Raw genomic sequence first — 72,089 nt, forward strand, 5'->3', positions numbered from 1 at the left:
TGAAGATGCAGCTTTTTAGTGAAGGGATTCAGAAAGCATTCTTGTCAGCATACATATTCTAGTTTTACAATATAGTCTCACTGCTTCTCAGCAGAAGTGTAAACAAACAAGCACTTGGGTGCCACTCAAGGCATTATTGACATTCGGACTATGAGGAAGCAAATCTATCTATTTTTCTTACCCAAGTCTCTCATTTTCTCTGCCATAAGTTCTATTAAGTTCTGTTTCCACATCAATTTTACAAAATTACCCAAAAAAAGTGAAAATGGAAATTCATAAACCTTTTATTTGCTTATATACTTCTTGCAAGCAGTTTGGCATATGGGGGATTCTAAAATATAATGATGATGATGATGATGATGATGATGATGATGATGATGATGAGTGGAAAGTGATGGAATTGAAATGCCCAATGGACAAACCATCAAGTGCCACCAACCTGAAGCTTACAAATACCTGGGCATACTGCAGCTGGACAATATAAAGCACGGGCAAGTGAAAAATGTGGTTAGCAAAGAATACACGCAAAGGGTCAGGAAACTTCTAAAAAGTAAACTGAATGGTGGTAACACTATCAAGGCTATAAATACCTGGGCCATACCCGTCATCAGATATACTGCTGGGATCATAAACTGGACACAGGCAGAGCTGGACAGCCTGGATAGGAAAACAAGAAAACTGATGACCATACACTTTGTGCTGCACCCGCGAAGTGACGTCAACAGGCTATATTTGCCCAGAAAAGAGGCAGCAGAGGACTTCTGCAAGTGAAGCAAACAGTCGAAAAAGAGAAGCATGCTCTGGCAGATTATGTGAAAGACAGTGTTGAACCAGCTCTGCTGGAGGTTAACAAGGGAAGCTGCTCAAAGTGCAGCAAACCAAGTCTTAATATAGGAAAACAGTGATGCAAACTCGGGCTGACAGCTGGTGTAACAAAGCACTGCATGGACAGTTCCCTGAGAAGATCCAGGGAAAAGTAGATACAGAAAAGACCTGGTTATGGCTGACCAACAGAACACTGAAGAAAGAGACAGAAGGCTTGATTCTTGCAGCCCAGGAACAAGTTATCAGAACGAATGTAATCAAAGCCAGAATAGAAAAATCTGCTGATGACCCCAAATGCAGACTCTGCAAAGAAACCATTGATCATATATTGAGCGGTTGCAAGACAATAGCTCAGACTGACTACAAATAATATCATAACACAGTCGCTCAGATGGTCCACTGGAACTTGTGTTACAACTACCATCTGCCTGTAGCAAAGAACTGGTGAGATCATAAGCCTGAAAAAGTGGTCAAAAAGGAGCATGCAAAACTACTGTGGGACTTCCGAATACAGACTGATAAAGTTTTGGAATATCCAATACCAATTGGTATTGGATATCCAATACCCCGGATATCATGATTATGGAGAAGAAAAAAGTGTGGATCGTCGACATTGCCATGCCTGGTGACAGCAGAATCGACGAGAAACAACTTGAAAAAGTCACCAGATATCAGGACTTGAGAATCGAACTGCAAAGACTCTGGTATAAACCATTGCAGGTGATTCCAGTGGTACTCGGCACACTGGGTGCTGTGCTTAAAGACTTAGGCAAACACTTAAAAACAATTGGCACTGACAAGATCACCATTGGTCAGCTGCAGAAGGCCACCTTACTGGGATCTGTTCGGATAATCCGCTGATACATCACGCAGTCCTAAATGCTTGGGAAGTGTTCGACTAGTGAGTTGGGATACGAAATCCAGCATGGTCATCTTGTTTGCTGTGTAACAAATTTTATAATAATAATAATAATAATAATAATAATAATAATAATAATAATAATAATAATAATAATAATAATAATAATAATAATAATATTGCAGAACTGGGTTATAAAATGCCAAAAAAGAAACCCACTGGAACACCAAAAGTGGAAAATTCGACTTGAAAATAAAATAAAAAAACTATGAGGGGACGTCAGCAATCTGAAGTACTTGAAAGAAGGAAAACTAAATAACAAAAAGCTGAAAAATAGTTTACACAATAAATACAACCTGGAGGAAACAACAATAACGGAAATCATGGAAGAACTAAAACAACGTGTAATAGCAACAGCAAAGAAAATTGAAAGATTCAAAGGACAAATTAAAGAATATCATGAAAATGTCCAGTTCAGAAGAAACCAACACCTCTTCTACCAGTCCCTTGATGAAAATTGAGTCCAAACTAATGTTCACCCATGTAAAGAAAAAACTGTGGGAAAACCCAGTGGAAAAAACCAAAACTTCCTCCTGGATCAAAGATATTCAACAACAAACAACACAAAACAAAATGGAAAATATTGTAATAACAACTGACAAGGGTGCAAAACAAGCAAAGAAGGTCAAGAACTGGAGTGCACCTGGCCTGGACAAACTGCATGGATATTGGCTAAAACACCTGACCAGCCTCCATCATCGCATGGCCACTCAATTTGATCAAATGCTTCAAAATGCAACAAGCAAAGAATGATTAACAGCTGGTCGAACATACTTGATAATGAAAGATCCAGAAAAGGGCACAGAGCCAAGCAACTATCGCCCAATTACTTGTCTGCCAACAATGTTAAAACTTTTTACAAGAATACCGGCAAATTCAGTATTCAATCATCTGATGGAAAACAGTTTGTATCCAGTAGAACAAAAAGGAAAATTATAAAAAATCAAGAGGAACAAAAGATCAGCTGCTCATTGACAAATGGTACTAAAAAATGCAAAACAAAGAAAAATTAATTTAAATATGGCATGGATTGATTACGAAAAGGCGTTTGACTCATTACCTCACAGCTGGATTAACACCTGTCTAGAAAACTTTGGAATCAGCAACAATAATTGTATATTTTTGAAAGCAAATATGCAAAAATGGAAAACAGTTCTAACAGAAAATGGGGAGATCATTGGTGAACTCAACATCAGACAAGGAATCTTCCAGGGGGACTCACTTTCACCACTACTGTTCAACATCACATTAATTCTACTGACAATAATCCTACGAAACACAAAACTGGATACCAAATCTCAGGCCAACATGGCAATATAAACCATCTACTATACATGGGTGTCTTAAAAATGTATGCAGAAAGCCCCACTGAACTTAAATCAATACACAACACAGTTCAACTGTTCAGCAGTGACATCAAAATGAATTTTGGACTTGAAAAATGTGCTATTATCCATGCAGCAAGGAAAAATGGAAAAAATAGAAGGAATAGAACTGGGAAATGGAAATATAGTAAAAGCATTAGCAAAGGATGATGGTTACAAATACCTAGGCATATTGGAAGCAGATAACATCTTGAATGGAAAAGTCAGAGTCAACACAAAAGGAATACATCAGGTGGGTCCGCAAAATATTAAATTTTTTCCAGCATTCAAAGCTGAATACTGAAAACATAATTAAAGCCATTAATACATGGGCAGTTCCAGTGATACGCTACCCAGCTGCAATCATCAATTGGACTTCGGCTGAACTGAAAAACTTGGACTGGAAAACGTGCAAACTTTTGAATATGTACCACGCTTTACATCCACAAAGTGACATCGACAAGTTGTACCTGCCAAGAAAATAGGGGGCAGAGGTCTATTACAAATCCATCAAACTGTAGAAGAAGAAAAACGAAGTTTGAATGGTTATGTGAACCAAAGTATAGAAAAATTGCTGCAGGCTGTGAAAATGGAGAACATTATAAAAACAACAGAAACAAAGGCAGAATATAAGGAAAAACAGCTGGATGACAGATTAAATAGATGGAAAACCAAAGCTTTGCATGGACAGCACTTGAAAAACATTGACAGAAAATGTGATGACAACTTTACATGGCTTAAGATGGGAACCATCAAGAAAGAAACGGAAGGTTTAATACTCGCTACTCAAGAATAAGCACTACAAACTAATGCCATGAAAGCAAAGATATAAAAATCCACCCACAATCCAAACTGTCGACTTTGCAACAACAAAGTCAAAACTGTTTCACATTTAATATATGAATGCAGCAAAATTGCACAAACTGATTACAAAGCTGGACATGACCGAGTTGCTAAATTAATCCACTGGTCATTATGTAAAAAATATAACTTTCCTGTATCCAAAAAGTCATGGGAACATAAAGTGGAAAAAGTTATAGAAAATGAGAAGGTGAAGATCTTGTGGGACTTTTGAATACAGACAGATCGTCACTTGGAACACAGCACGCCAGATATCACAGTTGTGAAAAACCAAAGCATACAATTTATTGACATTGCGGTACCAGGAGATGCCAGAATTGAAGAAAAAGAACTGGAAAAAATCATGAAATATCATGACCTGGCCATCGAAACTACATGGCTATGGATGAAACATGTAACAGTGATACCCATTGGTACCATGTCCAAGAATTTTATAACATGCATCAACAAATTGCAGCTTCCTGCAATAACACCAGCGGAACTGCAAAAAATTGTGCTACTTGGAACATTGTACATCTTAAGAAAGTACTTGGTTGATACTTAGGATGCTGGCAGTAACCCGTATCAACCATTAGCACCAGTCAATGGTATTTGTGATGCATTTTTGAATGTTCAGTTGACTGAGTAATATATTTATTATATATTAATTAATATTATTATATATTAATTATTATTATTAATAATAAATAATAATAATAATAGTATACTGTGGACCTCAATCCATTCCTAAGGGGTCATGCATAACTGCACCAGCGTGCCTACCATCCCTGTCCTACTGTTCCCATTTATTTGTACTCATTTATTATGTATATACTTATACCTGTTTATACTTATATGTTTATATGTTATGTTCATACTTATACTTGTTTCCTCATACATGCTTGACAAACTAAATAAATAAAATACCATCCTCAATACAGTTAATATATACATTTTTACGTATATTCATAATCATAGCTAAATAGATAAGGAACTAAAAGTTGTAATACAATTTATATTGGTAAGTATAGCAGATGTTATGATAAATGATGGAAGAGTGAGGTTTTCTTCAAAATTTTAGCAACAACCAAGATATTTACTTAGTTGACCATCCTGTTTTCCACAATGATTAGATATCTATAGTGTAATGGGTGCACAAAATGCGATCAACTGTTACTTAGAGACACATTGCATCTCAACTTGGTTTACAATCATTCATGCCCAGAAGAAGGTCTTCGGAATTGTAGGGCCAGAACTGAGCTTCTATAAAACTGAAACTTAGAATAACATTCTTCATAAGAATTTCTTTTTTACCAGAGGATGAATTATCTTCCATTGGATACACTGCCGAAATATGACATGATATTATTATCAGGACACAGACCAAAAGAGAAAATTCCCACAATAATAGAAATATAACTTTTGATAGCCAGTATGGTTTGGTGGTTAAAAGGCTGAATTAAAAGTGGAGAAATCTGGGTTCAAATCTTGCCTGACCATTGCTCACTTTGAGACTTTCATCATCTTTCAGTCTGACATACCTCACAGCAGTGGTGGATTGCCCCCGGTTTGGACTAGTTCACAAGAAACAGTAGTAAAACCAGCGGGAGGCCCTGCCCATTGCCCTGGATGTCATCATCGGCAATTTGCGCATGTGCAGAAGCAAGGCGCATGCTCAAGAGTAAAGCAAGAGATCTCGTTGCAAACCAGTAGCAAAGGTAAGTAGAACCTACCCCTGCCTCACATGATTGTTATGGAGATAAAAATGGAGATTGGAGTGTTACATATACCACATAGAAGTCCTGGAGAAAAGCAACATACCCTGATTAATAGCAATAGAAGTCAATGTTCACAGTTTTTAAAAATAATTTTTATTAAATACAGTTCAGTAAATGCTAAGTGTGTACATAAGTTACCGGATAAACAAGGAATTTGATTCAGCAATTCAAAAATAGCTCAGTTCAGTTCATATTGGAGGCCCTCTAGTTAGACTTGAAATTGAATGTAAATATTCAGTTTGATTTAATAGGTCAGGACTTTGCATCTGCCATTGATGAGCATGGAAAATCAACAAATGCTAATAATGTCTTTACTTTTCATCTAAATTCAATGTAATTTAAAAGTACATTATACCTCTGAGAATGAAAGCAGTATGGTTATTGTGTTTGACTTCTTTAAGACATTAATATTTTTTTAAAAAAAGAATGTGAGTGTAATATTTGATGTTGGTTTGGTCTTTGATAGAATTAGATGCCATTTTTAACCACAATTGCTACTTCTGTGAGAATAAAGCCTGCATAGGACAGAAAGGTATCTAATAATAGTCTTTGAGCTTCCCTAGATGAAAGAGAATCTAATCTATCAAATCCCATTGAGAATAAAAAGGAAAAGAAAATTGAGGAAGAGACACAAGAAATATTAAAAGGGCAAGAGCGATCCATCTCTTCTGGATAGGTCATTTCCTGGTTCACATTGAGAAATTACTCCTAAATGTGGCCTAGGGATAAATGGAATCAATGGAAAATTCCAAGATTTTAAGATAGAAATGACTGGGTACTGGTGCCAAAAATAGTGACAAGGAGGAAAGAATCTTTTTCTTTCTAAGTTATATCTGAATTACTAAAGTACCCTTCATATACTGGAAATTTTTCATATTCCAGTTCCACTGAAGTTAAAGTTTATAAAACAATAGTGGTCTCCTGCAGCGTTCTATTTCTACTGTAAGTTGAATGTTGGCCTGATGGTGACAGAATCCTGAAGGATTGTTCAGTGCTATCATCTCCATGTTAATGAGGAGCAAAGAAAGTAACTAAGGGCAGATCTGCATTTTCTATTTCGTTCATTACCAGCAGTTGTCACTGCTTCCTGAGTGCAGGAACAGATGACATTATCCTTCTTCTGCTTCATGACCATTGCAAATGCACTCTATCTCTGTGTTTTTACAAATGGATTCAAAATTGCTGTTTTCCTACTTCAACACTCTTAAGAGTTAAGAGTCTCCAGTCTTTGTTCCATACTAGTGGCAGCCTGGAGTACAATTGATTACAGTATCTATCACATCCTGTCCCATCCACCTTCCTTGTGCAGACAATATTGGCTAGGAAGATGCACTGCAATATTCTCCTCTAGATTTCAGTTGGTCCACCAATGGGCCCTGATGTCAGTGAACTATCCTTGCCCTTTGAAGCTGATGCTCCATCCAGTTGTTATATTTCTCAGGGCTATTTATTTGTTTCTTCCAGTATTTGTGAAGCATGCATTCTCCCTCCTGCTGTTCCACTCCTGCCCATTTCCTGATCATAGCTTTCTTTCCCCAAATGTGCCAAAAGGAGTAAAAATTGTACAACACCAATACCAGGATGGAAACCATAACATATTGAAGAAATCCTGTAAGCCAAGCAGCTATCTACAGAAGTATAGTCCTGCAGGTAATCAGGAGATTACCAAACAGTATTCTGTGGGTAATTGTGATTATTTTGTGTTGGAACATTCTAGACCAATGAATCCATACTAATAGATGATTCATTTGAGGTAGACTCCTCTATGCAGTAAAGAAATAATCATATATTATGGAATGTCTTGGAATAAGACACATTTCTAGTGACAATTATTATTTTGAACAGTTCTCACTCTGAACAATTCTTAAGAATATTGAACAGTTCTTAAGAATAGTTATTAAGAAACTCTTTAAGAAATTGGAACAGTTTTGGCTGCAAATTGGCACTTTCTGCTATGACAATTTGAAGAACCCTTTAGAGTGTATGCATAAATCTTTCAACCTCCTCACAAGGTTCTGTCAATGACAGATGAGATACCTAAGTGTAAAGAAAAATTAACAAGAAAGTCGAACAAATTCTGTTTCTGAAACAGTGGTCAGTTGTCACTTTTGAAAACAGTAAGTATGCCATTCACAGAGAAAACGTCTACTTTAGAATTACTGGCTTGATAGATATGGCAGTGAGCAATTGTACTATGGAATGGCAACTGTAATTTCAATAACAACTAAAAATAGCTGCCATTAAGGATATCACAATAATCTACACTGACTACAGACATGGTCATGATGGAGGATAACCCATGAAGTGGCACTGAACTGAAGTGTGAGTCTACCATTTGAAGTAAAAGCAAACTTGATGATCCATTGAACAAATATATCTAAAAACCAAATATTTTCTCAAAAGAGTGCTCTAGTATTTACAAGCCATTTGTTGACCTTAGTGAATCATCTAACAGCATGTCACTAGAAAAATGTCTAAATGAATAACTAAATGAGTGCCACAAAAAGGAATTTTAGCTCAGTGATCATGGTGATTATCAGCGTCAACCAAAAATTGAGTAATAGCTGGTGTTTAAGGAATCATGTTGGAAATACCATTTATACATATTTTCTGTTGATCAGTGGGAATGATCACCGTTAATTGTAAGCATGAATCCTATTTATGAAAGTGATTACACTTTGGGAACATCATAGGACAAAATAAAATGTATATATTCTTCAGTAAAAAAACTTAAGTGGATGTCTGGGAAATAATCAGATGAATATGAGCATAAAGGACTTGTATCTTCTAACATGAGAATTCAGCATTCACCACAGATAAGAGATTGAAAATATCTGTTGAAATGAAAATAGGATCATGCTCAGAACTCTTTCCATTTGAGAACATTTCTGTTCCACATTAATCAAATTCACAATAATGTAGATTTAGTTTTGTGTTAAGATTTGCATGCATCAAATCTTATAAGATTAGCATCCAGCACCAGCCTTTTGTCCTAAATATATGAAGTGATAACGTGCTGTAGTTCTTTTAAAGCAGTCTGATGGACAGGTTCCATAGGTCATCTTTTTAATGACACACCTGACAGGCTGAATGAGATGGCAAGCTGAAGAATTAATTGGCTGCAAAATGTTATCAATCCCAGGAGCTGGTTCATACATTCCTTAAAGGCTTGTATCCTGTGGGGATCTGCTGAGACATAATCTGATAAAAACACATATCCAAAGACCTCCAAAGACTCCATTAGAAGAATAGAATAGAATAGAATAGAATAGAATAGAATAGAATAGAATAGAATAGAATAGAATAGAATAGAATAGAATAGAATAGAATAGAATAGAATTCTTTATTGGCCAAGTGTGATTGGACACAAGGAATTTGTCTTAGGTGTATATGCTCTCAGTGTACATAAGGAGAATAAAATACATTCATCAAGAATAAAAAGATACAACATGTAGTGATAGTCAAGGTTAAAAGGTTGCCCTATTTAAACATCTAACAAACCCTTTACTGCTCAATCTAACCCAAACAGAAGCAGCTCCATTAAAACTGAACAATTGAATTCTCCCCCAGATGAAAATATGCAGACCCATACTCTCTCCCACCAAGAAAACATGCAGACACCTAGAAAAGAGACAGCATCAAATATCCCTAAAAAGTCACATCAACAAACACACCTGAGATAAACAGAAAAGGATCCCAGACTGTACCCCCCAAAAAGGAAGGTTAGTCTTGGTGATAGGAGAGTCTATTCTCAAAGGACCAGAACCAGCCATCTGCAGACCAGACATACAATCTAGAGGGGTAAGTTGTCTCCCTGGAGCAAAAATCAAAGATGTGGATGAGAACCTAACCAAAATAATTAGGCCCACAGATTTACTACCCTTTCCTCCTCATTCACATTGGGATGAATGACACAACAAACAATCTGAGTACAATATTGACAGATTATAAGCAACTAGGCAGCAAAGTTAAGGAACTAGGAGAACAAATAGTGTTCTCATCAGTACTCTCAACAAATGGTCAACACCCATTGAGTGAAAAAAGAATTCTAGAAATAAACCACTGGCTAAAGGATTGGTGTCATCAAGAACACTTTGGTTTTCTGGACCATGGATTGCATTACCTTCATGAAGGACTCTTTGCAAGGGATGGGCTGCTATTCACAAAAACAGGGGAAAATGTACTCTGAAAAAGACTTATCAGAAGGGCTTTAAACTAAAATTGAAGGGGGAGGGTGACTGATCTTTAGTATCTTTATAACACAAAACCAATAATAAATTCTAAGAAAACAAATCAAACAATTAGTTAGGGAATGATGAGAAAAAAAGAAGAACTGAAACAACAACTAGGAGATGCAAGAAATATACCCATGGACAGGCATAAACATTTTAAATGCTTATATACAAATGCTCAAAGCTTGGGGAGCAAACAGGGTGAACTAGAAGCAATAGTACACGAGGGCAGATATGACATACCCTAACCCTAACCTTTGGGTGAGTAAAGAAAATGCATCTTAGCCCTGGAATCACTCTTCCAAGCTCCAACACTGGATATTTTAAAGAAGAGTCTAGACAGTCACTTATCTGAAATGGCATAGGTTCTCCTGCTTGAGCAGGGGCCTGTACCAGAAGACCTCCAAGGTCCCTTCCATCTCATTCTATCTATTCTATCATATTAACATGATATAAGGACAGCACTAATGCATCATGGTAAGAAACTATATCAAATATCAAGATGTCATCAGTTGCTTCAAAGGGTTTTTGTAGTGCAGTCCCAAATTACATTATGGAATATTTAGAAGCTGATAAAATTCCAAAATTTAGATTCCCATTGTGGGAAAGACCAACATGTATGGAAGACATGATTAGATATTAGGAATGTGAGTGGACTTCAAATTGACAGTGCCCACCAGTAAGATTGTTACATAAATGAGCTATGGTAGTGCAGCAGTGGTGAAATCCAGCCGGCTCTCTGGCTCACGTGAACTGGTAGCGCTGGTGGCAGGAGGCTCCACCCACCCACCGGGATGTCATTATGTCCTGTTTTTTACCCTCTGTGCATGCGCAGAAGGCTCTGAGCATGTGCAAAAGAGATGCATGCGAGCGCTCACATTCCCGAACCAGTAGCAAAGGTAAGTGCATTTCACCACTGTGGCACAGTGGTTAGAATGCAGTATTGCAGGTTTACTCTAGGAGTTCAGTTCTGACCAGCTCAAGATTGACTTAGCCTTCCATCCTTGTGAGGTCTGTAAAATGAGGACCCAGATTATTGGGAGGAATATGATGACACTGTAAACTGTTCAGAGAGTGCTGTAAAGCACTATGGAGGGATATATAAGTCTAAGTGCTATTGCTATAAGCAATAATATCATCTATTATAACAGAATAGTGCCTATCATGCCAAATAATTCTATTGGAAGGTTTTATGTCCACACATATTCAGATCTAAGCTGGACATTTATATTTATGAGATAGTTAGTGAGAATCCTTAAGACCAACTGTATGGTCTGTGTGTCACACTATTCCAAATACCACAATTATTCTTCCACTAGTTGTCAAAGCTGAAATAGAATATATTTCAGTGGGGAAGTAACTGGCCAAATGATTTTATCAATGAGATCTTTAATCCCTTTTCCACTTGATTTGCCAGTGCTATGAAATAACTGAAGACTTGGAGAAGAAACATTTGATACAGCAGATCAGATTCAAGCATTTCCTGTTTCATAATTTATCAACATATCACAACTTGCACTGGACAGATTGTCAATTTGTCTTGAAAGATGAAGCAAGTTTGAAAAGCTTCTATGCATTTGTAGCATACATAGTGGTGATTTGTTGTGGCCCACCAGAAGCCAGCGGAGCTGGCAGCAGAGTCAGACAGTGAGGAGGTTGGGGAGGAACTTGGGCCAGTCCTGGGGGCTGGGGAAAAGCTCAGATGAGGGCTCTGCATTGGAGGCGGAGAAGGAGGTATACAGCAGTGAGGCAGAGGAACAGCTGGAGTCCGTTCCCAGTGCATGCATGCGCAGAGCTGCCAGAAGATAAGAACAACTCAGAAAGCAGGGTTGACTCAGGAGTAAAAGCCACACCTTGGAGGTGATTGGCCACTCCCGTAGGAAATAAAAGAGGAGTGAACAGGGAGTGGGCTTTTGCAGGAAACAATTCATTCATTCCATGACTCTGAGAGACTCAATTTATATCAGTGGTAATATGAAATTAAAATATTTTGTACTGTTTTGAATAAATAAAGCACATTCTCTAGAAAACTTACTAAACAAGCTAGGTTCTGCTTTGTCCTGTGGTTGGAAACAAGTTACGTGGCAGATAAGGTGTGTTGAAAAATATTCCTTTGAAAAAGTGTTTGGACAAACTTTGCTGACTGTGAATGAACGTAATTCACAGTCATATAAATAAAAGAGGTTTTGACAGTAATTCCTGCCTCCTGGTTGTTAAGAACATGGTTTGTCACAAAGCAGGTTATTGAAATTATGTCATTTATAGTTGCACCAAATTAGGTAATATATTCCGTCCAAGGTCAGCTACAAAAATATGATTCTGGAAAACTATTTTGAGTTGAGGAATTCTACAGAACTGAATTTTTAGAATAGATCATCTATTGAAGATAGGATTTGGATGGTGGAAATAAAAATCAGTTCAAAACAAATATTACTTATTGAAGTATATGCATCAAATGAAAAGCAAGAAGAATTTTATCGAAAACTACACAAAAAATATTAGAATTGGATTATGAATATGTATGTATAATGGATGATTTTAATGCCATAGTAGATGTAGACTATAAAACAACTATAAAACAACTGTAAAAGTATAAAAGTATAGACTTGGACTATAAAACAACAAAGACTAATAAAAAATCCAGAAAAATACTGCCAAAATCTTTTTTTACAATGATGGAAAAATTGTGTATTCAAGATGTATGGAGACAAAAGCACTTGAAGACCACTCGGAGGCTTCAGCTGGTGCAGAATGCGGCCGCGTGGGTAGTGATGGGAATGTCCCGACACTCCCATGTTACACCTGTCCTGCGCGACTTGTATATTTGTATATTTCTTCACAAACTGTGATAATTTAGCTAACAGAAAATGAAATTTGGATGAAATTAATTCAGAAGATTAAAAATGCAAACTATTTTTCTCCTAACGATAAAGTGATTCTAAAGATGCCTTGAATAGATCTGCTTTGTATTATTTTCAGTTTTTTTCAATGAAAAGCAAGGAGCAAGTTTTGTTTTTGTGCTGATTGACAACCATATTGGATAAAATGTATGTGATCAGGATCATTCAGAAGTATGACCTTAATGTTATGATTTCAGAAAACAGGCATGACGACACATGGAATATGATAATCAGCTCACATGGGCATCATGAATAAAAACCAAATTGTGCTTAACCTTGTGTTAAGAGTCTGTCTGAATATGGCTGGGCAAAACAGTATGAATAGTGTTATGTATGTAGGTTTTGGCAGGCAGTTTGAATTAACTGACTGTCAGCTGATTGGCTGACCACCACAGCTGCAAGGTATATAAGGGGAGCTGTTTCCGCAGGTCAGTCGCTGGGTTCTCACCCTACAATAAAGAGCTGTTGTCACTCATTGCCTGGCTTGCTGTGTCCTCATTCACCCAACATAACAAATAGTATAAGCCTTTATGTAATAAAGTTGTTTATATTGCTTGGAGCTATAGATATTTTCTGTTCAGTGTCTATTTACAAACAACAAGATTTGTAGAGAAAGCCTTTTCCACCGGCAAAAATGATATAGGACAGGTACATACACTCAGCATGTTGAAGAACCTTAAGCTTTTCTGCTTAAAAGCTACTCTACAATTTTTCTGAATCACTCTACAGCTGCATACATGGCCATACACTAAAAGTGACTGTGACAGAAAAAGTTGCACATATATACATCAGGATACTATTATGACTGCATTTTGTCAGCATTGGAGGCAGTGATGAAACTAGAAACAAATACTTTCTCTAAAAAAACTAAAGATATTTGAAATAGTTTTTATGGTAATATTCTGATATAAATAGCTTCCAAGTTTGCTATTAGCAAAAATATAATAATACAAGCCTTCCGGTTGTTTTAAGAAAGGAATTATATTCTTCCTTAAAAATCCTCCAAATCTCTTTTTCTACATCTATTCCAATTGCTTCTCTAAATCATTCAGATGATTGAGATGATTTTAACATTAAGATTTTAGGATTTATTTGATCAAGGTATGACTGTGTGTGTGGGTGTGCATATATACACACAAACATATATGTGCATATATGTGTGTGTGTGGATAGATGATAGATGGATAGATGATGGATGGATGGATGGATGGATGGATGGATAGATGGATAGATAGATAGATAGATAGATAGATAGATAGATAGATAGATAGATAGATAGATAGATAGATACCTTGATCAAATAATCCATTTTATATTTCACCGATTTAATTTTTAAAACATGGATCTTTAAAAATTTTAAATAATATCCCACTTTGATAGCTTATCATTGACTCCTCTCAGTAACTCCTTCACTAATTTAAAAAGTCTGTTTTGTAAATCCAAAATAAGACAGCCATCCAACTCAGTTTTCTAATTTAGGCAACATTACTTCCCCCAGTTCCCATAACTTTAACACCCACCAGAGAATGCACTCTTCAGTCTTCTCATGGGGAGCCTGAATATAGAATACTTGTGGGCAGTCCTGCTCTCCTCCTTGCTCCTGAGAGGAGCTGATCTATTCATCAAATCTCCCTGCCATTGCTTCCAGGAAAGTCAGCAGAGATTGCATTTGAAATATGTCTAAACTTCATTCATTGTGAAACACGATAAAGATCATTTGCCAAAATCTCACATTTTACAAATGAAACTAGTAGAACATTTTTACTTTCACTTTGATGGTATATAATTGAATACACTTTAATTTTGCTGACAAAGAATATAAATTTTATTAAAATTATATAGGCATATTAGCAATTGTTTTTTACAAAATAAGGGAGCAAAGAAATTGCATTTACTGAAGACTCAATAAGAAGCAAACTGCAGGAAGGAATCTCAAAATCTACTCTTGGACATTTTTTTTTTTCAAAAGACCTAGCCCTAAAAATGAAACAGGGAAAAAAAGAGGTGAAAAATCGAAGTGAAATTGGGACATTGGCTTTAGCAGAACCCTAAAAGAACAAATTACAACATAGTTATGGATCTTCAATGCTCTTCCGCCTAATATTGTATAGCTACATAATATTAGTGTCCTTTATATCAGCAAACTGCTTCTACTTGTCCTTTGTCCTCTCTCTCCCTTGGCATCCCAGTTTAATTGCAGTGTCTCTAGCAGTTCTGCATTAATAGCTTTCCTCTCCCTCCTGGCCACTCAATAGGGAGATAATGGCTGTGGGACCCATTAACCTCGCCCTAGAGCCTCAGTTTATGCATCCTCTTGACTCTCAGCCTGATGCATTCTGAAGCATTCTGCTCTTTTGTCTCAAGATGCACTCTGCCACTTTGGTAGACTAAATACTTTGTGTCTATGAGTTACCAATAAATGAATCAAATTAACTACCCATGTACACAAACATACTTCAGTTTGCATTTATTTACACGAAGAAAAAAAACTGTTCCAGGTGTTAGTCATTAAGAGAACACAAGGTCAGGCACTGAGTTATTTATAAGGTCATAGCATTTACCCCAAAGAGACTTCTTAGCTGAACAATGAGCTATAAAAAGGAGAATAGTTATGCAGACCAAAATATTAAGAAGCAGCAGCATAGAACCTACCAAAGCCAGGGTTAACATTATGACTCCTATTAACATTGATTATAATGTAGAAATGAATCCCTTAGCATTATGCCTCAGGCATATGATTATACCCTAATAGAGAAGAATTTCATACAAATCAATTATCAGGAAGGTCCCTAAAATACAGAATGTCTGGTTTAGATAAAATTCAAGGAAAAGAGCTAATGTATAAAATAAAATGTGTTGATAAGATAAGAAAAGAAGAGACTTTGAAACAAAGTGGGGGAGAGAAGGCTGGTCCTTGGAAAGGTATTTGCTCAATAAATGCTATATTTTTAGTATCCTAATTTTCTTTCCTGTAAACATTTATTTATGTGATGAATACTGTAAAAGTTTGTATTTAAACTTATGAAAATAAACTGCCATGGCCAGAGTATATAAATAGGAAATTATTAATACTTACAATATACTTGAGTAATAAAATTTAATTCATGACATTTATATAATAATACCAAAAGCTGAAGTGCAAACTTCCTGGGGATGAGGGGAGACACACACAAGAAAGCAATATAGCTATCAGAAATATCAAGTGAAAAAATGAAAATCAACACAAAGAGGAAAAAAAATGTAGACAGCCCAGATTTATGGAATTGTATCAGGAAACCTAAACCTCAGGTTGAGCTAAGGTTTAAGAAAGAATATTAAAAAAAACAAAAACAAAAAGTACTTTTCATGATATATTTAAATAGAAGGGTTGAAATAGGTTAAGAGGTAATACAGACACAGCTTTGCTTCCACATTCTCTAAACAGAGTCTATGTTTTCCACCTTTAAATTGAGCTTTAGCTAAACAGAAGTATAATTATAGATATTGACTTTAAATGATTTCAGATTTCTAGACAGCATGGATTGCTATATGGAATAACTTGCTATCTGGATTATGAAGAAAAGGTGAGTCCAGGAGAACCCCCAGATTATGCACATGGTCTGTTTGGGATAGTGCCACCCTATCCAAGACCAAAGGTGGAAATTCTCCCTGAGCCAATGAACCCCAAACCCAGAGCCACTCAGTCTTGCCAGAGTTTAGTTTCAACCTGTTGCTCCCCATCCAGCCCCTAACAGCCTCCAGGCACTGTGAGAGGGAGGACACAGCATAGCTTAATTTACTATGGGCTGAGACATACAGCTGAGTATCATCAGCATATTGGTGATACCTCAGTATATGGTGATGGATGATCTCACCCAGCGGCTTTATATAAATGTTGAACAGGAGCGGAGAGAGTACCAAGCCCTGCGGAACCCCACAAGGCAGTGGGCAAGGGCTGGATTTCTCCTTTTCTATCAACACTGATTGAGCAGCCGCAGAGGAAGGAAGTGAACCAGGATAGCACAAGGTCTCCCACTCCCACCCCCTGAAGCCCTACCAAAAGAATACCATGATTGATGGTGTCAAAAGCCGCCAAGAGGTCAAGTAGAGCAAGGATGGATGCACTACCCCCATCCGGCTCCTTCCAGAGATCATTCCTATTCCAAACAGTGACTAAGAGCTCAGCTGGACTGTGCAGCAGATCTGCAGTTATAACTCCCAGCTCCTTCTTGAACCCATCTGGATCCATTAGTCCATGGGGGTGGAGCAATCTAATAGGTCCTGCCTCCCTGCAGGGGGATTCAGCTCTTGAGAAACTCATTGCCACCAGACTGTGATCCGACCATGACAAGGTGACCAAGGACAGGTCCACCAATTCCAGGTCACATAGGCACTGCTCCGACAAGAACACCAAATTGGGTTTGTGACCACTATTCCTAGTCAGGAATAACCTGGGACAGGCCCATGAAAGTCATGGTTTCCATGAAATCTCGGGCTACCTCCGACCCTGACCCCAGAGATGGTGGGTTGAAATCTCCCAGAACTATAAGCCTGGGAAATTCCATTGCCAGCCCCATGATGAGGTCCAGGAACACGGGTAGGGAAGCTGCCACACAGCAGGGAGGTTGGTACAGCAGCAATAATCCCACCTGATCCCTTGAGCTCAACCCAAGAAAAAGGATCTCACAGTCGGGCATTTGTGGACACAGTGGCTCAGTGACTAAGATGCTGAGCTTGTCAATCAAAAGGTCGGCAGTTCAGCGGTTCAAATCCCTAGTGCCGCGTAACGGGGTGAGCTCCCATTACTTGTCCCAGCTTCTGCCAACCTAGCACTTCAAAAGTACGTCAAAAATGCAAGTAGAAAAATAGGGACCAACTTTGGTGGAAAGGTAACAGCGTTCTGTGTGCCTTTGGCATTTAGTCATGCTGTCCACAGGACCACGGAGATGTCTTCCGACAGTGCTGGCTCTTCGGCTTTGAAACGGAGATGAGCACTGCATCCTAGAGTCAGGAACAACTAGCACATATGTGTGAGGGAACTTTTACCTTTATCTTATCCCTGGAGGCTACTAGAGATTATCTGATACCAACAGCCACATACCCTCCCTGCCCCTGAGGTCTAGACTGGTGTCATGCTTGATAATCCACTGAGCACATTTCTAAGAGGAGAACACCTTCCTCTGGGCCCAGCCAGGTGTTGGGTATACAAGCCAGATCAGCTTTCTCTTCAAGGATCAAACTGGCAATAAAAGTAGCTGATCTGACATTTTAAAGCAGCAGCCTAAGACCAGAGCCACCACAGAACTGCTGACCAGGTAAATGAGATGAGTGCAATGGGGCAGAACACGAGACTGGTACTAAGCACTGGGGGTCACATTCCCTGTACTTTCTCCCCCTTGCCTCCAGTAGCTCCTGTTACCCAACACCACTGAAATAGGTTGTCCTCCTCTGCCTTCCCTGAGAACCATTCCATCTACCATCCCCAACATTCTTCCTTAAAAAGGGGAAAACCTCTTCCAACTGACAAACTGTCAGGGGCAAGGTGAACCTCACAGGCACTATAGCACTTGCTCTCAGAGCTCTCAACCTCACAGTACCCTTCCTCATTGCTGCAGAGAGGTCACATCCAGCACTCCCTTATCTCCCAACACACTCATAATACATATATTCAATGCACAAACGGCACCCTGCCCAGTTGTTCTCACCCATCAATCAGGAAGCCACTCATCCCCCCTCCCAGCTCTCACCCAGGAGAGAGAGACCAACACACTCACCTCTCACCCAACTTTCCCTTGCAGCCCCAGGATTCCCCAAGCAGCCTTCCCTGTTATCATTTTTCTATAAATCACTTCCTCATCTATAAAAATTGCATAAAATGGGCAACTCACAAGTATCTATTTTCCATGTTGAAAGTTCCAAAACTAAATAAAATTTTATTAATTTTCCATCCTGAAGGATAACACACAGAGACATACCCAAGTCTATAGCCTTTGTCTATATGCTGAGGAGTATGAAACTGAAGCAGCTTGGTTGTCTATCTACTTCTGTAGAGTTTTCACATTGTCCTCCAGGAGATCAAATGCTTCTTTATTGGTAGCAAAAACCTTTGTTTGGGGAATGGGGTAAAAAACATTTCCTATTTCTGTCACATTTTATAACAGTGCAAATCATTCACTGAAAATTACAGGAGAAAGAAAGTTCTTGTTGAACAAAACATTTCAAAACATCTTTCAGATTTTGTAAGTAGCAGTTCAGTCATTCAGTTCATTCCCACTTTTATGATAATTATATTTTATCTGCTATAAAAATCACAAGGATTTTCCACAAATTTCACCTGATTTCTAAAAATTACTTTATTTTCATTCAGCATTTTTGTTTAAATTTACCCGCTTTTTCATCCTTCCAAACTTTGTTGCAAATAATCCTATAGATCTTGCAGTTCCAACAACTGTCAAATATGTTGAGCCCCTAGAGGGAAAAGAATACTCTGCTAGATTATAGATAGTTTGTTCTTATATTCTTTGTTGCCATATAAAACCTTGTTCAAGTAATGGACATCAACTTTCCAGACAATACGCCTTAAAATTCTTTAGTGTGCTTGAATCAAGAAGCTACTATCTACAGATAGTATAGATTGTGAGGATTTCTTATTATCCCCAGGTGGAATTCCTATGAAATTGGTAAGGTCATTATGTTTAGTGATAACTGAACTGTTGAAAATAATGGAATGGAAATATATATAAATGATTGCATTATTAATACAATCAATAGGGGAAACATGATAGCAGTGTTCTGCTTCCTGGAAATAAGTAGAAATTTTCAGACAGTGAGAGCAATCAACCAATGGAACAGAAGTTGACTTCAGGAGTTGTGGGAACTGCATCACTGGAAGTTTTCAAGAAGAGACTGGACTGCTATCTGTCAGAAATGGGATAGGGTCTCCTGCTTGGGCCAGGGGTTGGACTAGATGATCCCTACAAGATCCCTTCCAACTCTGTTAAACTTTTATCTGTTAATTTGATGAGAAAAATGGATACCTTTGAAGGTCAACCTACAAAGGTTGCTTGGACAAACTGTTTCCTGACTGAATGTAACCTTTTCTTCTAACCCTTAAGAAAGGCTTTTCTTTCTATTCTTCCTTGTTTTCAGTTATTTCTCTCCATTTCTCATTTCAGTCCAGTCTTTTTTTTTAATTAATGTCAATCCTGTTTTTGTTGTTGTTATTTTCAACTGCTGTTTCTGATAGAACAAGAAAGAATACTTGAACTGTTTCTGTAATACTGAAGGAATATCAATTGGCTTCATTAATTTTGTGGGATAAATTATCTTACATCTCATCAGTTATAATCAGTAGTCACTAACTGAATTATTTGTGAGTATATTCTTTCAGGCTTCTGTGTGAGAGAATGGTGAAATGTTTGAAATAGTACAATTTGGAAAGTGTGTGGGAAGGCCTCTATTTGTAAATTTACTTTTGTGCATTGTTTACATATTATTAACTTATTGAAGTTAACAGTAATGCTAAAGCTTATGCTTAGTGGTAGCTTCACTCCCAGAAGCTTCAGTCAGGAAGGGTAATTGCCGCTAAAAGTTATTTTATTTTTATTTTATTTTAATTCATTTATATATTAAAATTATTTGTCACCATCTCATCACAACCAAATTCATTGTTAATGGTTAAAAACAAACAAAAAATCCATAGAAGATTTAGTTTTGCTGGGGTCCACAAGAACAAAGCTGGATGCTATGGCTTTGGAGATACAGTTTGAAGTCACCTGGACACCGGTCTGCAACATGTCTACAACATGAGTCTATAACATGAAAAGATTATTGACATGTTGGATGCCATACTATAAAATCTTGTACAGCACTTAGAAAATCTATGTATTTCCATCTGTCAATCTGTCAATTGTCAAAGGCCATATTGCTTATATCTGCACATGCCATGCTAATACATCAGAACAGCCTAGTTCTTGGAAAGAACTTAATTTTTATGAAGGTAAACACCAGCTAAACACCAGCTAAAGACCTGGCAGCTGCAACTTCATTTTGCTGTCCACAGATAATAAATAAATGGACAAAATTGGAAAATTAATTGATCATGGAATATGATTAGCTGGAATAATTGTAGGATTTTAAATACACTTATCTGAAACAAAACATTATTATTATTGAAAATAAAAAATGTTGTTCTAATATGTAACAATTCCATGAGCTTGTTTAAGTGTTGAGAAATAAATTTAAAGATAACAAAACATTGGGATAGTGAATTAAAGATGAATGACTTTGGGGACTTCCGGTTTGCCTCCTGACGCCGAAAGACGGTCCCGTTTTTGGACCGCCAGCCCCGCTGCCTGTTAGAGCCGCTTCAATCAAGAGAAGCGGCTTGGAAGTTCCAGAATCCTGCAGGAATCTTGGAAGAGAGTGGGTGAGAAGCAGGTTGAGCCCCTGTGAGCCCCCAGATAGCTATCGTTTGCTTCTGGGGAGGAAACAGGCGCGGCTCCCTTCCAGCTTGCCAAGACTCCGGACAGCGTGGGACGAGTCTGCCTAGCGCAGAACAAGGTGTCAGGAGCAACCTTTCTTTACTGAAAATAAAGCAATTCAAATCGTCAGGGTGGAAGAACAACTTGAACCTTAAAAACTGCAAGTATTACTAGCCCTGTGGCTTATTTTAAAAACGGAAGAGTGAGTGAGTGAGTGAAAGTCCCTTGAAAATGGCGCCCGGCTTCAGCATTAACGAGCTGAAAGCAAGAGTAGATTTCAACTAGCTACAAAGTCGTATTGTCTGTAACAAGTGGAGGAAGAGAAAAGAAAACTCTCTTTAAAATAAGTCTGATTTTGCTTCAACTTCACCCTTACTCTGATTAAACCTGGGGGAATTTTTTAGAGGACTTTGTGGTGGAGGAAAGGGAAAAAGAAATTTCTTTTTTTGGAAAAGCCAGTTTACGTGGCAGGATGGCTTCTAAGCAGACCAAACAGGAAGGAAAGGCGGTAGGGAGGGGGATCCCCCACACGTAAGCCTGAACAGCAGCCTCCCAGCCAGCAGAGCCAGAAAAAAGAGTTTGATTTTGAAAACTTAAAGGATTTTATTACCCAGGTTCTGGATGAAAAATTTAAAGAATCACAACAGGAAATTAAGCAGGAGATTAAAGAAATTAAAGAGGTGGTGCAAGAAAAGTATGATAAGGTGACTAACAAATTAATGACAGTGGTGACTGGATTATCAGAAGTAATTATTAAAACGGATGCTAAGGTGGAAGAATTTAAATCAGAAATGGATGTTAAAATGAAGGAGACTGATTATAAAATTTATGATGTTGACAATAAAATGCAGAGATTTGAAAATGAAATTACAATGATGCAGTTCAGGTCAATGGAATTTGCCATAAGGCTGAGAGGCATAAAAGAGAATGATAGACAAGATTTGAGACAGATTTGTTCTGATGCTCTTGCTGTGTTTTTAAAGATTAGCCCTGAAGAGATTTTTTGCAAAATTGATAAAATTTACAGAGTGAATTCGTGGGTGGCCAGACAAAGACAATTGCCTAGAGATGTGGTAATATATTTTACAGACAGAAGAATGAGAAATGATATCTTGCAAAAGTCTTTTCTCTCTACTGTCCAAGTGGAGGGAAGAGAGATAGGAGTTTATAAAGAACTACCATCCCCACGTACATCTATTGTGTTGGAGATAAAGGAGAGTGATAAGGAGAAGCAACTCCAGCAAGAGATGGAAGAGCAACTTAAACAGGTGGAACCAGAGGTAATGGAAATGCAGGGAGCTACAGGAGCTTTTCTGGAGGAGCCCCTGCTAGACCTTCCTTCGAAAATTGTGATTGAACCACCTAAGACTACAAGAGATGTGGCTTTGGACCTAGCCCGGATGGCTGAAGCTAAAGATCAGCGTGTAACTCGAGCAATTTCTAAGCAACTTAAAGAAAAACAACACAGGAAAGGCCCAAGCCACAACAATATAAGAAAGGAGCCAAGAGCAACATACAAGAATGTGAAGCCATGGGGGGAGCAAAGCCGAAGACTACCGATTTGGAAGATCTTCGGCAATTTTGCTCGTCGCTTCAAAAAAGTGTACATGACGATTAAGATTTTATCTTGGAATGTGAATGGATTGAACTCACCACAGAAAAGGAAGAAATTATTTACATATCTGAGACAATTTAATAATGATATAATTTGTTTACAAGAAACTCATGTTAGAAGATCAAAAATATCTGATAAATTCAAGATTAGGAATACATTTTATAGCCTCAAGTGTGGAAAAAAAGAATGGTGTGGTTATTTATATAAATAAAGATTGTCAGCTAAAATTATAGAAGCAGATGAAGGTGGTAGGTTTATAGCAATTGAACTGTACACAGCAAGTGCTCCAATTTTAGTGATTGGAATTTATGCTCCTAACCAACAACAGGATAATTTTTACAAAACTTTGCATTCTAAAATATTGCAATGGGACTATAGATCTATTTTAATCATGGGAGATTGGAATGGAGTAATTGATTCAAAAATAGATAAAAAGAGTTCGGCGAAGTCAAGGATTAAACTGCCACAGACTTTTTTTGATATGAAAGAAGATTTGGAATTAAAAGATATTTGGAGAATACATAATCCAAAAGAATTGGACTTTACTTTCTTCTCAGATAGACATAGATCTTTCTCTAGGATTGATTTTATTTTACTATCAACCGATTTACTTGTAAAAACAAAAAGAACAAAGATTTTTCCAAGGACTTTAACTGACCATAGCCCAGTATGGATAGAAATTGAGCTGGAAAAGAATGAGAGAAGATCATGGAGACTAAATGAAAATTTGTTTAGATATGAAAAAAATATAATAGAACTCAAAAAGCAGATGAAAGAATTTTTTGAAATGAATTTGAATAAGGGTACCCCTATTGAAATTGTGTGGGATGCGAGTAAAGCGTATATGAGAGGGGTACTCATTCATATGAACTCTAAACACAAACTGAATAGACAAAAAAAAGATCTGAAATCGAAGCAGAAATAAAGAATAAAGAACAGTTACTTATAAAAAATCCAACAGATGAAAGAATACGAGGAGCTATAAAACTTCTGAAAGATCAATTTCAAATGCTTATGGTGGAACAAACAGCAACAAATTTACAATTTGCAAAACATAACACATTTTGCAACGCTAACAAACCGGGCAGATGGTTGGCTTATACACTAAGGAAGAAGCAGAGTACACGGATTATTGATAGTATTGATATTGGAGGGAAGGAAATTTCTCAACAAAAATTAATTAAAGAAGTTTTTGTAGATTATTACACTAAATTATATGCCAAAGATGACACACAGAATGGACTTATAGAAGAATATCTAGAAAATAAAAGAGTTACAAAAATTACCAATCAACAAAAGGAGAGAATGAATTATTCTATAACAGCCAAGGAGATTACTGCCGCGATTAAACAATTGAAAACAGCTAAAGCTCCTGGGACGGATGGTTTAACTGCGGTGTACTATAAAACTTTACAAGCAGAAATGATTGAGCATCTTGAAGACTTATTTTGTAGTATACAACAAGGGGGTAAAATACCCCCATCATGGAAAACAGCTTATATTTCATTGATAACGAAAGAGCAAACAGGTCCTAAAAAACCAGAGAATTTTAGACCAATATCTCGTCTGAATAATGACTATAAAATATTTGCAAAAGTATTAACCAACAGGTTGATGCCAGTTATTCAAGAGGTGATTCATTATGACCAAGCGGGATTTATAGAAGGCAGATACATGAAGGACAATGTAAGGCAAGTTATAGATTTATTGGAATATCTTGAGAAGAACAAACAGATCCCTGCAGTGCTGGTTTTCTTGGATGCGGAGAAGGCCTTTGATAGAGTGGATTGGAATTTTCTATTAAAGACTTTAAAAAAGATGGACTTTGGGATCAATTTATACAGGCGGTTTCAGCAATTTATCAAGAACAAAAGGCACAGATTATTATTAATGGAAGTTTGACAACAGATTTTAATATTGAAAAAGGAACAAGACAAGGTTATCCGTTATCCCCATTGTTATTTATTTTAACATTAGAAGTCTTGTTGAATACAATACAGGACTCGAGTATCTTGAAAGGAATAGTGATAAGGCAAGAGGATTACAGAATAAGGGCATTTGCAGATGATCTGGTTGTTACCCTAACACAGCCAATGGAATCAATAATCCAGATGAAAGACATTATAAAAGATCATGGTAGAGTATCAGGATTTAGATTGAACCAGAAAAAAACTAAGATAATAGTTAAAAATATGACACAAGATCGAAAACACAAACTTGAAAGCAAGGCAGGTTTTGAGATAGTACCAAAGGTTAAATATCTAGGAGTTCAGGTTGCAGAATCTAATACAAAATTGTTTCAAAATAATTATGAGGTGTTGTGGCGAGACGTACAGAAGGATATGGAGACTTGGAAAAAACTGCAACTGTCTTTACTTGGAAGAATAGCAGCAGTTAAGATGAACATTTTGCCAATATTTCTTTTTTTGTTTCAAATGATTCCAGTGCTTAAAAGTGATAAACAATTGAAAGAATGGCAAACTGGACTGAATAAGTTTGTCTGGAACGGAAAAAACCCAAGAGTGAAACTGAAAATTATGCAAGATGTTCCAGAAAGGGGAGGTCTTAAACTTCCAAACCTACAATTATATTATGAAGCAGCAGCTTTGACCCAAGCAAGTGATTGGTTTGGAAGGAAAAAGACTGGAATATTGAATATAGAAAGTTTTGATCTTGAATTCGGTTGGCATGCTTACTTATTTTATGAGAACAAAGTGGATAAAGTATTTAAAAGCCATATACTTAGAGACTCTTTAATGAGAGTTTGGAAGAAGCACCGATTCAAATGGGATTACAAAATACCGCTATGGCTGGATCTTGGTCATATCATGTGGAATACAAATATAATGTCATTCGGGGGGGGGGTTTATATAAAGAAGTTCTTTTTGCAGATGCGGGCAGATGGCAACTGAAGACTTTAGAAACGCTGTTGGAAGAAGGGATTAATTTAACTTGGTTACAGTATAATCAACTTCAATTGAGATGGAAAGAAGACCAAAAAATTGGTATTATGATGCATGAGGAAGAATTGGTTAGACATATAAAAGAGAAAGGTCCAATGCATATTAAAAGGCTTTATAATGTTTTGTTAGAAAGGGATTCAGAAATTGAATTGGTTAAAGATTGCATGATTAAGTGGGCACAAAATTTTGCAGAACCAGTGATGTTGGAAACATGGGAAAAAATATGGGTTCAGAATGTTAAATTTACACAGTCGCAGAATTTGAGGGAAAATTTTTATAAAATGTTTTATAGATGGCATTTAGATCCTAAGAAATTGTCGTGCATGTACCCTAATGTTCAACCAAAATGCTGGAGATGTGATTGCCTAGATGCCACATATTATCATGTGTGGTGGACTTGTAAGAAAGTGAAGGCTTTTTGGATAAAAATTTGGTGGGTTATGCAGAATGTTTTGAAGAAAAAAATTCAGTTTTCTCCACAACTGTTTTTACTGGGTATAGTTAAGGGTTTTACATTGGGTGAAACAAAGTTGATATTGTATATGATAACAGCAGCGAGATTACTGATAGGTCAATATTGGAAAAATGAAGCTACGCCTACTATTGAGGAATGGACTTTGAAGATGGCCAGCTTTGCAGAGATGGCGAAGATTTCAGCATATTTAAAAGATCGCTCACAAGAGACTTATGAATGGGAGTGGAAAAAGTGGATAGATTATGTGCAGAATAAATATCAAACTAGTAAATATCAGATAGCTTTTAACTGAAAGTATTATATAAAGATAGAATATTTGAATTTTGTGAAGATGTGAAAAATATGCAGGGGGTGGAGGGGTTCAAGTTTTATAACAAGGGGATTTTGATTTTGATTATATTCTGTGGAAGTCCGGGGGGGAGGGGTGGGCTAGGGGGGGTTAGGGAGGGTTAGGGAGGTTAGGGAGGGTTGGGAGGGGGAAATTGGGGAAAAAATGTAATTGTAAAACTCTTTTAATAAAAAAATAAATAAAAAAAAGATGAATGACTTTGGAAGAAAAATATTAACTGAGAGCCAGTTTTGTTCTAGTGGTTAAGGCACCAGGCTAGAAAAATGGTGATTTCAAGTCCTACCTTAATCATGAAAACAGCCTGGTAATTTTGGGCCAGTCACTCATCTCAGCCCAACCCACCTCAAAGGGCAACTGTTGTGGAGAGAATAGGAGGGCGATAAGTTCCCCACCTTGACCTTTTTATAAAAATAATAAAGATGCAAATAAATAAACAAAACTATAATAACATTGACATTGGAACCATATCAAAACAATTCATGAAATATTTGGAAGTTTAAATTTACTAGATTTTTCTCTTTTATTTCCCTTTTGGTTTCTAATGTCTCTTAACAGGAATGACTATGTAGACAGATTAGAAGTAGAGATAAAGATAGAGGTTACAGTGATTTAATAATAGAAGGTTGCTGTTCCACTGAATTTTTATTTATCTTTAGTAATAAATTATAGTAATAAATCCTTGAAATATCAAGTATTATCCAGACTTTTAAAAATCATCTTCATCATTATCATCATCATTCCAGCAGTTACTACTTCATCATTTTTTCAGTCACTTGAATTTCTAATTACTTAAAAAAGAAAAAAGATCAGGGAAAAGTAGTGAGCTCATTAAAAAAAAATTTTTTTAAAATAATATCTTTATAAGGCAATTATTGTAACTATAGTACTATTATATCAGTAAGTTCCTTGCTCAGGAAGACCATGGTAAGCACTGATTCAATTAAAGTGATATTCATGATTTTTTGAAGTAGCGAATAAACTGCTGGAGTAGTCTGTTGTTAAGTAAAGCACACCAGCAAAATGGACAGGAGTGTCATAAGAGAGGGGAGAAAATACTTTAAAACTGCAGAAAGAAAATGCACCCAAATGTGCGATGAGAAAGATGAATATAAACTTCCTGCCCTCCAAAAATGATTGCTGGTCTATTCTGGTAATAGGGTAACCAGGCAGGGTATATAATTCCTTAGTATGAAATAATAAATGAATACAGAATAGAAATAACATTATTGTCTAAGAAGTAAGCATATACACATTAGTAGTGCTGTGGGGTTGCAAAGCAACTGCACTAGAAAGGTATTAGGTATTATTGCAATACTTGTTATTTTTCTTCCTGATTCTGTCCATTTTCACATAACTACTCATAGTTTTCCCTTTTTTGTTCCTTACTGAAAAGAATAATATATTCAAAGTACTATACATCCAGGAGACTTCTGTTAACATGCTTTCCCAGAAGGAATATAATACAGCAGTAATAAAAAGTACTTTATGTACTATGTTAATTTTGTTTTTTTTTCTACAAAACTCTTTATGATCATGCTAGGCTTTTAATTGTCTTTTTAATTCATAGCCACTACTGAGTTTAAAGAAAGAGAATTTGTTATTATGCCTTTTTAAAAAATTCTAGTACTATTGCTTTAAAACATCTCTACTCTCAAACCATCTAGACTTTCTACACTTTTTCCATAGTCTCAATATCTTTTTATCATATGGTAGCTAAAACTGAATGCAAGTATTCTAAGTGTGGTCTTACTAAGGATTTATAAATTGGTACTAATACTTCATGTGATCTTGATTCTATCTCTCTGTTAATGCAACCCTAGGTTGTATTCAGTGGTGGGTTGCTACCAGTTCTCCCTGGTTCTTGCAAACTGGTAGTGGAGGGAAAAGATTCCAGAATCATGGAAGCAGTCGTTAATAATATTAAGGATCCGACGGTCCCTGACTCGTACAGACCAATAACATTAATAAATCAAAATGCAAAAAAAATTTCAACTATTTTAGCAAGAAGAATGAATAATTTTATAGATAATTATATAAGGGAAGATCAATGTGGATTTGTAATGGGCCGTCAAATGCATAATTTGGTTGGAAGAGTGCTAAATGTAATTCATGAGATCAAAAATCTAAAGCTTAAAGCGGGGATATTAGCGTTAGATATCTTTAAGGCCTTTGATTGTGTGAGCTGGCAAGCATTAAAGATGGTAATAGATAGAATGGGGTTTGGAAAGAAATGTAAAGGTGTAATAGATCAATTATATTCTCGGAACTCTGCCTTAGTGGTAGTGAATGATGGAGTTACAGACTAGATACAACTCGCCAGAGGAACAAGGCAAGGCTGCCCACTCTCACCTGTCCTATTTGTATTGGTTATGGAACTATTGGCCAATGCATTAAGAGATGATGGGGAGATAGAAGGGATAGGTAAAATAAAACTAAATATGTTTGCTGATGATACATTGTTAACAGTTAAGAATATAGTGGAGAAGATGGAAAGAACTGGATGGCATCTAAAAGAATTTGAAGAAATAACTGGATTAAGAATAAATTGGTCAAAATCAGAGTTGATGCTGTTTAATTACACTAATAGGGAAGAGAAGGATTGGGAAGGGAAGCAAAGCGAAATGAGAATTAAAGATCATATTAAATACCTGGGAGTTAGAATTACAAAAAATTTGGAGAAGTTAGAAAAGGAAAATCTAGGCAGCTTAAAGAAGGAGATTTTGGAAAGTTTGAATAAATATAAAAGGTTGAATTTATCATGGTTTGGAAGAATTGCCTTAGTAAAAATGAAGATTTTAGCAAAGATCAATTTTGCTTTTAGGATGCTACCAATAAAAATATCAGAATTAGAGTTAAAGAGTTGGCAGAATATACTGAACAACTATTGTAACGGGAATAAGAAAGCGAGGATAAATAAAAATAAGTGGTATCTAAGCCCAAAAAAAGGGGTTTAGGACTCCCAAATATTAAATTATATTATGTCGCTAACAGGCTTAGACATATTATAGAGGAAATTTTAAGGATAGGGGAATTGGAATGGTTGGAAGATAAATCTAAAATTAAAACCAAATTAGAATGGAAGTTGGAAAATATATTTTTTATGGAAGGTGGAAAGAAATGGGCTGAGAGCATAAGCAATCCTCTTCTGAAGTTTCATTGGGAAATTTGGAGTAAATATAAAGGGAGGTTGCTTCTGAAGAACTTTCCATTATCACCAGTAGTAATTTTGGAAAAGTTCCCAGGGAATTTGAAGAATAAAGTGAATGAAATTTTAAAAGAGAAAAATAAAATGAAATTAAGGGAATGGTTAGGAAGAATGAGGACACATGGGGAATTGGAAGAGGTTCTAGGAGGAACCTCCTAGAACTTAGACGGTTGTCTTGGTTAAATTATAGCCAAGTGGAACAATGGACTAAAAATTGGATAAGAGAAAATGGAGAGTGTAGAGAGTTAACGAGGTTTGAGGAATTAATTGAAAAAAATCAAACTGTAAAGGAAGAAAATAAAGGGATAAAAGACTTAATGAGCGGAATCTATAAAATATTGTTGGAGGAAGAGGAGAGGAGAAATTTAGGAAAGATGGTATGGGAAACTGATTTGAAGATACAAATAGGGCAACAGAGTTGGGACAGAATTTGGCAACAAAGAGTGTTGAGAAATATGGCAGTAAGAATAAAAGAGAATTACCTCAAAATAGTATGGAGGTGGTACTTAACTCCGGTTAGATTAAGCAATATGAATCAGCACTATTCAGATAACTGTTGGAGAGGTTGTGGGGAAAAAGGAACGTATTTACATATGTGGTGGGATTGTAAATTTGTGCAAAAATTGTAGAAGATGGTGCTTAAGGATATAGAAGAAATTGTAGGAATAAAGGTAGAAGAGGCACCAAAGGTAGCATTACTCTCACTATTGGAAGATATAAAATGTAAAAAAGAGACTAAAGAATTGATAATAAATTTGTTGACCGCAGCAAGGCTAATGATTTCTAGGAACTGGAAGATACAAGGTGTTTATAATTTGGAAGAATGGTATAAGGAGGTATGGGATATTGCCATAAATGATAAATTGACTTGCAATATTAAAGTAAGGAGGGGCATAATGAAGGTAAACGATTTCAATGGAATCTGGAAACAGTTCCTAATATATGTGTTTTCTGGAGGAAGAGGGATACCACCACCAGAAGAAGCTTTAAGATTCTGGAAGCAGGAATGATCCCGAGGGGTGGGGGAGCACTTGTTGATTGTTTGTATTCTGTATATTGTTATATATTATATATTATGATTCATGTATGTTATGTATGTTAATTTCTTTTTTTAGATATATGTTAATAATAAAAAAATATGGAAAAAACAAAAAACAAACTGGTAGTGGAAATTTTGAGTAGTTCAGAAAACCGGTAAATACTACCTCTGCCTGGGCCTGCCCCCAATCTATTAATTGCCTCCTGAGTCCCAGCCGATCGGCTAGAAGGAAAAAATCAGGGCTCACTTGACAAAGAAGAGTGGAAAAAAACAAGACATGGTAGCTTTAAATTGAGAAGCCAAGAAGCCTCCCAACTGATTGGCTAGAACCGATCTGCTCCTTGTAAACCGCTCAATGGTGGTAGATCGGCAATTGAGGCCAAGCTGCCTGAAAGCGGTTTCCAATGCCTTCGGTGATGGCAGAGCAGCAAAAAATTGTTTTAAACTCTTGTCGCGGTGCTTCAAAGGGCTGCCCTACAGCTGATCAGTGGTAAAAGGCAGTGTGGTGGTAGACCAGTGCGCTCCAAAAACAAATGGGTAGACTGGTATGGCTCTGCAAGCAGTTAAAAGCCTGATAGACCAGTACCTCTGCTAAATCCTAAAGAATTGTTTGTCAAAAAACTCACAGTGACTCTGAGATAATCAAACAAACAATGGCTGAAAGCCAGATCTGCTAGAGATGTTTCTCTCAGGCTGACTGAGTCAAAACTGGGCCTGAGAGGAAGGAACAAGGAGTGTGGTCAAAAAACTATGACTTCCCTTGATGTGAATGACATTGAGTTGACTACGCCCACAAAATAAGCCATGCCCACAGAACCGGTAGTAAAAATTTTTAGAACCCACCCCTAGTTGTATTGGCTTTTTTGGCTGCTGCCATACATTTCTGGTTCATATTTAAGTGATTGTCTACTAGGATTCCAACATCTCTTTTACAGTTACTGCCATTAAGCCAAGTTTCATCTAGCTAGGGCCCAGTGTTCAAGTCTGTCAAGATCCTTTTGAATTTTGAGCCTATCTTCTAGGGGTTGACTATTACTGCCAGCTTAGTATCATCTGCAAATTTGATGAGTTCCCCTTCTATTCCCTCATCTAAGTCATTTATAACTATATTGAAGAGTTCTGGGCCTAAAATGGAACCTTGGAATACCCCACTGCTTCCTTCCTTCCATGTAGTTACATTAAGGACTACATATTGCATGTGGTTTGTCAGTCAGTTACAAATCCATCTGGTGATGATGCTGTCTATTTTTTTTAGCTTACCAAGAAGCAGATTGTGGTCTATTTTGTCAAGTGCCTTATTGAAATCAGAATAGAATAGAATAGAATAGAATAGAATAGAATAGAATAGAATAGAATAGAATAGAATAGAATGGAATCCTATATTGGCAAAGTGTGATTGGATACTCAAGGAATTTGTCTACGGTGTAAGCTCACAGTGTACAGTGTACAGTGTATAGTGTACATATAAACAGCAAGTAATAGGTCAAAGATCATAAATCATAGTTTTAATCATTAATCATAAGTTGTTTAATGTCCACTATGTCCACTGCATGGGCCACATATTGTATTTAGTCACTTCGTCAAACAATGAAATAAGATTTGTTTGACATGATCCATTTTTGATAGACCTGTGTTGGCTTCTGGTTATAACTTTGCTTGCTTCTAGATGTTTGCAGATCTGTTGCTTGATTATCTTTTCCAGGATCTTCCCAGGTATTGATGTTAGGCTGATTGACCCATAATTTTCTGTATCTGGATTTTGTTTTGTTTTTCGTTTTTTGAAGATGGGAACCATTTTTTGAATATGGGAACCAATCAGCTCTACCTTTTCTGATAGTTCCCTGATGCTCCAGGATCTTTGAAAGTTATGGTTCAATGGTTCCTCGATCATATCTACCAGCGACTTCCAAACACTGAGATGTATTCTATCAGGTACCAATGATTTGAACTCATCTAGAGTGGACAGGTGTTCTCTTATAATTTTCTTTCTTATTTTAATTTGCATTCTTAGTCTTTTATGATTATGTTTTTGGTAAGTTGGGCTGCATTATTTTTTTTACATGAAGATAGATGCAAATAATGAATTAAGTAGTTCTGCTTTCTGTCTACTGCCCATTATGTCCTTGCCATCTTCTCTCATTAGTGTACGGGTTGTTTTTTTCTTATTTTTTTATATGTTGAAATCTAAATTTTATTTATATTTAAATTTAAAATTATTATTTTTTTAATATCACTTCCACTGGCATGCTTATACTTAAAACTACCATATCCAACTGTACTGACTGTCATTATAAACTTAATACTGCATGTATGTGCATAAGCACACCACCGTGCCTACTGTCCCTGTCCTAATGTTCCCTTTTATTCGTATCCATTTCATGTATTCATAATTATGTTTATACTTATATCTGTTATCTAATACATGCTTGATAAAAAAAATATAATAAATAAATAAATAAATATAAATAGTAACACTTAGCAGGAAGTACTTATGTGACATTGATTCCAGTGGAGAATAATTCCTAATGCTTAACATTTTGTCTGGGAGGCCAACTCTGAACATATTTGACTATAATCTTAAAAAAGTAATGAAGAATGTTCCATGGTTCATTGCATAAACACAATGATTTCTTTTTAATGTCATAGTAAATTACTACATGAATAGAACAGAACAGAACAGAACAGAGCAGAGCAGAGCAGAGCAGAGCAGAGCAGAGCAGAGCAGAACAGAACAGAACAGAATTCTTTATTGGCCAAGAGTGACACAGAAGGAATTTGTCTTTGGTGCATAAGTTCCTAGTGTACATATAAGCAACAAGTAATAAATCATGATCATAATCATAAAATACAATCATCATAAATCATAAGATACAACACTCATGAGTCATAGGATACTAAATAAGCAGTCAGTATAAATCATAATAGGATACTAAATAAAAACAATCAACATAATTCATAAGATACAAACTACAAAGTTACAGTCATAAGAAACTAAGGAAATAGGTATTAGGAAAGATGAGAAGGATAACAGTAATACAGCCCTACTAAGTGGTTTGACAGCCCAGAGCACAGACAGTATTGTGGGAAAAATTTGTTAGTAGAGTGATGGTATGGGAGAAAGAACTGTCCTTGTATTTAGTTGTTTTGGCATGCAATGCCCTGTAGCATTATCTTGAGGGAAGAAGTTGAAATGATTATGCACAGCTCTCTTTCTAGCTCTGGTAGTATACTACATCAAGTGTAAAACAATCCAAATTAGAGCAGAATGTGGTTTGACTTTTCAGTAATCACAGCTATTTAGGTAGAAGTGAACAGTAAAAGCAAAATACATCTTTTTTTTTTTACTGAAAAAGTTTTACAAACATCAATTTTTCCCCCATTTCCCCCCCATCCCTCCCTAACCCCCCCGAACCCTCCCTCCCCATGACTTCTCCAAGGTGAAATCCATCCACATTGTATTATATCATACTTTACCCCTGTATTCTCCTCCCTGTGCACTATAAATTTCTACATAACAATAAACTATTTTGCCCCCATATACTATACATTTCTACACAACATTTAGCTAAAAGCTATCTGGTACTTCCTGGTTTGGTATTTATTATGCACATAGTCTATCCAATTCTTCCACTCCCATGCATAAGTCTCTTGAGTCCAGTCTTTTAAGTATGCTGATATCTTCGCCATTTCTGCAAAACTGGCCATCTTCAAAGTCCATTCTTGAATTGTAGGCACATCAACCCTTTTCCAATATTGACCAATCAGTAACCTGGCTGCTGTCACCATATACAATATCAATTTTTTTTCACCCACTGAAAAACCCTTAACTATACCCAGTAAAAAACAAATGAGGAGAAAATTGAATTTTTTTCTTTAAAACATTTTGCATAACCCACCAAATTTTTATCCAAAAAGCCTTGGCTTTCTTGCATGTCCACCATATATGATAATATGTAGCATCTAAACAATCACATCTCCAACATTTCGGTTGAACATTAGGATACATACATGACAATTTCTTAGGATCTAAATGCCACCTATAAAATATTTTATAAAAATTTTCCCTTAAATTCTGTGACTGTGTAAACTTAACATTCTGAACCCATATTTTTTCCCATGTTTCCATCATAACTGGTTCTCCAAAATTTTGCGCACATTTTATCATACAATCTTTAACCAATTCATTTTCTGAATCTCTCTCTAACAAAACATTATAAATCCTCTTAATATGCATTGGGCCTTTCTCTTTTATCTGTCTAACCAATTCTTCTTCATACAACATTAAACCGGTTTTTTTGATCTTCTCTCCATCTCAACTGAAGTTGATTATACTGTAACATCTCTTCTTGCATATATTTTTTCATCTTATCTTAGGTTACAATTCATTAAGCAAACTACTATTCTCACGTCTCCAAAATGTATACAATTTGTCCTACAGATATTCAAAGATGTAAAAATGTTACCTAATACTAAATAAAAGTACAATAGTTTTAGATAGTATATGAGATGCATATTAAATATTTTAGGAAATCTATGTATATATGTACAGTAATTGAGACTGAAATCCAGTTTTACATATATGTAATATTGTGTAGAGCTCTATTCAAGTATTTTTCATCTTGAAGAAGTTGTAGAAGCAAATGAAATGCATCATAGGTACATGAAAAACAGAGCATAGCTCATTTTGCACTTCCATTTGTTTCTATATTAGCAACTGAATCAATATTTTCAAGACCCTGTTAAATCCAGTTTGTATGTTCCGTGATAAAATGTCTCACATAGTTATTATATGAAAAGTACTGTTTATTTACTTGCTTCTGAAGAAAAGTCATATTAGTCAAAATATGTGAAAATCTCTGTTAATTTTCTCACTTCAAATTGTATTATAAGTAACTAGTAAAATCAGTTATGTTGACACTACTTTTAACTTTGGCTGCATTTGTATACTTGACAGAATTCAGGAGACTTATTCCTGTATAAATATGCCCTATCCTTTTCCATTAACGTGAGTCAGTATGATGTAATAGGAATTTGAACTGGAATGGCCTAAGTTTAAAATTCCAGATAGCCATATAGTTCAATGGCTGTTTACTAGATCATTCCCTCCTAGTTGAACTTGTTGCCTAGTATTGAATTCAGATAAATTTTTTAAAAAGGCCATGTAAAGCTTTGATTTCCTGGAGAAAATGTGAGATTATGTATTGCTCCATATATGTTCATTAACAGTAAAGTTAGAAACATAGTATTATGTTAACATTACATTAGCACTACTTTTTGGTGCTTTCAGATTTGTGATAGCAAATATCAAAGAAGTTGAGAAATAAAATAATGAACTCATATATGTGTTATATATATAAACACACACACACACATATGTTATATGTATAAAGACTTATACTATGTGATCATATTATAAGCAGCTGCGTCCTCCTCACTGATGATGTAAAATTATTCAACACCACTGACTATACCGCTACCCTACAAAGCGACCTTGACCATGTGTCCAAATGGTCGCGGAATTGGCAACTCCAAATCTTGACTAATCAATGGTCTGTCCTAAACATTGGCAATAAAAATCAGAACACAAAATTCAAGTTGGACGGAAACTACCTTGTAGATGACCCCCACTCTGTCAAGGACCTAGGAATACTCATCTCAAATAATCTAAGACCCAGAGCCCAATGTAACAGCATTGCCAAAAAGGCATTAAGAGTTGTTAACATAATTTTGCGAAGCTTCTTCTCTGGTAACATTGTATTGCTAAATAGAGCATACAAAACCTTTGCCAGACCAATTCTCGAATACAGCTCATCTGCCTTGAATCCACACTGTATATCAGACATTAATGTGGGGGTCCAGAGGTACTTCACAAGAAGAGTACTCCACTCCTCTACTCACAATAGAATTCCCTATGCCACCAGACCTGAAATTTTGGGCTTGGATAATCTGGAACTGTGCTGTCTGTGCTATGCTCTAAGCACAGTACACAAAATTATCTGCTACAATGTCTTATCTGTCAACAACTTCTTCAGCTTCAACCTCAATAATACACAGGCAAACAATCGGTACAAACTCAAGGTAAACCACTCCAAACTCGGTTGCAGAAAATACGACTTCAGCAACAGAGTGGTCAATGCCTGGTATGCTCTATCTGAGTCTGTTGTTACATCCTCTAACCCTCACAGCTTCAACCTTAAACTGTCTACCATGGACCTCACCCCATTCCTAAGAGGTTTGTAAAGGTGGCACGCATAAGCGCACCAGTGTGCCTACCATCCCTGTCCCTTGTCCCCATTTATTTGTATTCATTTCTTTCGTTCATATTCATGTTTATATTTATACCTGCTATCTTGTACATGTTTGACAAACTAATAAATACAAAATACAATTATATGTACTCAGAGAGCCAATTTAGTGTAATGGTTAAAGTAAGCACTGGGAGATTGTGAATTCTAGTCCCACCTTGGACACAAAGCCAGCTGAAAGGAAGAGACTTGCAGGGACTTGTCCACATAGTGTTTGAGAATTGGACATGATTGAACAGAACAACAACAATGAACAACATACTTAGTAATACCTAATACCATGCTTTAATTTTACTGCAGCTTGGCATCACCATCTCAAAAAAGTGACATTATTCTGTCCCTGACTTCAATAAACTTTGGAGATAACAAACTGAAGAGTGTCTTGGGTTCAACTCTTCTCTGATCCTACTCTGAAATCATACCTCTGCCAGTGTTTTTGGAAAAAAATTACCTGCTATGGCTTCTGCATTTACTCATTAGTATTTGTTGTTTGTTGTTGTTTACACTTCACATGAAGTGAAGTTGTAGTAATATATCAGACATGATAAAACTGTGGAGAAAAAAATATTTGAAAGTTTGTTCTCTGGAGCTTAATTTGTTTATATGTACATACAGTTTATATATTGCGTGTTAATATCTAAGAGTGCTGAATAGCAAAGAAGAAAACTTTTCTCTTATAGAAGCCTTTTATCTTGACTCAGCTGAAAGTTAATATACTATAGTCTCAGTTAATAGATGATCAAAGACATAACCTAGTGTGAAGATTAAAGAGAGTTCTTCTGTGGCCATTCTCATATATTCTGTGCAGTGAGATATTATAAAAGCATATCTAAACTCCCCAAAGCAATATTGATTTCTAAAACCATATCATCTTTTAATCTTAAAACAGATAGTGATGATAAAATGTCATCTTATAATTTCAAAACAACAGTGAAGAGCAAGAGCAGAAAATTAATTAGATCATATTAAAAGGGATTAAATATTATTATATATATTAAATTTGAATTCAACAAATAAGTAGGATTTTTCTGCAAAAAACTTTATAATGTGTCCAATATTATCCCAACAGAGAACGCCTTCAATAGGAATGTATGATTAAAGTTGACCATATTGATCACAATCTGGAAATCTCATTCAGGTATGCCCAAGGGCCTCCAGGCACATAACTGGAATTTGTCTTTGAACATCATGAACATCATGTTCTCAGGATACTTCATAAACTACTTTGAAGTTCCCAAGAGTTTGCATTCATAACCTAGAAGCCTGATTATTGAATAACATTAATTCCAAAGTTTGCTGCATTGAATTCCATTGGATCCATAGGTTTCATACCTCTATGTATTCCGTATGTAAAAGCAGATAGACCTTGAATCTAGAGAACATATGCTTATTACCGTGTTTCCCAAAAATAAGACAGGGTCTTATTTTCTTTTGAACCCCAAAATAAGGGCTGGGCCTTATTATTGGGGGTCTTACTATTTTGGAGGTGAAGGGGGACCCAGATGGCCTGCGCACTCACAGTTGGAAGTCCAGCAGAGAGAGGCTCCCTTTGCGTACCGCCATCAAGCCCCTCCCCTCCCACGGGTGTGTGTGTGTGTGTGTGTGTGTGTGTGTGTGTAGAACGTGAGCGGTCCGAAGTCACCAAGCCACACAAGTGCCTGTCTCCCTCTTCCCACGTGCCTCCGAGACCTCACCACGTTGATGTGGGTGAAGCCGGTGCGCTGTGGCTGCTGTGGCGCTGTGGGTGCTCTGTAGCGTGGGCTATGCGGATGCGGCACCTAGACCTGTGTGTGCATGTGTGTGTGTGAGAGAGGGGGGGTTTTTGGGCCCACCCCAAATATCAGGCTTATTATTTCGGGACATGTCCTATTTTCGGGAAAACATGGTATGAAGACTATGCATACTGTTGAAAATGATTCAGAAGTACTTTAAACCTCATGCAACATAGCATCTCTTTCTTATATTAGAACAATCTTTTTCAGTTTTATTATGATTGTTCTAATAAAAAAAAATCAGGATTGAAGATAAAACAGTTGGTTTTTAAAGAAAAAATTCTAAGATTTGTAATCCAAAGAAAGTTACACTTTCTTACTGAAACTTGCTTGCTGTGGTTTAGCATGAGCATGTGGTTTAGTTTAGGTGTAAAGGTGATTATGACTTGAAAAAAAATGTTATAAATCCTGAAATAGCATGTGAATGTAGTATGTATGCAAAGTTGAGTAGAGTTGGATGGCGCTAGAGAAATCCTTAAAATGTTATTAAACTGTGGTAAAAAGTTAAATTCACCAAATGTCCTGTTATGGGACCTATGGCACTCCTCTACCCACCTGTAGTTCTCACGTGAAACTCTCCTCAGCCTGTTTACCTAGCATTCTAAGTTATTAAGAAACATAACACTTGGTCACTGCCTAGATAAAACAAAATGAAAGCTAAAAAGAAATGTTCAATTCAAAGTATACTGCTGTTTTAGTATTCTTATCTATTCATTATACATGTCTATCTTTCAGGATAGCTGCAAGTCAAAAAAGACTGAAATGGATACTGTTTGCAGTAAAGAAAATGTTGAAATTCTGCTATCAAAACAGGTTTGCTTTTTATGAAAAAGGATATATTTTTTAATTTTAAAAAATTATCTGTAGGGGAGAAAGACCATAAGAAAATTCAATGCATAGAACTCCTTTGTTGAGCAGATTTGCTTACAGGATTCCTGTAGAACAGTAGGAATTGCAATATTTTCTCTATATGACCAATGTTCCTACAGATTTTACATAAGCATCCTTTTTAGGATTCATTTTAAAGAATTAAAATCCAATCAAACAGATACAACTCTCAATGCTTTATTGCTGAAAGTGTATTGCAATTTTTATATATTCATGTTTCCTCTATTTCTCTTGATTACTTTTGTTTCTCTTGGTTTTCTTTTTCATTCCCTGTTCCTGTATATAGCAGGATACCTCTTATGTACTAATCTGAGGTTTTGCTTTTTTATTTGTTTATTTTTGTTTTTTGTTATTGACACTTTGGTTTTATGGAATTGTTTAATTGATTTGTATTTTTTTAAATAGAGTATTATTCTGAATCTTGAACTTGTCTACCAATTAACTTTTCTCATCAGATTGCAACAGCTAATTGGATGTGAGTGAACATATGAATTAAGAATTTAGAAATAATAGGTTTAACAAAACTAAAATAATGGAAAAACTGTATTTTCATGCAGGATTGATTCATAGTAGACACAGTGCAATATACACCATACAAGGAACTTAGCTTGTGATTTTACATAGTTGTTAAAGAGCATCCAAGCAGAATTCTGATTAGGTTTTCATCCTAATGGGTATTTACAATATACAGTATTTAGAAAGCCCCGAAAAGAATGGCAAATATTCAATTCAACTCTGCAATGTTATCATCTGGTATTATTATTTCTATGAAATTTGATGAGTAAGAATCATCATTAGTTATACACTAAAAGAAAATTTACTCTGCAGGTATACACAGAAAATGAAAAGATGAAAACTACTAACTTGTCAGCCCTGTCACAGCTTGGTTATTTATGAAAGAAAGACCCTTGACTCCATTAATAAAGAAAATGTATACTTTTGCTAAAGCCAAGTGGTTACAGCGTAAGCAAAGCCAGATCTGAATATTCCTGTGTAAATCCAGTGATTTTCCCAGATCTAGGAAAATATCAGATCTTCCCAGGTCTTCCCTCCTTGATAATCTAGTTAATAGAATTCAAATTCTATTGGTACAGTCCCAATGTTAGGCACCTCTATTCCATCCTCACACTTATGTCCTTGGAATACTCTCATTTTTTGAGTTGGCACCTCTGGTTCATGTCATCCCCTTCTCAGCATTTTCTCCCCATTCTCTCCTCTCTTTTTATGGCAGGATGCCATCAAAGCAAAGCAAAGCTGAAGTTGTGTGGTGGCAGACCTGACACAACTATTACAGCTACATCCAGTACAAATTGCCCAATGTTCTACTCATCATTGCTCAAGAAAAGTATTATGATGACACATAAGATTATAAATATAGATAGTCCTTGATTTACAACAGATCATTTAGTAACTGTTCAAAGTTACAACGGCACTGAAAAAAGTGAGTTGTGACTGTTTTTCATACTTTATGACCATTGCAAAATTCCCATGGTCACATGATCAAAATTCAGATGTTTGGCAATTGACTCATATTTATCATGGTTGCATGTTCATGTAATTCATATACATGTAATTATCTTCTGTGAACTTCTGACAAGCAAACTATTACTAACTTAACAACACCAATGATTCACTTAACAACAATGGCAAAAAAGTCATAAAATGAGACAAAACTCACTTAGCAACAGAAACTTTGGGCTCAATTGTGGTCATAAATTAAGGATTACCTGTAATTGTCATTTGTAAACCCCTGAGAAAATAAGCAAGCATGGTATAAACAAACTTACACTGCTAAATAATACAATAAAGGAAACAAAGGGAGGAAAAATATATCAATGGTGTTCAAGCATCTTTATATTAATTGGCCCTATTAGTTCCTTCAATAATAAAACATAGTTTAACTGGAAGATTATTTCTACTTTAACAAAGGAAGTGATTTAACTAGGTTAGGTCAACCGCAGTTGCTCTATAGGACAAAATTAAGTTCCCTTATAGTGGAGATTCAATAAAATATTTACAATACCAGGTTTTTGTAATCACAAAAAGCTGTGATTTCCCATTTACTGTACACACACACACACACACACACACACACACACACACACACACATACTCCACACATATAACAGTGGTTTTGCATGAGAGACTGCAGCTGCAATGTGCTCTGTTCAAATCTGCATTTCGCTAGTAAAATGAAGATTTAGGACACACGACAGGGTTAAACTGACATGTAACTGATGAGGTGGAAGTATGATTGTGAGGGCCATTGAACACCATGGATTTTCATCATATATCATAATTACAGAAACACCTGTGCTGGATAACTTTATGCTGATCTTCAGGAATTATTCATACTATGTTCAATGGATAGCAAAAATTTTATGGAATACCTGAGATAAAGAAAACACTATGCAGAGCAGTTTTAATTGTCCAAAGTGGTCTTTATGAGACTCCTTTGATTCTTATATTCATGTTTTTTTTTCCTTTCTCAAAATATATATTGTTTTCTTATATATACACTAGAAAAATAAAATCCTGGAGATACTGGAACACCTCTATAGTTACCTATAATTAGCTATATTGACACTGAATTTCCAAAATTCTGCATGGAATGGATGTTGCTTACCTTATCAGCCCTGCGATATGAGGATGGCATGATCTTTCGTTTGTCCTTATCCTCTACGAGGATAGGGTCCAGCACTTCCCCGAAAAGCTGGGAGCCTTTATATGGAGCTGAGGCAAGCTTCCATTTAGATTTTACATCTGCCCGCCAGTTTCGGAGCCATAATAGGCGACATGAGGTGACGGCCAACGTCAGCGAGTGGGAAGCGAATCTAGTTGCTGCCAGGGCTGCATCGGCAGAATATTTGGTGGCGGCCACCAGCTTGTTAACATCCTGGTGAAGTCGTCGATCCTCAGGTGGAAGACGCTCTTGGAGCTGGCGGAGCCATATCAGTGAGGCCCTGTTGAAGAACGAAGCAGAGGTAGCAGCCCGGATAGCCCAGGCTGCCGTCTGGTGAGCTTTACGAAGCACAAGATCGGCCCACCTGTCCTCAGACCTTAACCCATCTGCAAAGGAAAGAACCTCTGAAGAAGCCAAGGCCAAGGTCTGCTGCGGAACTCTTTCAGCAGCCTGGATATGGGGCTGAAAGAGTTCCGCAGCAGACCCAGTGCAGGACCATCAGCCCAAGTGAGGAGGCTGCCAGAGCGACCTGTGGCCAACCGAGGAAGTGCACCTACAGCGCTTGGAGACTCCGTTCGTCGGCCGACGTTTCGTTGTTTCCGATGCAATCAGATAGGCCACCGTGCTCTGGACTGCCCTCTTCCGCCCTCCCAACAACCCGTAAGCCGAACACCCGCGACTGGGGGGAAGGGCCGTGAACGCCAAAGGACCACGCCAGAACGGTCCAAGGTCGTGGCTCAGGCTCGACCGTCTGGTAACGACACGTCACCAATCGAGCCTGCAGAACGTTCCAGCACTGGCGAGGCATTCGTTGTAGAGGGGGATAGCGACGAGGAGGACAGCAACCGGGATCCAATGGTGAGTGCTCCCATTCGTCCTTTTCTGATCCCGGTTACGATGGAGAACACACGACGGGGTCTGGCTGTACAACAGGGAGCGCTAATCGACTCTGGCTGTATTCGTTGCTTGATGAGACGAGCATTAGCGGTGCAGTTAGGGTTACGGTTATATCGGTTGCACTCACCTATTAAGTTTGAACAGGTGGACGGGTCAACGTTGGGGGGGGCTCCTGCTACGCAGGTAACGGAACTAGTACAATTACGGATAGGGGAGCATAAAGAGTATCTTCGGTTCATAGTAGTGGATGTTATGATCGAACCCATTATCCTGGGGTTAACATGGCTGGACAAATGGAAACCAACTATCTGGTGGGAAGGAGGGTATCGCAAACTCCGCCTTGAACTAGGGCCTGAACCAAGTGCTCCTGAACCCTCTAGTCGGTTGCTGGAAGGGACCGAACATAGGTCGAGACCCCTGACACCGGGGGTTCCAGCAGTGTATACAGATCTAGCAGCTGTATTCGACGAGGCGGAGTGTGATATATTACCACCTCACCGTAGGACAGATTGCGCTATAGAACTTGTACCTGGTGCGAAGTTACTGAAACCCCGAATGTATGCGATGACACCAAGGGAGGTAGATGAATTGCGTAAATATATCGACAAGAACTTAGCCCGGGGGTTTATTGAACCCAGTAGAGCCCATATGGCTGCTCCAGTACTATTCCGGGAGAAGAAGGATGGGGGCCTTCGCTTATGCGTCGACTTCCGGGGTCTAAACGCTGTGAGTGTAGAACCACTGTATCCCCTCCCGTTGATAAAAGACCTTCTGGCCACATTAGCGACGGGGCGATATTTCACTAAGTTAGACCTGAGGGAGGCGTATTACCGGGTTAGAATCAGACAGGGGGATGAGTGGAAAACCACGTTTAATTGCCCCCTAGGAAGTTATAAATTCCGGGTTATGCCATTCGGACTGCAGGGCGCCCCGGCAGTGTTTATGCAATTAATCAACGAGGTTCTCCATGAATACCTCTACCGTGGTGTCTTAGTGTACCTAGACGACATACTGATCTATACGAGAACAATGAAGGAACATGTACAGTTAGTCCGTCAGGTATTGCGGCGTTTATTGGACGCTAAATTATATGTGAAGGTGTCAAAATGTGAATTCCATCGTACTCAGTTGGATTATCTGGGCTATAGAATTTCTACAGACGGTTTGACAATGGATCCGAAGAAGGTCAGCACCGTTTTGGAATGGCAAGCCCCAGAGACAAGGAAACAATTGCAAAGTTTCCTCGGGTTTGCCAATTTCTATAGGCAATTTATTCCCTCTTTCGCCCATATAGCATTGCCACTCACTGACCTTTTGCAAACTAGGGGACAGGTGGGAAAGCCACGGCCGGGTCAGAAGCTGAATTGGTCGTCGGCTTGCCAGACGGCTTTCGACAGCTTGAAAGCTCAGTTTGCACAGGCCCCAGTACTACAGCATCCTGATCAAGAGACTCCGTTCATAGTGCAGGTGGACGCAAGTGATGTGGCCGTGGGGGCTGTGTTGTTGCAGCCCAATAGCCAAGGGCAGTTGCAACCATGCGCATATACATCCAAGAAATTTAGTGCCACGGAACGGGGTTGGGCTATATGGGAAAAGGAGGCTTTTGCTGTCCGATGGGCTCTCATTAGTTGGCGACACATTCTAGAAGGGGCCCGTACCCAATTTGAGGTCTGGACGGACCACAAAAACCTGATAGCTTTACAAACCCCCAGGAAATTATCCCCAAAACAGGTGCGATGGGCCCACTATTTCCAACGTTTCAACTTTGTCTTGAAATATGTACCGGCAGGAAAGAACTTCCTCGCTGACGCTTTATCACGACTACCCCAATTCCACAGTAAACGGGACGACGTTGTTCAGGCTATCCTCCCTGGTAACGGCCACGGTGGGAGGGCGGCGTCCAGCGCAGAAAACCAACGGTGTTGGGAGGAGTCAGTACGGGAGGCCACATCCCAGGATAAGTGGGTGGCAGAGAACACACAGCTCGTAACATATAACAATGGACTAGCTTGGAAAGGAGATAAAATGTATATCCCTAGTGTATTACGGCAAGACGTCCTTAAAAGGTGTCATGATGCCAAAACTGCCGGTCACTTTGGGTTCCTCAAAACATTACACCTGATCCGGCGCCAGTTCTGGTGGCCACGTCTACGGTCTGACGTGGATGCGTACGTCACAAGCTGCACTGTTTGCGCTAAATCAAAACCACGGCCAGGGAAGCCCCTCGGTTTACTACAACCAGTCGCAAATCCCATTAGGCCTTGGGATGAGATAGGTATGGATTTTGTGGTCGATCTACCAGACAGTAATGGGCATACAGTCATATGGACGGTGATAGATCTTTTTTCAAAACAGGCCCATTTCATCCCATGCAACGGACTGCCATCAGCCAGAAAGCTAGCCAAACTGTTTATTCAACATGTGTACCGGTTACATGGGGTGCCTCGGCGTATCATTTCAGACAGGGGGGTGCAATTCACAGCTAGATTTTGGAGGTCTTTTATACAAGCCATTGGCTCGACGCAAGGGCTCAGTTCAGCATTCCACCCTAGCACTAATGGAGCAGCTGAGAGAGCCAACACCATGGTAGAACGTTACCTTCGGTGCTACGTCTCATATCAACAAACCGAGTGGTCCAGTCTCTTGCCATTGGCTGAGGTTGCCTATAACAACGCGGTACATAGCAGTACCGGTTTTACCCCTTTTCGTATTGTCACAGGTCGTGAGTTTGTAGCGATACCCGAGTTAGAAGACCTACCCAAAGGCGAGCAGAATCCGCAGGAATGGGCGGATAAAATACGTACACTATGGCCACAGGTTAGAGAGGCGTTAGATGAGGCCGCTACTGTGTATAAAGCGCATGCAGACAAGAAACGGGCCCATAGTGATCCCCTCAAGGTTGGGGATCTAGTATATTTGTCCACTAAATATATCAAACTGAAGGTACCAAACCGGAAGCTGGGTCCGAAATACCTAGGCCCGTTCCCTATACTTCGGGTAATAAACCCAGTTACTGTGGTTCTCAAACTCCCACCTTTATTAGGGAAGATACACCCCGTGTTCCATGTGAGTCTGCTAAAACCAGTAACTCGTGTCAGGGATAGACCGCCATATCCGGGGCCTGTTAAGGATGACCAAGACGAGGTGGAAGACATATTAGATTCAAAACTGAGTAGGGGCCGGCTCAAGTATCTAGTTAAATGGAAGGGATACCCTGAAGAGGAGGCATCCTGGGTACCTATGGAGGATGTACACGCTAAAAAATTACAGAAACGGTTTCATCGCAAATACCCTATGAAACCGAGTCCACCGGAGATAATAGGAGCTAACGAATCTGCTTTGTATCTTTCAGACCACACCGTGGTGAAGGGGTGCCGCATGTCGAGCTCGCCCTCACGCTCGACACAACTCACCGCCGATCCCTCGCCCTTCAGCTTCGGGGATGGACGGCCAGCGGGCGCACATGGTGGCACACGGGGGTGGGGCTCGGGGCGCTGGGGTAGGCGGCCGGGTGAGGTGGCGGGGTGCGTCGGATATAGGGCTTCTCGTGGCAGCAGCTTCCCGCATGCAACGTCATCTCAGCTAAAGGATTCTGCCGACGATTCGCTGGTTCGGGGGGGCGGATGGACGCAGCGCGGGCTACGCCCCACAGCAGCTGGGCGGAGAGGATTCCGCCGCTGATTCGCTGGTTCGGGGGGGCGGATGGGCGCGGCGCGGCTACGCCCCACAGCAGCTGGGCGGAGAGGCATAAAAACGCTACGAGCTAAACGCCCATAGCGCCGTTTTTAAATCGCGTACGACTGCTGTATCCTTCGTTGCTACGAAAGTAAACCATCATCCCAAAGCAAAACCTTGTCTATTGGTGATTTGTTGTGTTTCTTCCGTTTCGTGGTCCGAGGATCCTGAGAGCCGTCTGGTGAGCTTTACGAAGCACAAGATCGGCCCACCTGTCCTCAGACCTTAACCCATCTGCAAAGGAAAGAACCTCTGAAGAAGCCAAGGCGGCAATAGGAGCATCCACAGTTGGCAGTGCGAGCAAATCTTGCAATGTGGGAGCCGAACAAAATAACTTCTTGTCGATGCCATTGGGAGAGGCAAGAGCTCCGGGCTGGGACCAGGGACGTTGAACCACCTCAGAAAAGAGCTGCGGGCATGGAATGAAGTCCTGGTCCTGCTGTGGAACGGCAAAAAGAGCGTCGTGGGGATTGGAATCCTCCCGGCATTCAGGGAGAGCCTTGGAAGCGGCTAACTGTGTAGTGGCAATGGCCTTATGGAGCAAGGCCTTGAATAGTGAGGGCCGGAACAGACCCGGAAAGGTCGATTTCTAGGGTAAGTCCTGCTCATCGTCTGACAGCTCCATATCCCTGATGTCTTCATACTCAAAGTGAGAATCATCGCTATGGTCCGACTCCTGCAAGGAATATTCAGAAGGGTCAACCTCTGCCTGAGAGGCGATTTGCCTAGAGGAGTCAATGAGGCAGGCTTGAGATGTACAAGCTTGTGAAGAAACTTGGCATTGAGGTACTTGGGGGGGTATACCATGAGGAAACCCCGCTGCCATCATCCTGGAGAGGGTAGCTGAGATCATAATATGTATATCATAATAACCAGGTTGAGAGCCGTCAGGCAGGCGGAGTCCCGCCGCCGTTGGAGTAAAGGTAGCCTCAGGTTGACGAGGTGGTGGTGGCTGGGAGAGAGGAACGGCCGCAGTGGACGGAGGTAAGTTGGACGAAGAGGATTTAACAGAATGGGAAGAGGCCTTTGAGTGCTTCTTAGTTTCCTTTTTTTGAGGAGGTTCTGAAGGATTTAGCCTTAGGAGAACTATGAGCCTGAGTCTGCTCCAGATCTGAGGAGAGTTCAGCATCAGCCATAGTGAGACAGGAATCACTTTGTCCCAAGTAGTATGAAGTAGAAATGATATTTATATTATTTTTGTTTTTGTTTGTTTGTTTTTTTGTTTTGTTTTGTTTTTTTGTTTTTATTCAGAGTAAATGTGGAGGAAGAGGAGTGGCCAGATGATAAATGGGTCCTCCCCTAATAAATGGTTGACCAACGAACTGTGATCCAGGTGATGGAGATAAAATTCCTCATACAGTGAGAGTGAGGCAACAGAAAATGGCCGCATGGGATCACGATGAATGAAGGCTAGATGAAAGCCAAAGGCCAGCTGGCTCCGGCATGCACAGGAGCTCAATCTCAGCTGTCACTTTTTTTTTGTTTTTTTTTTAAAGGAGTCCGAATCCGCTCACAAGAGAATCCCAAGAAGACAGCTTTGCCAGTGTAATGAAAGGACAAAATGGCGGTCGCGCGGGAAAAAACGGCCGCCCGGAGACGTTCCTAAAAGGGCAAGAGAATACTCCTGTATTCTACTCACTGTGCAAGCGCCGCTGAAGGAAATAATAAAGGCGTGAGGGTCGGGCCAAGAAACGAGGCGCCGTCATCGTCCCGAATGCAAAATCTTGGGCACAGGCTCTCAGAAGCGGCCCGAAGCGCTGCCGGTTGTTAAGGGAGGCCAGAAAATGGCGCCGCCCCGGATAGTGGCCTCTGCATGCGGACACTCAAAAGTGTACCAAGCGCTACCGGCTGAAATGATAGGAGCGATCTTGGTCCAAGCAGCCTATTCAGAAGCCGGCCAGTCTTTGGGATGCAGAAAGCGGTGGCAATCAAACAGTCAAGCCGGTGGCACAATTCCAATGGCACACAGAGATGCCGGTGTCAAGGCAGAGCTCTACGGCGAAAATTTTTGATGAAATAACGAAGGCGGGTGGCCAGGATCCCCCAGCCGACCCTGCCTCGCAGATAGTAGATCTCTAAATAGACTCACAGTTCTGGAGAAAATTTATTGATGACAGAAGAAGGTAAGCAAAATTTAGCTAGCAAAGTCCAAAATTGAAGAGAGGCAGAAAATAAACTCTATCAGGCACTACTGAGTGAAAGGAACTGAGCCTCAGCCAGTCCCCGGGGGAGGAGTCAACAGTCCTTAAAGTGACATACACTCAGTACTTCAGGCAAACTGAGGAATATTACCCACGCTCTTGGATTCTTCCAAGCAGCGCACCAGAGAATGGAAATGGTAGATTAAAATATACTACTTAAAATACTTGGACAATTAAACAATCATAATACATACCTATTTCAATAATATAACATATTGTCATCACAGAGTTATAGGACTATGAACAAGGCAAAGAATCATGATGCAGGCATACATTCAATTAATTGGACATTATGAAATATATTTGTGTTATTGTAAAGTTCTGGATGCATTTATTGAAGAGAAAACCATTATTAGAATCTTGTTAATGAGATTCTGGTCTGAGGCAACTTTACTTTTGTTTTAAAATGTAGATTTAATCATATTTGGAGTAATATTTTTGCAGAAAACCACATCAATTGACATTTGCTTGATTGTAAGTTTACAATTTAAACATCTAATTCACATTAGTTTACAGACTTAAGCTAAACTATTTAATTATTCAATTTGTATAGCTTCTCATCTCAAACCAGTAACTCTGGTCAGTGAACACTCATAAAAACAATTAAAAATTAAAACACAATCCAAAAATAAAATAAATACAAGAGATATTATAATCCATTGGTGTCAAAATAACCAGTAAATAGAGATCCTGTGCCTGGATACAAGTCTTCAAGACCTTCTAAAAGGCCAGCAAGGTCAAGACCATTCTAAATACAGGAGGGAGGATGCTCCAGATGGCAAGGGCTATGGTACAGAAGACATGCCTCCTGGTCCTTGCCAACTGACACTACTTGGCTGACGGGACCCAGAGCATTTCCATCCTGGCAAATCAGATTGGAAAAAATTAGATTGAGCTAAAATCCATTGTGGTCCAGGCACAGCGAAAGGACATCTACGACATCACTGAGACAGCTTGGGGTGGGAGAAAAGATATAAACCTGTGTACCAAGACCATATTGATAATTCCTCATTCTAAACTGTTGGATCACCTCAGGCATCAGCCTCATGTAATTAGATACTACAATTACATTCTTCTCTTCTTCCTTGTGTCAGAAATCCATCATGTTTTATAGTTGGGATTCAATAAAAAATCATCCATATAGAACATTATACACAGTGTTAAACTTAGCAGTAGCAGAGAAAAAAGTGTATGAATCAAACACTTATAATACTTTAGTTATTTTACTCAAATAAACTAGTCCAGCAGACTGAATAGACATTCACAACTAGCTATTTTCTTTTATTAGGGTTGCTAGACTTGGAATAACAGACCATAACATAGTTACAAGTGATTCTTTAGGATTTTGAGAATAAGATATTGATATGATATATTCTCATAAGATGGTCTACATGTAAATGTAGAGATGGTCTACATTTGATATATGTGTAATTTGGATCCTCCATGGGCATAAGTACACACATGGGACATACTTTGCAAATCACAATAGTGTCAGTCTCTAGTTCCATGATTATGTATTTTCACTAGTTCATTTAAGAATTAAAAATTTTAACAGTTTACAAAATGCTCAAAAGTATTTTTTAAGGTTTCCAATTTTTTAAAACATTCTAAATTAAACATTTAAAAATTCTGAAAGTTCATTTAAAAATCTATTTTTTAATTTTTACTTAAATTTATTTAAATTTTAAAAGTTGCATTCAAATATTTTAAAAATTTGGGAAGTTCTTCCAATAATTAAAATATTCAAATGTTTTCAAAATTTAGAAGGATTTTTTTGTTCTTATTATTTTGTAAAAGAATTAAACCAAACATTTTTATTCTTTTTTTAAAAAAAAAATTTAAGACAAAAAAACATTTAATACATCAGTCATCCCTTTCCTGTGACACTTCGGTGTTATCTTCCAAAATTCTTCTTCTTCCATAGGTTTCTTCTGTCTTGGGTTATAAGGGTTTGATCCAAACCCTTATAACAATTCATTGCTAAAACAATATTCTAATCATTGAATTTTTATACAAAATTATAAAATTAATCATTTCTATCTCTTTTCCAACCAACGATAAAAGTTATTCCATATCTTAAAATATTCTGACTCTTCCCTATCTTTAATCATCAAAGTTAATCTATTCATTTCTGCACAATCTAAAAGAAAAAAATTATTACTTGTTCTTCCAAAGGTATTTTCTCTACTTTCCAATTTTGAGCATAAACAATTCTAGCTGCTGTTATTATATGTATGATCAAGTAAATATTTTCCTTACTAATTTTTTCAGGGAGGATACCCAATAGGAACAACTCTGGTTTAAGTTCAATACATTGCTGTATCATTTCTTCCAACCAAGTTTTGATTTTATTCCAATAATATGTCCACCACATATGGTAAGATCCTGGTATTGGTGATGTTTCCAACATTTAGCTGATTTATCTTTAAACATTTTTGCTAACTTCTCCGGTGGCATATGCCATCTATAAAACATTTTATATTGATTTTCCTTATATGCAGTGGACATCGTTAATTTATAATTCCTTTCTCATAGTTGTTGCCATTCTTCCCCAAGCTATTATTGTTTCTTTTACTTGCTCTTCCTCCAATTCAATGTACAGCAAGAAATTATAAAAAAAAAAATTATTAAATTTTCTTCTGTTCCTGTGAGTATCCTATCCAACTCAGTCTTTTTCAAATAAAAACCATATAATTTAGTATCTTTTTCATATCTTGTTCTTATCTGCATATACATATACCAATCCCCTGTTCTTCCAGTTCTCGTTTCTCTTTCAATTCCCCCTTATCCGTTAATAAATCCTTATATCCAACAATATTTCCAAAGTTAAAGACATTTGGGTTCATTAAAGCTTCCATTGTTGATAACCATATTGGTATTTTCACATAATATTTATTTCTAACCTTCTCCCATACCAATAGCAATGCTTATATAATGTCTATGAAAGTATGTATGTATCTTATTTCTTCCATACCAAAAAAAGCATGCCATCCCAGTTGTAGATCATGCCCTTCCAATATTAACAACCTTGTATTCCTTAGTTCAATCCATTCCTTCAACCATGTCAATATTGCTACTTGTGTCAGGTTCCGATGTTATCTCAAATAAATTTCATTCTCAAACACAAAGTCTTTGATGAAATCTCTTATTTATTGAAGAATAACAATCCATTCCTGAACTCATTTGCAGCTGAAACTGATCCTCTGATCCCAAACCCCTCCCTTTCCATTCCTCAAATCTCAGTGTCTCATTGGCCACCTTCCAAGTCCATCTTTCATTTCAGTTACTACAAGTCACAGGAATTTCCCCCCTCCTCTCATCACCTAGGTGATGTTATCTGCCGGGGGAAAGAACTGGGTGAAAAGTCAATCTACTATTTCTGACAGGCTCTTTCCTACTCATTCATGTCAGTGCTTGGGAAATCATAGTTTGGAACCCTGATAATACAGTCCCCAATTTGGTAAACCAAATCCCCCTCGTAGTCTCATGTCTTGCAGTATTTTTATACTTATTCTTGCTTTTTTGCCTTGCCATATAAATTTTCTCATTGTCTTATTAAGATATTGAAAGTAAGTCTTTTCAATTTTTATTGGCACAGTTAGGAATAAGAATAGAAATCTTGGTAATATATTCAGCTTTATCAATGCAATCCATCCCATCAATGATAGTTGAATATTCTTTCATTTTTCCAAATCTTTTTCAATTTGTTGCTTTAATTTATAATAATTTTCTTCTTTTATTGTTGCACATCTTGAGGTTAAATATACTCCCAGGTATTTAACTTTTTTCACCACTTGTATATCTAAATTTTCTTTTATCTTTCTGTTTTGTTTTTCTGTTGTGTTTTTCACCAAAATTTTTGTTTTATCTTTATTTATTTTCAAGCCAGAAACTTTTTCATATCCTTCTATCTGTTCTAATAATTTAGGGCCTGTTGTTTATGGTTCCTCTATAATGAATACCAAATCATCTGCAAACGCTTGAAATTTGTACTCCTTTTTTTTAATTTTTATCCCTTTTATCTCATCATTACATCTAATATTTCTATTTAGAACTTCTAAGGTCAGGATAAACAGCAGTGGTGATTATTTATGTATTATTTATTTATTAATCAAATTTCTATACCGCCCTACTCCCGAAGGACTCAGGGCGGTGAACAGCCAAGATAAAATACAGATAATCCAAATATTAAAAAAGTCCCTTAAAATTATTAAATATTTCGGCCGAAACACAGATTAAAACACCCAATTTATAAAATCACAAATTAAAAAATTTAAAAAATTTAAAAGATGGGGAGTTAGGCCAGGCCAGCTTGCTGAAATATAAAGGACAATCTTGTCTGGTACCTTTCATTATATTAATCTTTTCTGTCATTTCTCCATTCATAAACACAGTGGTGAAATCTAACATTTGTTACTACCGGTTCTGTGGGTGTGGCTTGATGGGGTAATGTGACTGGGTGGGTGTGGCCAATTTTTTTTACTTTTTTTTTACTTTTTACTTTTTTTTTTACTTTTTTACTTTTAAAACCATTTTTTCTACAACCTCTTCAGCGAAGAGGTTGTAAAAAAATGCTTTCAAAAGGCTCTGACGATCTCAGCTGAGTTGCCTGATCGGCAAAGGCTTTTTTCTTTTAAAAGCCTCTGCCGATCAGGCAACTCAGCTGGGATCGTCAGAGACTTTTAAAAGAAAAAAAGCCTCTGCCGATCAGGCAACTCAGCTGGGATCGTCAGAGGCTTTTAAAAGAGAAAAAGCCTCTGCCGATCAGGCAATTCAACTTGGATCGTCAGAAGCTTTTAAAAGCATTTTTTCTACAACCTCTTCAGAGGTTGTAGAAAAAATGCTTTTAAAAGCCTTTGATGATCCCAGCTGAGCCACATGATCATCAGAGGCTTTTTTTTTTACTTTTAAAAGCATTTTTAGGTTGTAGAAAAAAAGCTTTTAATTTTTTTTTTAAAAAGTCTCTGATGATTGCGCAGCTCAGCTGGGCATGGGGGGGGGGCAGGGATTTTTGCTACAGGTTCTCTGAACCACCCGCCTCCATCGGGTGATCCGGTCCAAACCGGGAGCATTTCACCCCTGCATAAACACTATAAAAACAATATATGATAGACAATTTACCAAGACATTTTTATTCTTCAATGTTAGTCTTTTGGTCCCTTCTACGGCTAATGTTGAACAGGACTTAAATGTAAGTGAGATTGTCCTCTAAGTATAATTTATAATCTACAGTTATATAAAAATGATAGATGAATATATAAAACAACAGATGAATAAAAGATGAAAAATAAAATTAAATCTTAACTAAAAAGAAAAAAATCTCACTTTAAAATAAAAATAATAAAAACTATCAGCTTGTAGTTAGTATAAAAGTATTTTACACTAACACCACTAACACAATATTTGTCTAAGCCACAAGTAGAAGAGGAGACATCACCTGACTCAGTTCCCTTCTCAAAACACAAGGCAATAAAAGAAAATATAAAGAGTTACCCTAGACTTTGTCCAATCTATTGGAGGAGTGCCAACATTGCTACTGTTTAATACCAACATTTTCATGTCATACGGCCCAAGCTGCAGAAGGCATTCAAAAGGTTCTATCACCTTGACCTTGGCATATCATTTACAATTATTAATGTTATTTAATTAAATTTATTTGTCATTCAATTATATAGCCAATATAGCAACAATTGTCTGGAATGGATTATCTTTTGTTATTCCAATTTACATATATATATACTTATTTTGCTGATTAGTTTAAACAAGAACCATTTAAAATAGAATATAATTTTCTTTCTGCCTAATTTTTTTTTACTACCATGGTTCTGAAGTCCTATGTATCTATTATCATAGAAATATTTCTCAAAGATTTATCTTGCTCGAAATTAAAGTACTTTAACCTTTTATTCATCACTAGAAATGAGTGAACCTCTCCATCTCATCTGATAATTAGCTCACTTTTGCTAAGTTTTTTTTTTTCCAGGAATCTCAGAAAAATCTAGGAAGACTGCTTATTAGCAGCCCTCCCTACAAATTATGCACTTAATTATCCATGTCAATGATAATATCAGTAGTGGGGATGCTAGATGTTGATATTAAAGTCCGGATACATTTCAGCATCCATATAGGTTACAATATTACTCCTGTCAAGAAGAGGAACTATAGCTTCCAATTCCTTCCAATTCAATAAACGAGGAGGGATTGAAAATTGTAGTTCTTATGCATCTAACAAATAAATGGTACTCAGGAGAAAGCTTGGATGGAGGAATGAGGTCTAATAAATCTCCATCTGCCAGTTTTTCTGTTCTCAAGGTCTGTTTGCTTTAAAACTTGCAGAAATTAGGAAGACTTTGCAACCAATAACAGGATTCAGGGTTACTAAATTATTTTGGGATCAGGAATTGTGAACTGAAGCTTATACACACACACACTATATGTGGTCGACAGGTAAATCCCATTATCGTTTTAAAGAGAGACAAAGACTAAAATAATCCTGGGACAGGGTTTTTATTTACTTTGCAAAGGGCCTTTCTCTCTGAAGTAGAGAAAGACGGAAATAAAACAATTTACACGAGTTTTTATAGTCTTCAGGAACATCAGAATACACGTCAATAAAGTACCTTGGGAATCAGTTTCAGATCTTACATAACATCTTATATAACATATGCAGTACATAATTCACCCTGGAAATTCCCCAATTCCCAACAGAAATACCCCTCAAAAACATCAATTGTGTACTTCCTTTAATTAATGAGGACAAGTTGACCCAAGAGCATATTTCCTGTAAGATAAACATCCTCTCAAAAACACAGGAATTACACACTTCCTTTCTCATGTTCTTAAATGTCAGCTAAATTATATAATCAGGTTATACAAGGTAAAACAAAGCCTTAACATGATTTTAAAATGGCGTAACTTAGGTTATGCTTTTACAGGAATAATTCTTATTTTTCTCACACTATACATATATTATATATATATATATATATATAAATTTATTGGCTTCCCATCTTACCATAAGGTAACTCTGGAGAGCTTAAAGACATAAAAAATGAATGAACATTAAAACAAGAGTAATTTTAGAGCCTTGGAATGAAGCTTGGTTAAAAAGGTCTGACTGATTTGAAAACTATAATTAATTATTCTTTCATGAAACAATATTTTCTTGTATTGATACTACAGTACAAAAAGTTTAGTTCTGTTTAAACAGTCTTTGAATTAGAGTACTTAGAAAATATGTTATCAGTTGTTCCATTGTTATTTGGAAATTCAATCCATAATTCTTGTAGTGCTATCTCAATTTATCCGAAATGCATTGTGTAGCACATTTGAGTATTCCTTCATTGGAATTTCTTTTTGCTACAAATGCCAAAGAAATACAATCATATTTACAATATTTTCCCCCAAAGATTATTGTCTTTTTCATTTATTAAAAGGTGGCTGACCTGGAATGATTGAGCAAAGTCAAATAATATTGCTCAATGTTCAAGTTAGAATTTCAGCTCTTCAAAAAAAGCAGTGCAATGAAACTTTATTTCCTGTATCTCCATCTCATTTCTCTACTATGACTGCATCATATTTTCAAAGGGGTTTTTATTTGCATGGCTATACAGGCACTTCTCTCTTGAAAGCAATGAAGAATTAAGCATGTGTGAACTAATACTAGCATTCTGAATTATCAGAATTTTTGCCTGTTGTTCAGATATTTGAAGTTGCACTGAAACAATGCATATGATTCTTTTTGTAAATGACTAATACATGTATGGTCACCAAATAAATATGTTCAGATATCTTTATATAAAAAATTAAAATTAAAACCAAAATTAAAATCAAGGACATATGGAGAGGGTGGGCATGAATGGGGGGTGGTGGAATCTGTTGTTACTTAATCACCCACTTTCACTGTGCTGTTTCCCCATTCGGACCACAGGCCAACTGGGAGATCCAAGTCTTTAGGCCTTACAAAAGGATAGGAATGTTGGGGCCAACCTCATGCCAGGGGGAAAGATGTTCCAGAGGGCAGGAGCAACAGCAGAGAAAGGCACTCTGCATGGACCTACCCTTGAAGCATTCAGAGGCTACATCTGGTGCAGAATGCAGTGGTATTGGCAGTTTTTGGAGTCCCAAAAATGGCCCCTGTAACACCACTGCTCTGTGAGCTGCATTGATTGCTAGTCTGCTTTGGGTGCCATTCTAGGTGTTTGTGATTACCTTTAAAATCCTTCATGGCATGGGTCCAAGTTATTTCAGGGACTGTCTCATCCAAGGTGAAATTCAAAATTTTTCCCTCCCGGTTCTGTCGGCGTGGCTTCAGTGGGGATTCTACCAGTTCACACCGGTTCAGTAGAACCGATTGTTAAGTAGTTAAGCAATTTGGAGAACCGGTTGTTAGAAAAAAATCTCCTTTTGTTTTTTTCCACTTTACAGGGTTAATCCTGTAAGGAATTTTTGTTTCCTAGCCTAATCTTTATTGCCCTGCTTACAGAAACTGCCTCTCCGTTAACCCTTATTACATTATTGGCAGTACGCCTAGATTGTGTGCTATATAGGACTCCAATTATTCCTGCCCAAAGAAGATTATTTGAATACAATTATTTTAAAAAAATGAGCTTAAAGTAGCAGCAAGAAAGCATAAATTATAAAGAAGATTGCCAGTGGATATCAGTGCAAAACTGTCATTCAATGGGTAGAAAAACTCTTGTTGTAACATAGAGGAAAAGAAGGGTGAGTGATGCTTTGGTAGTGTGTAAAATGAACATAGCCTCAAGTCTTGACTCAGACTGGGTTTGCTCATGTCAAAATAAGCAGAAATCTTTTTCAAAGTAATGTATCCTGATTCTACCTTGGGATGTATTCTTATGATGCATTGTAATGAGTTCTTTAGATCTTATTTTGATATAATCATAGCTTCTCAGCTATAATTTTCACAATGGCCAAATTCTTTTTTTCCCTTCATTCTACATTGGAATGACATGTAACTTCCACTTTGACTTCAGCTGACACAATTATATAATATTTCTAATTGCATTTTCATATAAACACAAATAGTTGTTATGAACAAATTGTAGATATTTTATTTTATTATATTTTATATAGTTATTTTATATAGTTTCCCTGCAACTAAATCTGAGATAATGTAAACAGAAAGTATATGCTGTTCTATTGAGTCCATTTATCATTCCATTCAGTAAGGATTATGAACACTGATGTTTTTAAAGGCTAGATTATTATCTGGCAAGAAGAATATAAATGATACTTCTGTTCAGCACTGTACCTATTGATCAGGTTGCACATAGTGCTAAATTTAAGCTGTGAGTATCTTAACTATGGTTTATAAGTAAAACACATTTGACTTATTTATTGAGTGCCAATAGTTTATTAGGCCTGAAAATATTGTCCCAGAATTCAGTTAGTGCCCTAAGTGGAACCAAACAAATTACATTTTGGCTTAATACAATATTTTGAAACAAGACACCTCGCCCCCTCCCTTGTAGCATATGGGAAACTGCAGTAACTTCTTATTGTATTTTCCAACCAAATATTTACATCAATATTATTACCAGTAAGTATTAATTTTGGAATCTTATGCACAAATCCCTAGCGAATCATAGCATGTCCAGTGTCCTAAAAACAAAATTGACTCATGTGATATTTGGAATTAAATGAGATATCCATGTTATTTCTTAAGGCAGAGGTCTTCAAACTTGGCCGCTTTAAGACTTGTGGACTTCAACTCCCAGCATTCTCCAGCCATAGCTGGCTGGACAATTCTGGGAGTTGAAGTTCACAAGTCTTAAAGCGGCCAAGTTTGAAGACCTCTGTCTTAAGGGAATACCACTCATTTAAAATACAAAAATCCCTACAGTTTCTTCTGCTCGTCTTTATCAAAAGTATTATATTCCCTTTCCGAACTGTAGTGTATTAAGTGATCATTAAATCCCAAACGTGTAATATGCCTCTAGGGAATAGAAAACTATTTATAATCTAGGGTTAATGCTTGTCTCAATTTTTTTAGTGGAAATGACTAGAAAGCGAGGAATGAGCAGCTAGAAAAGGTGAGGTGAGTTATACAACAACTTGTTCATTCTATCTCCATCAGAGAATGTGACTGTGCCATGTTATTGGAATTTCACTGAGATAGAATTCAGATGTGGATTTTCTTATGATCAATAAAAAGTTATTAATGGTTTCTGAATCATGGCTTTATTACAGACAAGAATTCTCTTGTGGATTGTGTTGATATCATTACCCTTTGGAGAGTTATGAGTCCAAGGCAGCTTCATCAACCCAAAGACAGCATCTACAGCGTTCTCTCTCTCTCTCTCCCTCCCTCCCCTCCCTTCTCTCTCCTCTCTTCCGTGAATGAAACACAAGAGTCTTTTGCTTTAATCTTTTTGTTAGATTAAATCCACCGGCATTTCAGTAAATCAGACTACTAACAAATTATCTGGAATATTAATATTAGTCTCTTGCAGCACAGATGTTTTCATCTGAGGCAAAATATTTGATAGCAATATGTTAACTGGGAGAGGTGCACAAAAATTGATCTTGAGTCCATTTTTCTGTTTTAATTGAGCTTCTAATAAGTCTGCTTTAATATTCTATCAACCAACCAATTACATACATACATACATACATACATACATACATACATACATACACACATTAAATATTTTAAATCATTGAAAGATGCATTGCTTAACTATTGCAAACATAGCTCAGTGGCTGCCCATGCTTTATAATTATGGTACATGTTCACCTTATGGTTTATTTAGTTTATTGCCATTTCCAAGTTTTTTAACAAAACCTATTTCAAATACCAAAACAAAACAACATGGAAGAAGGAATCTAGCTGCTGATTACATTATTGTGCAGAGTAGGTAAAGGTTGTATGAACTTTAAAGGGACACCTCATTGAATATTCAAATGAAAATCCTTTAAAGTGCTTCTACCAAGAGCATGGCACCCTGCCTCTATTTAATTCAAGATGGTCACTCTCCCCCCCCCTTTTATTTTAAATAGAAGCTTCTGCCTTACTTCTGATCTTGCAGTCAAAATGAATGTATCCAATTCGCACTTCTCAAATTATGGAAACATTGTTGTGCATTAAAATTGCTGATTACTGTTTTAGAGGGTCAGGAATTTGCACTCCATTTCTGTCTTCAAATATAAATATGGTGTATGAAAATGCAATATTAGGGAAATATCTCATGAAACAAATATGAAAGGCATAAGGAGATGTAGAAAGGAGGAAAATGAGAGCTTTGTGTCAATGGGGCTCCATTTGCATGACACAGAATGTTACCCATGATTAAGATTTTCATTAAAAAGTTATATATAACACAGCAATGTATTGACTTACATCTTGTTTTGAAATAAGTGAGTGCTTTTCCATCATTTCACAGTGTTTTTCCATCTACAGAAGGAGAGAAGAATGGGATAATACTTCTTATAAACTTTAAGGACTAGACAAACATCTATGTTAAAATGTAAACCACCCATTTTTGTGTGCCTACAAAACACGCCAACACAAACAGTGCTGCCTGGGATGTCAAGTCCTATTTTTCTCAGTAATAAGACTGGCTAATGGTGCTGTTGTTAATGTTCTAATGCAGCACAAATTAAGGTAAGCGAATAGCAGGTTCACCTTACTTCATTTTCCTTCCCTTTGAATGCCAGTCAGATGTCAGAACGTTATTTCTGTCATAGATCAATAAAATACAATCAATAGAAATGAACAACACAAAACTATCCCCAACAGCAAAAATTTACACATAATCTAGCAAAATAAATCTATCTTGATTACTTAATACAGGGTGTCAAACTCACATTGTCACGTTGTCGTCACGTGACGTATCGTGACTTTCCCCCCCTTTGCTAAAATGGGGGTGAGCGTGGCCAGCGGACAGCAAGTTTGACACCCGTGATTTAATAGATAGTGCAGTTAAAACTATGTAGGCATCTGTCAAAACACATATCTTCCTTCATCGAGTGGCAGAGGCTACTTTTAAATAAGATCTTAATCTTTTAGAAGCATTATTTCTATGAGCTAGAAATGAAATAAAGGCAATTATTATGAGAATATGTTATATTAATGGAGCTTATTTGTGATTCGGTTCGATTCAGTTTAGTTCGGTTAGTGATTAGATTAGGGTTAGATTAGGTTAAATTAGGTGGATAGTTCCTTTAATTTTCTTGGAATTTTGGTATTTGATTTGGAATGATTGGGATAATCTACAAATTTAATCAGTAAGTCAAAACTTAGCCCCTGGTTTTATTTCTGGAAAAATACTTTCAGAGCTGAAATCTTTCAAAATTAATATTTTCCTATGTTCATTGCTAAAGTATATTTTTAGAGAAAGTTAATGCAGATAATGTTTAAAAATACTTTAGAAATAGTCTCTGACACAGATTCCTCTTGTAATTATAGCTTTGCATTAGCTTTCAGTATTAGATGTGGGGGAAACGTCTATAAACAGTCTCACAACTAATTCATAGGTATTTTAATTAAATGAAATATTCTTTTATTTTAAGCTACCACCTTTATATATTTCAGCATTTTTAACAATAGTGGGTTCAATTTTGCTTGCTATTGCTTCTATCAAAGCCATAAAGTACATATTATTTTATTGTTGCAAGACTGGAGATGCCTCATATGCATTAACAGCTTAAGTTTAGAGAATTTTTCCCCCAGACCAAATTCAATGCTGATTCAATTCAATGTCAAGAATTCTATCATATTTTTATTTATTTATTTATTTATTTATTTCTAAATAATACTGCAATATGTTGAAATGTTACACAAAATCAAATAGTACTCTTAATTCTGTTATTTAGCATTAAAAGTCTACCTGGAAGTCAGTTTACATCCATTATTTAATACAGGGAATATATTAAAATTTGAAGGGAGTGATTGGGAGCAGTCTATTCAAACAACTGCAGTATAAACAATGAATGACTATAACTTAATTTACAAGCAATCATGTCTGCTAAATAATGACTGTACGACTGAAGCGTGTGTTGGAGCATATAATTTCAATATGTTTAACCAATATTTTTTTTTTCAAATTTTACAGGTTAAATATATGGGTATTTACATTCACCCATGGACTCTAATATGCAATGCCAAAAAGGACCATGACAAATAAATCAAATAAAGCTTGCTACTAAAAGGTATGAGGCTTTTATATACATTCTTCTTATTTTATTCTTTAATTTATGTGGGGCTATATTCTTAGAATCATTTAGACTTGGTGGAAAGGGTTTCCTTTTGATGGCTTGTTATAAATATCAATTAAGCAAAGGAGAAAAAGCTTTATATTCATTATAGCATACTATCTTCTACATCTAGTCTTCTAAAAATATGTTTCTTGCCTAGATCACTACTATGCCATATTTCTGACCTAAAGACACCTCTGTACTATTATTTTCAAGGTTTACCCCAAAAACATGAGCGAAACCAGAAAAGAAGCATCTTTTCTTATAAATATATTCACAAACACATGTATCAATACTATTAATTTGCCCTTTACAGACAACAGTTAACACTTACTGAATTTTTGTATGGTTTTGAAATTTTAGGGGAAAAAAGTAGTTCCTCTATAAGAGAAAACAACCCAATCATAATAAAATTAAATCAGAGTACACAAACATGTCCCTATTTGAAATATGTCTTACTTTGTCCATAGAGATGGATAAAGGATTACAACTTCTAAAAGAAATGCTATTAACAAAAATCAGTCTATTGATCTCTGGCTAAGAATCTGGTTTTCCAGCAATATTGTTTTGCAAAGAGGCTATTTGTCCAAAAAAATAATAATAATAACAGAGCTAAACAGTAAAAATGTTAAGGGTTGATTTGCAGTATTAGAGTAATTAGAGATTAGAGATTGATGAGAGATTCAATTTTCCTCAATAACATTTAAATTCAAGTGACTCATGCATGGGATGTGGCAATCATAATAATTCTGAGTCAAAGTGACCTGTTTTCCAATCACCAAGTTGAGATCCAATTTGAATTATGTTAACTGGGTAGATCTCTAACTGAAACAGTTTTATAGCTTGTGTGCAATATAAAGAATCCTTTTTTGAATCTCCTACTAATTGTATAGCACTTTCTCTTCAGAAAGACACCCTTCTTTCTCCCTTCTTACATTACATTAGGTATCCCTTGTGAAATATCTTTGTTGACCGTCTCTTATTATTCTAAATGTGTTTCTGCTAATTGAACATTTTCATGCTTGCAGTTGCCACACTATTGAACTATCTACAGATGCAAGGTAAATTTCTGGGTCTTTCAATTTTTCAATATAAGGGAAGGGAAGGGAAGGGAAGGGAAAGGAAAGGAAAGGAAAGGAAAGGAAAGGAAAGGAAAGGAAAGGAAAGGAAAGGAAAGGAAAGGAAAGGAAAGGAAAGGAAAGGAAAGGAAAGGAAAGGAAATTCAGCAATGTTTTTAAAGAGGCCTTTGACCAACATAGATTTCTATTTTTTTCTTTTACTTCAACCCTGCAATATAGTTCTGTCTCAAACAGAGGATAAAATGGATTGCCTTAATTATACATTATTAATGAGAGGATGTTCTTTTTCCTGAGCAACAGGAAGGTTAACTAATCAGTTATTTTATTTTTAACAGTCACTATTTCAGCCAAAAGTAAAGGAAATAGCTGTGGAGAGTGGGAAAAAAGATTTGTTGCTCTTTTGTACACCAAGTACTTTTGTATCCCACTTACAGTCATTATTGGAGTTGTTTAAAATACATACATAAATAAAATGTATGTGTGTGTGAGAGAGAAATCTGAAGCAGTGAACAATTGAATGCTAAAAGTGAAAAAGCTAATTCAAAGAACCCAAAACAATTTTAATACAATGAAAAGTGGTTTAATGCATACCTAATATTTTCAGTGAATATATTTCTATATAATCCAGCATGATCATGAGTAGTTAAATACATAATTAGGAATATGCTTTGACAAGAAAAGGCCCAGTTCTTTTGAAACACATGGATATTTTCAGTTTATGTACCTGTCTGTCTGAAGAGCATTTTTTACTTTCCCACTGCCATCCCCCATCGCAGGGGTGTGGAACCAGTAAGATGGTTCTGCCCCAGGTGCCTGATGGAACCCGAAAGGTTCCTGATGGAGCTTGGGTCATTTCCCGCCTCCTTAGTCCATGATTCATCTGAGGCCCTTATCGCGGCCTGGGAACAAGCTGCGGTGGGGGCCCTGGATCGAATTGCGCCTTTGCGGCCTCTGATCCGACGCAAATCCCGGGCGGCTCCTTGGTTCACCACAGAGCTCAGGGAAATGAAGCATTGGAAAAGATGCCTGGAGATCCTCCCAATCCGAGTTTGACCGAACACAACTAAGAACCCATATTAGGTCTTATCTTGTGGCGATGGAAGTGGCGAAACATAACTATTTCGCCACTCTCATTGCATCTGCAGAAAACTGCCCAGCAGCCCTGTTTAGAGTGACCCGCTCCCTCCTTAATCAGGGAGTGAGGAAGGACCCCTTGCAGGGCCATGCTGAGGATTTTGCACAGTTTCTGCAAGATAAAATCACTCAGATTCGGACCGGGTTGGACTCCAACTGGAGAGAGTCTGTTGAGGTGACGGGGGCTAGTCTTGGTGGAGACATCTGGGTTGAGTTTGAGCCTGTTTTGCTGGATGACGTGGACAGGATTATGGGTAGGCTGGGGTCCTCCACGTGTTTATTGTACCCTTGTCCCTCCTGGCTAGTTTCGACAGCCAGAGAGGTGACTGGAGACTGGATCCAGGCTGTTATCAACGCTTCATTAAAGGAAGGGGTCTTCCCCGCTTCACTCAAAGAGGCGGTGGTTCGACCCCTCCTTAAGAAGCCTAACCTGGACTCTGACGTTCTTAACAACTACCGTCCAGTCTCCAACCTTCGCTTTTTAGTGAAGGTTGTTGAGTCCATGGTGGCACAGCAATTCTCTCAATTCCTGGAGGAAACAGACTACCTCCATCCTTACCAATCTGGTTTCAGGCGTGGCCACAGCACGGAAACGGCATTGGTTGCCCTAGTAAATGATCTCTGGCGGGCCAGGGATGGGGGTTGTTCCATCCTGGTCCTTCTTGACCTCTCAGCGGCTTTCGATACCATTGACCATGGTATCCTGCTGAAGCAGCTCAGGGGGATGGGGTTAGGAGGCACTGTTTTACAGTGGTTCTTCTCCTATCTCTCTGGTCGCCTGCAGTCTGTTTGGGCGGGGAGTCAGGGATCCTCCCAGAGGCTTCTCACTTGTGGGTTGCCTCAGGAATGGGTTGTCTCCCCTCTGCTCTTTAACATCTACATGAAACGGCTGGGTGAGATCATTTGTGGTTTTGGGGTGAGGTATCATCAATATGCTGATGATACCCAGCTTTACATCTCCACCCCTGACCACCCTAGGGATGCCCTTTCCGTGATGTCCCAATGCCTGGAAGTTGGTACAGGTTTGGATGGGGAGGAACAGGCTTAGACTCAACCCTTCCAAGACTGAGTGGCTGTGGATGCCGGCATCCCGGGATCTGGAGGTTCCATCTTTAATGATCAGGGGAGAAACTCTTGCTCCCTCTGATAGGGTCCGCAACTTGGGTGTCCGCCTGTATTCTCAGCTGTCCTTAGATGACCATCTGATGGCCGTAACCAGGGGAGCCTTCGCACAGGTGCGTCTTGTGCGCCAGTTGCGCCCTTTTCTAGACCGGGATGCCCTCGCCATGGTCAGTCATGCCCTCGTTACCTCTAGGTTGGACTACTGTAACACCCTCTACATGGGGCTGCCCTTGTGACGTGTCCAGAGGCTCCAGCTAGTCCAGAACGCAACCATGCGGGTAGTTACGGAGGTGTCTAGATACTCCCGTGTAACACCTCTCCTGCGTGAGCTGCACTGGCTGCCGGTGGTGCTCCGGATACATTTCAAGGTGCTGGTGCTTACCTATAAAGCCCTTCATGGCTTAGGCCTGGGGTACTTGCAGGACCATCTCCAGCTGATCTCCCATCGTCCTGTGTGCTCTCACAGAGTCACCCTCCTCAGGGTGCTGTCGGCCAAACAATGTCGGCTGATGGCCCCCAGGAGGAGGGCGTTCTCTGTGGGAGCCCCGACTCTCTGGAATGGATTGCCCACCGAGCTTAGGACAGCCCCCGACCTTCTTTCCTTCCGTCACGAGCTGAAGACGTGGCTCTTCCGTCAACTCAACTGATCCATTTGGGGGTACATTGTCATAATTTTAAACTGTTTTAATAGGGTTGTTGATTTTAATTTCATTTCATTCTGATTTGTATTGGAATTTGTCATTTTGTAAGCCTCCTTGAGTCCCCAGGGAGAAAGGTGGCATATAAATCACAATAAATAAATAAATAAATTATGAACCTAAAATGGTTTCTTTACTCAAAATTTCTGGAATTATGTACACTAGTTTTTCTATATGTTCATTTCTGTTTCATGGAATTATTTCTAGCTTTTAGCCATTCAAGGTATCCTCAGCTGATTTACTTCTTAATTTCTTTACTTCTCCCTCTCTATTCTCATCTCTGCTTTTATCTTGCATCTCTGCATTTTGTTCATTCCCTACAGTGTTTTATTATCCACTATAACTACTTCTTATTTTTTTTATTAATCCTACAGCCAACCCTCAGGCATAAACATCCCAAGCTCCCTTATTTTCATGCATAATTTGTCCTTTACAAATAGTCAACTTTTCATGTTTCCCTTCGTGAATAAATGTCTAACTGTTTTGATAAATACAAAGTGTATCTCTTTGCTTGTCAGGTTCCTTGAAAATAATAACTATTGTCCCCTAGAACCCTGATCAATGTCAAGGAGAGTAACGTTCTTGCTGGAAAAGAAGAATATACCCCCCTACATATACCCATGCTGTTATTCCTATTTTAATATTTCATGTGTCATACTAAATTTTGCCTTGCTAGCTAGAGTAAAAACATTAACTCAACCTCTTGTTGAAAAGGGAATGGCACATGATGGCTAAGTTGTTCTAGATAGAAGCAATAATGCAGATGAAAACACTGTTTTGTTGACCTAAGTACCATTACTAAAATTTATAACAACAAAGGCAAACATTGCAATTTTATTACAGAGGTAAATATTTGCAAATGTCTCAGGCCAGATAGCAAAATAAAGTCCTAGAGCTTTAAACCAATTTGTATTACTGCCAGTTCCTTCCCACCATGGTTAAAGATGGATGACTGCCAAGTTTAGGAGAAAAGCATCATCTCTATAACTGATTCCCAAGGGGAGAAAATATACTGAAAAAGGTTGGAAGAAGAGGTGTGGTATTTCAGAAGAGAAAATATAGCTCAAGGAGATAAAAGCAGTGTGGGTAGCCTTTTACTAGCCAAGGGTATTACACACTCAGAAGAGACTAAGTCTTCTATTCAGATGCTTGATAACTTTGCCAAAAAGCCATATGTTACTTCTGGAAGAATATTTATGCAGCTTGGCATCTGGATTCTAATGTTGTTGTACATCTGAGAGTGAGAAGGATGAATAAATCACAGGAATAAAATGGTTTATGCATAAATAAGACCACATTAGCTTTAAAGAGGCAGCTTGCTGAAGTATATCCATATCGGTAATATCTTTTATCTCCTTCCTTCTCTCATTTTTTGTGTTTATAGTCTGAATCAGAATAATGCACATCAATAATCGAGAAGAAAAGTGTAAAACAAAATTACAATTCTATAACTTTCAGAGTTAAAGCCAAGCCTCACTGAATTCAATATAGATTACTGAAAATAAACACAGAGTTGCAAGCTAAGGACAGAAAGAATAAATAAGAAGAAATATAAAGTGGCACAATATAGGGTTTTTTAAACTAAAAATATGACTTCTGTTCAAAGATTCTGGATCTGATAATTTTACATATAAATGTGCTACTAGCCACTAACTTGGCATTTTCTATTTTTCTTATTCTCTCTGTCCCCCCCATCTTCCTCCAAGCTCATATTAAGAGAAAAATAAAAATTAGGTATGGAGTGAATCTACAGTATTATTTTTTTTACCCATCCATATCATAGCATTTTGTTCATTCTCCCTACATCCATATTACACATAGGACCACCCAGAGTTTCTTAGATAAATGAGCAGACATAGAAACTGTATTAATAAATATATAGAATAAATCAATATTACAGCATTTGGTTCACTCATATAATCGGGGTTCCAAATAAAACCCCAACAAAAGAAGATTCCAAGGCTAGAAGTTCCTCAAAGTTCCATTTTGTTAGAGATCTGACACATCTGTGAAAATCCGAATCTGAAAGCTTCCAGGTTTTCCCCATCCAAAAGAAACTCCAAGTTCCTTCCCCTGAACCCATATGCCTATCACATGGTCCAATCAATACACTGTCCCAACTGGAAAGGCCTCCCAGACATATCACTCCAGGTGTAGTCCTTGACTCTCACAGAAAAGAATGTTATTATAGCTAGATATCTCTCCAACTCCATACAATCCCCCTTCCCAGTTTCCCACAGCACTAAGTGTGGCAGCCCTGAAGATCCAAAGAAAAAGATGGCCTCCAGGGCTGAAACTAAAGACAAAAGGCAACTTAAATCATTATACCAACTCTAAAAATCTGGGATAAAGCTGTTTATTTATTTATAATATTTGTCATAGAAATGTATATTTGGAAAAAAACCAAAAAATTAAAGTGGGAGAAACAAAAGAAAATATCTACAATTGACATATTATGGCTAGATTTCTCCCCAACTCCATACAACCCTCCCCCTCCAATTTTCCACAGCACTAAATGTGGCAGCCCTGAAGATCCAAAGAAAAGATGTCTTCCAAGGCTGACAACTTTATCAATTTCTAACACCAAAGACTAACATGTATGGGATAAAATAATGTACTATCAGCACCACAGTATCACTGCATTTGATGCTGGCCTTTCACTCTTTAGGGTGCTTCTCTAAGTGTTTGGAGAGTGGACAAGAATAAGCTCTTCTATTTGCATTTTCTCTTCTACTCATTTGACTATGAAATTTTTCCTTTGTTATAAACAGTAGGGCTTTAAAAAGTAAACTTTCAAAGTATAAAAAGGCAACATTTCTGCTTACATCGAAGTTTGTCACAATACTTAACTTTGAAAATTTTCAACATTTTCAAACATTCAATACAGAATGAGGGTGGTGGATAGCAATGTTTGTTCACATCTCATGAAGAATCCACAGAGGTAAGAAAGGCTATATTGTCAAAGAAAAGTGTAATAAAATTTCAAGTTATACTGTAATTTATTTATTTATTTATTTATTCATTCATTTATTATTGCTATTTATATGCCACCATTCTCCTGAGGGACTCAGGGCGGCTTACAAAAACAATATCCAATAAAAATCACAATGAAATTAAAATCAACAACCCAATTTGTTGATTTTAAAACAGTTTAAAATTATAATAATCTACACCCGTGGCGGATCAGCTAAGTTGACAAAAGAGCCACGTCTTCAACTCACAATGGAAGGAAAGGAGGTCGGGGGCTGTCCTGAGCTCGGCAGGCAAATCATTCCAGATGGTCGGGGCTCCCACAGAGAACGCTCTCCTCCTGGGGGCCGTCAGCCGACATTGTTTGGCTGAAGGCACCCTGAGGAAGCCCACTCTGTGAGAGCACACGGGACAGTGGGAGAGCGGCTGGAGGTGGTTCTGCAAGTACCCCAGGCCTAAGCCATGAAGGGTTTTATAGGTAAGCACCAGCACCTTGAAACGAATCCGGAACGCCACCGGCAGCCAGTGCAGCCAGTGCAGGAGAGATGTTACATGGGAGTATCAAGAGGCCCCCGTAATTACCCATGCGGCCACATTCTGGACTAGCTGGAGCTTCCGGATGCATCCCAAGGGCAGCCCCATGTAGAGGGTGTTACAGTAGTCCAACCTAGAGGTAACGAGGGCGAGAGTGACCGTGGCGAGGGCATCCTGGTTTAGAAAAGGGCGCAACTGGCGCACAAGACGCGCCTGTGCAAAGGCCCCCCTGGTTACGGCCATCAGATGGTCATCCAAGGACAGCCAAGAATCCAGGAGGACGCCCAGATTGCGAACCCTATTGGAGGGGGTAAGAGTCTCCCCCCCGATCATTAAGGTATTGGTTCTCACCTTTAAAGTGCTCCATGGCTTAGGGCCCAGTTATTTACGAGACCACCTTCTGCCACCGATAACCTCCCACTGGCCAACTCGGTCCCACAAAGAGGGCCTCCTTAGGGTGCCGTCGGTCAAGTAATGTCAACTGATGACCCCCAGGGGGAGAGCCTTCTCTGTGGGGGCACCCGCCCTCTGGAACGAGCTACCCCCAGGAATACGACTAATCCCGGACCTCCGGACCTTCCGTCGAGCTTTGAAGACCTTCCTATTTCAGCAAGCTGGGCTGGCTTGAAATTTTAATGGGTTATTTTAAGGGTAATGGGTTTTAATTTTTGGGAAGCCAATTCGATTTAATTCTGCTTTTAAATTATTTTAAATTTTATATTGTATGTATTTTAATTTTGGCTGTTCACCGCCCTGAGTCCTTCGGGAGAAAGGCGGTATACAAATTTAAATAATAAATAAATAAATAAATAAAGTTGGAACCTCCAGATCCCAAGAAGCCAGCATCCACAGCCACTCAGTCTTGGAAGGGTTGAGTCTGAGTCTGTTCCTCCCCATCCAAACCCGCACCGCTTCCAGTGGGACATCACGGAAAGGGTGATTAGGTAAAGAATACAGGTAGTCCACAACTTACAACAGTTTATTGTAAGTGACCATTCAAAGTTACAATGACACTGAAAAAGTGACTTCAGTTTTTCAAATTTACGACCTTTGCATGGTCACATGATCAAAATTTAGACACTGGACAAATGACTCAAAGTTTTGATGATTGCAGTGCCCCAAGGTCATATCATCCCCTTTTGCAACCTTCTGACAAACAAAGTCAGTTTAACAACTGTGGCAAGAAACCTTGTAAAATGGACAAAACTCATTTAACAAATGTTTTACTTAGTAACTGAAATTTGGGGCTCAATTATGGTTGTAAGTCAAGGACTTCCTCTGGTTATCTGCCAGAAATCCAATCTATCTGATAGTGGCAAAGAAAAGATCTTAAAATGAATTAAGTTTTCTTTTCAGTTTGAGATCATTAGAAACATTTTCAAAGAAGTGCTTCAAAAGTTAGAAGATTCAGTGGTACAATATGTCAAGCATAATGGAACAATGTCAGTATCTCAGTGCCAAAATAATAACACAAAGGAGTACAATAATTATGATTACAGACAGTTACTAATAAGAAACAGGAAGATATTCCTAAATGAATGCAAAGATTGGGGGTAACTATGCACTTAATAGTATACTTCTGCTCCAGTCTAAATTTAGGTTTTGTAAAAACTATCCAGCAGCATTACTAAAGGATAAATTCTGGTTAAACTTAATTATTTTCATACACATTTATTCCTGATTGCATTGCTAGAAAGTGAAGAGCCAAAAGAAAAATAATTATACACTTTTCTTTCATAATCTTTGGAAGTTCATGTGGTTACAAAAGTTTTTTTTTTTTTTTTTTTAGTGATGCCTCAAGCAAAGCTGCCTTTAAAAGATGCTTCACAAAGCAACATATCTCCCTGCTTCTGAAGGGCACAGCAGTTTCATTGCTTTGCATCCAAT

Source organism: Pituophis catenifer, unplaced genomic scaffold (genome assembly GCF_029215685.1).
Source record: "Pituophis catenifer annectens isolate HBS135680 unplaced genomic scaffold, rPitCat1.0.hap2 SCAF_8, whole genome shotgun sequence".
Classification (NCBI taxonomy): domain Eukaryota; kingdom Metazoa; phylum Chordata; class Lepidosauria; order Squamata; family Colubridae; genus Pituophis; species Pituophis catenifer.